Source organism: Sorex fumeus, unplaced genomic scaffold (assembly GCF_029834395.1).
Source record: "Sorex fumeus unplaced genomic scaffold, SorFum_2.1 ptg000166l, whole genome shotgun sequence".
Classification (NCBI taxonomy): domain Eukaryota; kingdom Metazoa; phylum Chordata; class Mammalia; order Eulipotyphla; family Soricidae; genus Sorex; species Sorex fumeus.
Window position 1 is genome coordinate 504,710 of NW_026606223.1, and position 68,221 is coordinate 572,930.

At 65.5% G+C, this 68,221-nt stretch overlaps 1 protein-coding gene across 1 annotated transcript; it reads left to right on the forward strand.

The window, feature by feature from the left end:
- Window positions 1–2,118: 2,118 nt before the first annotated feature.
- BMP7 (bone morphogenetic protein 7) lies at window positions 2,119–46,971 on the forward strand. The gene is made up of 7 exons (XM_056107451.1): window positions 2,119–2,533; window positions 21,570–21,762; window positions 32,658–32,806; window positions 38,229–38,426; window positions 42,835–42,911; window positions 43,847–43,957; window positions 46,822–46,971. The coding sequence occupies exons 1-7, from the start codon at window positions 2,119–2,121 to the stop codon at window positions 46,969–46,971; spliced, it is 1,293 nt and encodes a 430-aa protein (XP_055963426.1).
- Window positions 46,972–68,221: the final 21,250 nt, after the last annotated feature.

A 68,221-nucleotide genomic window follows, 5' to 3' on the forward strand; every position in this document is an offset into this window, starting at 1 on the left:
TCCTTCCTGGTGTCAGCGGGGAAACCACGGCTCTGCGCGCCCATCGTGGGAAGACAGGGGCGCGGTGGGGCTGCGAGTCCAGGGGGACCCTGCGCCCCGCTTTCCCCAGGAACAGCGCCTGCCTCCCGCGCAGGAGAAAAGGTGGGGGGGTCCCAGACGAAGGGGGTGCCGAGGGGTCTGTGAGCCTCAGACAGGCAACTCCCCTCCCACGGGGCCTTCTCCTGCGTGCGCTGCGACTGAGCCGGGCGGGCAGCTTGCTGGACGCTGGAAACGGGCTCCAGGCAGCAGCATCAGTGACCCCTGGAAGGGGGGGATGGGGCCTGGCAGCTCTGGGGACCTGAGTAGACGTGGCTGGTCCTGCTGCTGGGGGCCCTGCCGGAACTTTCTAGGGCAAACAGTCCGTGCCAGTCTTGCAGGGCTTGGGTCAGTGGCAGCTCCTGGGGAGACTCTCCCACCCCACTGTACCCCACTCACTTCCCGGGCGCAGGCTGCTGTGTGCTGGTCCTCCCAGGCCTTGCCCAGCCCCCTCAGGCCTGCTTCCAGCCCCCCAATCCTGGTAACGGTTCCACTTCCTCTCCCTGGCCTGAAGCTGCCTCCAGAGGGCATCTACCAGGTGGACACACGCAGAGGGGACGTGCCACGTGTCATTTGCCGGGGCCCCAAAGCCAAACTTGGACTCTTGGTTCACCAAGCTGCAAGGGTGCGGTGAGGCCGGAGGGTGCAGAGCCCAGTGTCTGCGGGCCGGGAAGCCCACTCGGACCTCCACGCGGGAGGGGTGGGGCTTGCCCAGAGGCCCCGCCCCCTCGGGCTGCAGCCTGTTCCCTGGGCCTGGACCGGCCAGGCTGACTCTGTTGGGCTTCTCTGTCCACCCCCACGGTGCCTCAGGTCGCCTTTCTGTCCAAGCCCCCTCCCCTCCCCACCCCTGGGGCCCAGTGGCCACCGTCATCTCTGCCCTGGAAAACTCTAGAAGACGGATCCCTCTTCCTGGCCTTGGGGGTGCTCTCCCAGCCCACCCCAGGCTGGGCCAGCGCTGTCCCAAGCCCCAGCTCAGACCCTGCCTTTCTCCCGGGGGAGACCCTCCATCGGGGCGGCCCAGAGGACCACGGGTTGGAGGCTAGTTTGCGGGGACAGGCCCAGAAGTGGGAGGAAAACGTAGACGTGGCCCCTCCACCCCGTCCTCACCCAGCGCCAGGGGCCGGGGTGGGGGCGCACGCAGCGGGGGTCCCCGGGGCCGTCTCCCCCGCCCACCCATGGCCACCTAGAACAAATGGGGCGGGAGGGGGGGGGGACGGCACGCCCCTCACTCACGGCAGCGGCTCCGCGGGGCTCAGGGGGTTCTGGGCTCCGGTGGGCCCCCTCCCCGAAGCCTGCGGGGACCCCAACGGGGCGGAGGTGCACCTGGGCCCAGGGGGAGCCCCGTTCCCCGGGGGGGGGGAGACACACCACGGCCGAGGGGAGGAGTGGGGGGACGCCCCCAGCTCTGCTGACCCGGGGGGAGGCTCCGGACCGAGAGAAGGGCCGGGGCCAAGCCGCGGGTCCCCCGCCCCGAAGCCCCCGGGGGTCCCCGCGCGGAGCCCCCCCGCCCGCCCGCCCGCCCCCGCGGGACTCGGTCAGTATCTGCGGTTCCCGGGAGCGATGAATGGACCCATTGGGCGGCGCGCGGGGCGGGCGGGCGGGGCCGGGGCAGGTGGGAGGCCGCGCGCGCGGGCGGGGCCCCCCGAGCCCGTCCCCGCCCCTGCGCCCGCCCCCGCCCCGGGGCTCCGGCGGCGGCGGCGTCTGGGCGCGACCCGGGCGCGCGGGGCTGGCACAGTCGGCGCGCGAGTGCCCGGCCGCTGGGCCCAGCGCGGGAGCCGCGGAGCAGCGCGCCCCTCGCCCCTCGCCCCCCGCGCCGCCGCCGCCGCCGCCGCGCCCCCGGCCCCCGGCCCCCCGCGCCCCGGCGCTCCTCCCACCCCGCCCGCCCCTCGCCGCGCGCCCCGCCGGGTCTGTCTCGCGCCCTCCGCGCCCGGCCAGCGCGGGCGAGCGGCCGCGTGGGCTCGGGTCCGGCGGCCGGGGGCATGCGCGCGCGCCGCGGGTGAGCCCGCGGGAGGGCGCGCCGGGGCGGCCGGGGGTCCCGGCGCGATGCACGTGCGCGCGGGGCGCCCCGGGGCCCTGGCGGCGGCGGGCTGGGCGCCCCTGCTGCTGCTGCTGCGCGCCGCGCTGGCCGACTTCGGCCTGGACAACGAGGTGCACTCGAGCTTCATCCACCGGCGCCTCCGCAGCCAGGAGCGGCGGGAGATGCAGCGCGAGATCCTGTCCATCCTGGGCCTGCCGCACCGCCCGCGCCCGCACCTCCAGGGCAAGCTCAACTCGGCGCCCATGTTCATGCTGGACCTGTACAACGCCATGGCGGGGGAGGAGGGCGGCGCGCCCGGCGGCCAGGGCTTCTCCTACCCCTACAAGGCGCTCCTCAGCACCCAGGGGCCGCCGCTGGCCAGCCTGCAGGACAGCCACTTCCTCACCGACGCCGACATGGTCATGAGCTTCGTCAACCTGGGTGAGCGCGCCAGGGCGCGGGGCGGGAGTCGGGCCGGCCGGGTCCCCGCGGGGGCCCCGGGCACCCCCGCGCGCGCGGCCCCAGCGCGGCCGGTCGCGTGAGCCGCCCTCCGCCCCGTGCGCGCCCCCCGGGCCGGCCTCCCCGGGACCCCCGGGCCGGTCCTACCTGCGCCCGCGCCCCCACCCCGCCCCCACCCCACCCCGGGCCCGCGGAGGGAGCGTCGCCGTCGCCAACTTTCTATTTTAAATAGTTAATGATAGGTCCCGCGCGGGCACCGGAGCCACTTCCAGCGTTTTATCGCGTGCGGCGCGCCGACCGCGGCGCTGGGGGTGGGGGCGCGCGCGGGGTGTGCGGGGGGCGGGGTCCCCTGGGTCAGGGGGCGTCCCCCCAGCGCGGGGCAGTGGGGGGACGGACCCGTCCCGGGACCCGAGCCGCGCCGCGCCACTGCGCCCCGGCGGGCGCGCGACGCTGGGACTTTTGCCCGGGCTCAGCCCCGGCCCCGCGCGCGCGCGCGCGCGTCGTGGGACCCGTGGTCAGATATTTGGTTCGCGAGATAACACGCCCCGCAGCGCCCTTTCCTGACTCCTTCCCTCCGACACGTGGAACTTGCGGAGAAAATCCCAAGGCAGGCAAATACGGGAAACGGTCCCCCCACCCCACCCGCACCGCACGGTGCTTTGTCAACATTGGAATAATGAGACCCAAAGCTCCCGCTGGGCACCCGCCGGGGCGTGGATGCGAGGCTGCGAGGCGGGGGTAGGGGGCCGGGGTGTGTGTGTGTGGGGGTAAGCCGGAATCCTTCCTGCCCCAGATAAGGGGCCCCGGCGCCTTTGTCTTCAGTAATAGCCCCAAATCGGAGGGAGGACAGAGTCAAGAAGTTTCACTGATCCTTAGGGAGCCGGTGCCGGCCTTAAACCTCCCCCCATGCCCGAGGGGAGCAGGTTCCTGTGTGTGGAGGCCGCTGGGCGCGTAGGTCCCCAGGGCTTCAAACTGGGGTTTCTCGGAGAAGGGGCCCCACTCGTGGCCACTCGCGCTGTGCTCACTGGCCGCTCGTGGTGGTAGCAGTGTCCGACCCTCGGGGAAGGAAGGAAGGAAGGAGCCAAACCAGTGCCCGGTGCTGGAGCCCTTTTGGGTCAGCTCATCAGAGCACCGTCTTCCTGCTGGGCGCCCAGGGCTGCCCCCAGTAGCAGGTCCCGGGGCCCCCCTTCGGGCCTGGCTGTGGGTTCGGAGAAGGTCTTTGTAAGCCCTGGGAGTTGGGGGGGCGTAAAGCACTGCTGTGAGGGACCCAGGGCACGCGACCTGGGGGGCCTTGGCCAGGGGACAGGCAGGGCCCAGCAGGCTGGGACTTGCTCGGCGGCCCTGCGGCGGGGTGGGTCGTGCGCACACCTCTCGCCGCCGTTGGGCCCCTTGCTTTCATCCCGAAAGGACAAAGACCAGCCTGTCTGGATCTCCTGATCAGCCGGGCCGGCCGTGGCGTTTGGGGGCCGCTGGCTTCCGAGCTCCTGCTTTCTGCCACATCACTCCCGGTTAGATGCCCGTGGACTTTTAACAGCGCCCGGGACCTTGTTTTCTTTCTCGAGCTCTTAAAATTTGAGGTAGAGCCGGGGCAGTTTGGAGGAGGAGACGCCTCCTGCCGGGGGCTCCGGCCAGGGTCCCCTCAGTGGTGGCCGTTCGGCTCTGCCACAGCCCAGGAACAAACAGCCACTCCCCATGTCCTCATTGCCAGCTCCCAGGTGCCTCCAGAGGAGGGGTGCGGGGTGGCGTGGGAGCGGGGTCTGCAGGGGAAGGGAAGCACCCCTGCACTTGGCCGGGCCTGTAATTTACAGCATGTGATATGGAGCATACCGCGGGGGAAGTCACTGGTCCATGACCAGCCGGTGCTTGCTCTCCTGTGGGGGTCATGGGGGGGCGGGGGGCTTCGGGAGACCCCGTTGGTGGAGCTCTCGCGGGCTGGGCTCGCCCCTCCTCCCGCCCCGGCCGACCAGCCGGCCGTCCTGCAGCGCGGGGGCCCTCTGCCCGGACTCTGAAGGCTTTTGCAGACCTGGTGCATTTATTTTATTCTCTCTTCTGTCTGCGGCCAAACTGGTTGTTCGTTCCTATAAGGCGTTCTTGGAATTCGAGCGTTCGGCCAGGCCCAAAGGGGGGGACTCAGAGAACCCAGGAAACTCACGACAAAAGCAGGTTCTGGGTCCGAGGAGGGCAGAGACCGGTCCCGGGGCGGTGGTGCCCGCAGCCCTGAGCCCGAGATTTGTAAACTGGTTTGGATTAACAGTCCCCCTCTGTGTAGACTTAATTTCGGAATTCGAAACAGACCACCTTCCCTCCACTTGTTCTCAGGCAACGCGATCCTTCTGCAGCCCGGGGTCTGGGGCCACAGCCCCCGCCCTCCTCTCCTGGGTGGAGAGACCCAGCAGCTCCTTCTGGAATCTTCTGGAGACGCTGGCGGGCCTCGAGGGCTGTGCGATCCGTGTTTATCTCGGGGCCCGGGTCATGCGGGCACCGGCGCGGTTTCATCTTCGAAGTTCAGCTCCGAGAAAGAAAGAAAGTTGGAAACCTATCATTACTGGACTCGGCTTCTCAAAGCGGCTTTTGTTAATGGAGCCGGGGGCGGGGAGGGCCGCGCGCTTTTGACTTTGTCCCATCTGGCTATCCTTTTTGTTGACAAGTGTTTGGCATTAAGATCTCTCCTTTTGCCCCTTCAGAACAGGCCCTCCCACGGTAGAGTATTAGAAAAAGATTCTGTTACAGTTTAAAAATTTCCTTCGGGGACTGCTGGGCCAGGCGTCTGCAGCTGTAACCTGGCTTGTGTTAAAAATTTGGAAGGGGCCGCCCCGCATTCCAGCACCGGGGCGCCCGCCCGCCCGCCCGCCCGCCCTCGCGGGGAACAGCAAAGGTTAATAGAGATGTCACACGCCCCACTCACCCCTCTCCCGTCCCCGGCCGGGCACCGCAGCTGCGGCTTGGCCCTCGCTGGCCGCCTTTTGGAAACCTCATTTTCCTGCGTCTGGACATCAAAGAGCCGTTTTCCCCTTTCCCAAGGATGGAGGTGACCCGGGTTTGAACTTCTGTGGATTTCCCTTCTGGGACCCCCCCACCCCCTCACCTGGATGCCAGCTCTGTATTCCATGTTTTGGGGGGGGGGCGAGGCTGGGAGGAGGGTGTTGGTACGCCCAGGTTCCCAGGAAGGAGGCAGGCCGGGACCCCGCAAAGGTGCTGGGAGTGGGGGCCAGAAGGGGACACATGGCTCAGAGACGCGGCTCATGCAGATGGAGCTGGGGCCCTTCCCGGGAGCCCACGCGGGGTGAACACAGCTGGCCGCCCGTCCCTGCCCACCCGCGTGTCTGCGGAGTGAGCGAGAGTCATGTGGCGTGGGGTGACGTCATCGCGGGGAGAGCCCCGTCCCAGCTGACTGATCGCCCCCGATGGCCTCTGTCCCCCTGCCCCAGGGGGTAAGGTCATCATAGCTGGCCTGTCACGAGACTCGTGTCCGCACACACCCCGGCCTGCCCGGCCCTTTCGCCTGTGGATGTTTTGTCCGGAGAAGCCTTTGCACCAGACGACCTTAGTTATGGGGGGGGGGAGGGGTGCCCTCCTCCGGGCCCGCGGGGGTGGGTGGGGTCACCGCTCCAGTGCCTCCGTGTGGCTGCCTCCCCTCGGCGACGTGGGGCGAGGAAACCCCAATATTTACAGGGAAACTGTTCATTTGTGGTGGAGTGATCACCCGTTTGCTTCATCCGGCTTGCTGGTTCCGACTGGCTGGCTCCCACATCCCCATCCAAGGAGGGAGGGTGGCCCCGGCCGGAGGGGGGAGCAGGAGAGGGGGGGCAAGGTGAGCCCTGGCCCCGGGACGGGGGCGGGGAGCAATGCTGGGGGTCCCGGTCTTCAGGGAAGCTGGCAGTGCCGCCCTGCACACCGAGCCCGCCCGCAGCACACAGCATCTTCCCTGGCCTTTGGTGCTGTTGGAAGTCGCCTTGTCCAGCCTCCTAGGTCCCTCTCGGGGCAGCTCAAGGTGCGTCCCGTCCTCTGAGCTTCAAGCCTTCCCTTCCCGGTCTCCGGCACTTACGGGCTTTGCCGCACACGGTCCCATGCCTGACCTCGGCTGTTCCATGAACTGTCCACTATTAGCCTTGTTTTTGGCTGCAGCTGAATTTGGGGTTTTGCAGCAAACGGCATTCGGCAAATACTAGATGACCAACACGGGACTGGCTTGGTCTGTCTTTCATCCGGAACAGATATCCTGGAGTCGACCTTCCCAGCCAGCCACCCCGCACCCCGCAGAAACAGCCCCCCACCCCCAGGCGTGGAACGGCACGGCCAAGGAGTCCTGGGGGTCCGCTGTGCACCCCCGCCCCGCCGTCACGGGCAGCGCGCGTGACCACGAGGCCGTGGGGGGAGCACGCCCGCGGGTCTTGGCTGAGCTCGGCCGCGGTTGGGGGCCAGAGGCAGCGTCGGGGGCGTGCAAAGCCCTTCTGATCCGCGTGGAGTGGATCGAATTAATGACAGCTCGGAGAGCACCAGTTTCAGGGTAATTGCTTTATTGTTTCGGAGCTGGGGTGCTTATAATCCGGTTCCTGTACAAACATGTCGAACGTGTGTTAATGCATTTCCAAACCAGAGCCTCTCAGCACAGCCCTGCTTTTCATTAATTGATGTCGGTAGCCTGGTACAGCGTTTCAAAGGGCTGGCCAAGTCCCGGTTGTGTTTCCAATTTCCTTCCTTTCCTGGGTTTGGAATGCCAATGTTAATTTGTCCCCACGCCCGCCCGAGCCGGGGCTGCCAAGCGCGGCTTGCAAAGGACGCCTCGCGGAGGGCTCCCAGCCCCGGCCGAGTTCCCCGACGCGCTGCAGCTCCTTCTGGGTGATGGACGGGAGTGGGGGGCTGGGGGGCTCCACCGACCTGTAACGGAAGTTCTCAGTGGCAGCAGAGGGTGTTGGCGGTGGGGGGCGGGGGGGAAAGCCGCGCCTTTGAGGTGCAGCTTAAGCCCATGTGTTTGCGCCGTGGAGGCTGCCTCGCCTCGCTGCTGTGTGACTTCCTGCGAGTTGCCGGCCGTCTCTGAGTGTGTCTGCGCCTTGCGTCCAGGCGGGGTACGGATCCCCTCCTGCTTAGAGAGCCGGGACGCCGAGATACTGAAGAAACGCTCGCTCTTGTGTTCCGCGGTGGGGCCAGGTCAGGGTGCACTTTGGAGGGGCTGGGCCGTGGGCAGCACCGTGCAGGCCTGAGGCCCTGGGCTCGGGTCCGAGCTCTGCTCGCACACACCCTACGAACAGAGAGAGAAGTAAGGCGCACTGCGTGTTACCTCGAATTTCAGTTTTCGGTCCTTCCTCTGAAGATGCCAGGATTAAGTTACTCCTTGTTTTCTTTCCTTTTGGTGCCGGGTATGGAACCCAGAGCCACCTACACGCTACCCCCCATCGGTGTTGTAGTAAGGAAACCAAGAAAGTGGCCCCAGACAGACGCGAATTGGCCCCCAAGATAGGCATTTTGGCCCCCAAGGCAGGCATTTTGGCATCGCTCTTCCCTTTTAGAGATGAGTTTTATTTTGTTTTGTTTTGTTTTTGCTTTTTGGGTCACACCCGGCGATGCACAGGGGTTACTCCTGGCTCTGCACTCAGGAATTACTTCTGGCGGTGCTCAGGGGCCCAAATGGGATGCTGGGAACCGAACCCAGATCGGCCGCGTGCAAGGCAAACGCCCTCCCCGCTGTGCTATTGCTCCAGCCCCGAGTTTTGTTCTTTTTTTCTTATTTTGTTTATTGGGTAAGGGGGCACCCCAGGTGGTGCTCAGGGCCGACTCCTGAGTTGAGGGACCATAAGGGGTTCCGAGGATGGAACCCAGCTCAGCCGCATCACGGCGGGCGCCCTCCCTGCCCTCTGGCCCCAGAGGTGAGATGCGGACACGCGAACCTCGAGCGGCTGAGACAGGTGTCACGCGGACGACTCAGGGCGCATCTGGGCTGCTCCAGGGCTGGGGGGACGCCCAGGTTCCCTGCTGTCTTAGTAACTCCCCCAGACCCCAAGTATCTCCCATCCCAGCGTGCCAGGGCCCAGCGTGGCATCCTCCCTGCCCTGGGAGAAGGACAAAAAGCAGCGTCTTTCCCTTTGGGGGAGGGTGACACTTGGTCTCTCATCCCCGGGTCCCCCCACCTGCCCACGCTCTTGATTGGAGCAGGTGCAGGGGGGCGGCCGTGCCTCCCGCCACGTGGGTTAGGTTACCACTGAGGCCCCCGCCTCCACGAGCTCCAGGTCCTTAGACCCCCCGCCCCGCTCCCGCTCCCCAGACTTGAGGACCCGGGAGAGGGGGACTCGGAGAGGGGGACTCGCTGGCCTCCGGCTGGTGGGCGAGGGGCCCCTGTCACTCAGGCCTCCGACATGCCTGGCAGCTCTGCCTCACCGCTGGGAAGGCCCCGACTTCAGAGGGTGTTGGGTTTCCCGGCCTCTTTGAGGTCACGTGCTCCCGGCTCCAGCCGACCCCCAGAGTGGCTTTCAAGTTCCAACCTTTTGTTGTCTGGCTTAATGAAATTTGGCTGTGAATGGGAACGGCCCGGTTTCCAGGATCGCGGCCTGGCTCGCCTGCAGCTCGGCGTGAGGCCTGTGCGGTCTTGCCGGGCCAGCTCTGCGGCTTTCGGCTTTCGTGTCCGCGCCAGACAAACCCGTCCCGAGCGCCGGCAACCGCCGCCCGCCACGGAACGCAGAGGCAGGGCCTGCGTGCACGCGCTCAGCCGCCCGCCCGGTGGGCATCGCGCCCGTGGGCGTCTCTGCCCGGCCCCGCCGCGTCCTCGAGACCGGGCGCCCACGCGGAGGCCGCTTTGTCCTCGTGTTTTCCACACGGCTCCGAACGTGCCCGGTCGAACTCCAGCAGAGACCCGCGCCTCTGGCATTTTCACTGGCTGAAGCTTGGGCTGGAGCGATAGCACAGCGGTAGGGCGTTTGCCTTGCGCACAGCCGGCCCGGCCGAGCCGGGTTCGATTCCTCTGCCCCTCTCGGAGAGCCCGGCAAGCTCCCGAGTCTCTCACCCACACGGCAAAGCCTGGCAAGCTCCCCGTGACGTATTCAATCTGCCAAACACAGTAACAAGTCTCACGATGGAGATGTTACTGGGCCCGCTGGAGCAAATCCACAAACAACGGGAGGACCGTGACCGTGACCGTGAAGCTTGGCCTGGAGTAGAAATAAAAGTAGGAGCACGGGAGGTAAACCGATTCGAGGGCTGATCGTGAGAGCGTGTTTGGGGGCCACACCGGGTGGGGCTCAGAGGACCGTCTGCGGTGCCAGGGATCGAACCAGGGTCCGCTGTGTGGGGCCAGGGTCTGACCCGCTGGACTATCTCCAGCCCCTGATGTCTCTGGTCTGAAGCCACGCGGTGCGTTTTGGCGAGGAAGATGGGTCCGAGACTGTTGGCAGGGGCTGCTTGGCTCCCTCGGCCCACGGAGCTGCCACCACCAGTGCCGCTCGTCTCCGTGCCCAGGGCAAGGATCCCTGGGACTGTGCCGGCTTCACGGATTCCGCCCGGGAAGCACCTGGCGCGTCTGCTCTGTCTCGCTGGTCAGAGCTGGTCACGTGGCCACACCTAACCGGGGGTGGGGTGAGGGAGGTGCTCTTCCCTCCAGGCCCCGGGAGGGGAACCCCAGAAGGAGTCTGGGCTGGAGCCAGCACGATCGGGTAGTGGGTAGGGCTCTTGCCTCGCACGCAGCCGGCCCGGGTTCCATCTGTCCCCGAGCACCGCCACGAGTAATTCCTGAGCACTGCCAGAAACCAAGGACAAGAATCTGTGAAGTGGACCACTGAGGGCCCACCTCTGCCTTGCTCCCCCCTCCCCCCTCCTCCCTCCTTCCTCCTCCCTCCTCCCTCCTCCCCCTCCCTCCTTCCCCCTCTCTCCCACCTCTCTCCCTCTCTTTTTCCCTCTCTTTCTTCCCTCTCTCTCCCTCTCCCTCCCTCCCTCCCTCCCTCCCTCCCTCCCCCCTCTCATCTCTCTCCCTCCTCCCTCCCCCTTCTCTCTCTCTCTCTCTCTCTCTCTCATCCTATTTCCCAAGATAACGAGATCGCAGTGGACAAGTGAATTGTTGGCCGCAAAACCGAAACAAGATCCTGTTCTCAGCCCCAGCCGCCAGTCCTGCAGAATCAGCGCCTCAGCCAGACCGAGGGGCCCACCACACTCCTCGGCCCACCGCCCCTCTCCCCCGGCTCCCTTCTACAAGCGAACAAGCAGAAGGGCCTCGGGTCACCCGCGAGGCTGCCGCCCCCACGTTGTTCTGGGGGAGCCCAGAGTCGCTGCCCTCCTGTCCTGAGCGTCCCTTTGTCGCCTGTGACCCCTTTCTCCATCTGGAGCAGCCCCGCAGCGCCCTGGCGCGTCCCTAGGGCCTGCGTCCCAGGTGTCAGATCAGCGATTCTAGAAGCTTCCGTGAGGCTAAGATCTTCACACGGCTCGGCAAGAAGAACCACTTCTTCAGCCCGCCTGTGAGGGACTCGCCTCTCCAGCTCTCGTGCCAGCGGGCCGCCGGGTCCCGCCCCGCGGAGGAGGCTGTGGGGACGCGTGTCCCGCCGGGCAGCCCTTCCTGCCCGCACGTCCTGCTCGCGTGACGCAGCTGCCGGCCTCCCGGGACCCTGCGGCTCAGCCCGGCCCGTCCGGGCACGACCTCGCGGGGTGGGTTCTGGGCAGCAGCTGGCGCGAGTCTTGGGAGGTCAGAGCGCCGCTGACATAAATCAGGGCCACCAAGGGAGGGTCGAGCCCTTCCGACGCTGGCGGTGAGGGCGCCCGGCCCTGCTTGTCCCAGCGTTCGAGTCCCTCAGCCGCGCCCGGGAGCTGGGGCTTCCCCTCCCGGACCCCTGGGGCGGGGCGTGTGGGGGTGATTCGAGTCCAGATTTCTCTGCAGTGTGCAGGCACTTAGCGGGGAGGTGGTAGGAACCCTCCAGGCTCCTCTGATCCTGATGGGCCAGAGTACAGAGGCCACCAGCAGCGCCGGTCACCAACAGTGGGTCAGCAGCAGTGGGAGGTGGGGTTTGCAGGGCCTGGAGAGACGGGTCTGACTCAGCCAGCAGGGGAGGGGGGTTGAGGCCAGCCGGGTTCAAGCACGGGTTCAAGTGCGGGTCCTTCTTCCTTGAGTCATCAACAGGGACGCAAAGCAGAGTCCCGAGAGTGTGGGGGGGTGTGTGTCTCTGTGTCTGTGCGTGAGTGTGTGTGTTTGTGTATGTGTCTGAGTGTGAGTGTATATATGTGTGCGTGTGTCCCTATGTGTGTGAGTGTGTGTGTATGTGTCCGAGTGTGTATGTGTGAGTGTGTGTCTGTGTGTGTGTGTGTGTGTCGGGGGCTTTGCTGTGTGAACACACTGGTGCGGGCTGACTTGCTGTGCCATGTGGGCTTGTAGGAGATGGACGTCACAGCAGCTGCGTCCAGGGGAGGCGGGTGAAGTAGCCCCCCGGTGTCCTGTGCCGTGTCTGTGGGCAGAGCGGGACACTGGGATGCTGGAGGGGCTGCGGTGCCCCCGGTGGGGTCCTGGGACAGAGCGTGGACGAGCGGGTGAATCTGTGAATCGTGGCGAGAACCCTGGAGTTCGGCGCCGTCCCCGCGACTTCCCCGTGAGTCTAGGCTTTCTTCACTGGCAGAAGCTTCTCTCCACCTCGGAGGAAGCGCTCTGGCCTGGAGGCGCCCTCACTGTGGGCTGGGTGCAGGGACCCGAGGGTCCCTCCCCCGCACTGAGCCTTCAGGCCTCCCACTGGGGCCCATCGTCACCAGGAGTGGCCCCGAGATCAGGCCCCGAGACTCGCCGTCCCCTGCAGCTGGGGAGACACGGGGCCGGGGGGGCTGGGGGTCGGCTGCCCGTTGTTGTCGAGAGGTGGGGGACTGAGGTTTTTCTGGTGCCTTCTTGACCCTGAACTTGGTGAAACGGCCCCATCCCACGTTCAACTCTGCCTCACGTTTGCTGAGAGAGAGAAACCCTTAAAAATGGCCAGGGGCCCCCGAACCTTCCAGGGCTAGTAAATGTTTACAGGGAGAGGCCCCGCAGGTCACTTCCTTCAGGAGGAAACAATAAATAAAGCTCCTTGCCGGATTCCTGCCCAGCGAGCCCCTGGTGGTTTTCGTGTAGAGGCGTGTGGGGGCAGGGAGGGACCCCGAAACCACTGGGGGTCATGGCCGTGCCCCCTTGAGGGCACTTGCAGGCGGATGGCGCGCCTCTGCAATTTTTAAAAACATTTTTTGGGCGGGGGGTCACGCCCGGCAATGCTCGGGGTTCCTCCTGGCTCTGCACTCAGGAATTACCCTTGGTGGTGCTCAGGGGACCCTGTGGGATGCTGGGACTCGAACCCGGGTCGGCCGCGTGCAAGGCAAACGTCCTACCTGCTGTACTATCGCTCCAGCCCCCGGCCTCTGCAATTTCAAGGGGCCATTTCTCCCAGGAGACCGTGGCACGGTGGGGGGCCGGGTCTGTGATGCCGGTGGGGGCTTGTGGAGGGGCTCCCCGGTCCCCCCTACACTGGGCGCACCCCCGTGATGCCATAGCTCGTCCCCCAGCCCCCAGCTCTGACGCGGAGCTCAGTCCTGTCCTGCAGCCCCGAGCCCTGGACGCTGAGGGGGATATGCCGCTCCTCTGGGGGCGCCTGATTGCGCCCTTGCAAGGCCACCAGATGCCACCGCATGCCAGGTTGCCGCAGACCCGCCAGGCGTCAGATGCTGCCGAGGAAAAGGGAGGAGGGTCGCCTCCTCCAGGAAGCAGCCCGGCCCCAGGCAGGACCTTCTCGCCGTGACCCCAGATGAGTAACGGGACCGTCTATCTCGTCCCTCTATTTTTGGAGGGGATGGGGGCTCTCACATGGAGCTCTGGGATCTGGGGGCCACTCCTCTCAATTCTTTTTTTGGGGGGTCACACCCGGCGATGCACAGGGGTTCCTCCTGGCTCTGCACTCAGGAATTACTCCTGGCGGTGCTCGGGGGACCCTATGGGTTGCTGGGAATCGAACCTGGGTCGGCCGTGTGCAAGGCAAACGCCCTACCCGCTGTGCTACCCTCCCCTCAATTCTTGGGGGCTGAACCTGTGATGTTCGGGGACGCCCTGGGTCCCGGGGATTGGGCCTGGGCTGGCCCCTTCTGGGCATATGGTATCTCCTGCCTTGGTCCCTCTTGCCACACTCCCAGCCCCCGGGAAAGAGGCGCCCCCTCCCGCTCCTCCTCGGCCAGTGTCCCGGGTGGAGGGCGGGGCGCGGGGACTCTCTCCTTGCCCAGCACCAGGCTGCAGGGCTGCTTGTGGGGCCCCCATGCACCCCAGGGCGTCCCGAGGGGACCATGGTAGGAGTCGGGTCAGTAGGGAGGTCCTATGCGATACTCGGGGCCAGCCAGGAGGGACGCAGGGCAGTTCTGGACTTCCTGTGGGGTGCCGGGTGCCGACCTCAAGGGGCCCGTTTGTTTCTCTCGAGGGGTGTGTCCAGGCGTGTCTGGTCTCCCCCAGCTGTGTTTACAAATCCTGGTGGCACTGGTCACCCCCACAAGCCTGCGACCCCCCCTTCCGGCTCCCGAGAGCACCAGCCCCGGCTTTGGAGGGCAGAACCCCCCAAAACAAGAATTCCATCTGCTCCACTGTCCCTCTGCGGCCACCCAGAGACACCTGGACATCCCCCTTCCTGGGCTTGGGGGGCTTGGCTCAGGGGGACGCACAGCTGAGTGGAGATGCCGCCCCCTCGCTGACCCCTGCACCACAACACCCCCACCCAACCCCGAGGCAGCGGTGAGCGGAGCCCCCCATGCCGGCCACTTTTAGACCAAGTCCGGATGACCTCGGGGACATGCCTCTGCCCCATGTGAGCTGTGGCCCTGGGCAGGCCCTGGCTAACCCCGGCCCCTCTGGGCACGTGTGATGGCTCCCAGCATGGCTGGGGCCCGCCTCCACCCTATGGAGATGGCCGTGGCCGTGGTGCCGGCAGGGCGGGCTGTCGTGGGCACTGGCCAGTGCCCCTGGGCCTGGCCACACTGTCCAGCTGCTGCTGTCTGGGAACAGGAAGCCCTCCCCCCCCCCCCCCCCCCGCCCGGGCCTGCGCTCAGCCACGATTGCCGGGACACCCCGCGGTGGCACTTCAGTGACATAGAGGCCCGTGTCTGGAATCTGAGGAATCTTGCAGTTTGGGCCACTGACCGGAGTCCGAGGACACGGCGGCCAGAACCAGCCCTCTGCCCGTGCATCTCATCACGTGGGTGAGACCCCGTGCAGACTGTTCCGTGTCTAGGGGCCGTCCCTAGCAGTCATGGTTCGGTGTTTGGGTGGCTGCGGCCGGGGCTGCCGTGGCGGACCCAGCGGTGCTCAGGGGGCCGTGCCGACTTGGGGGTCACACTCGTGGCCTCACGCGTCCCGGGCTCACCCTCCAGCTTTTTTCCCCTCTCCCTACCCGCTGTGGTCAGCTGGCATTTCTGGGGGGGCCTTAGGTGGGCCCCACTCACACTCTGCTTGGTTCAGCAGCTCCCCTGCACCCTGTGCCCGTGAGGGGGACGGGGATGACCTGTCGCCTGCGGGCTCCGGGGGCAGCAGCCAGTGTGAGCCTTTAGCCTTGCTCTGGTCTCGCTCTGCCTGCTCTGGGGCACCCAGCCTGATCCCCCGGACCTGGGGGTGGGGTCCCGGGTCGGCTCTGCTCACTTCCTTTGCCCCCCTGGGAGCCCGTCCCGCCGGGCGTCCCCCTCCCCAGGCCCCGTTTAACCAAGCGCCTCCCCGAGGCCTCGATTCCGAGACCACTGCATGAGGGCAGGGAGCAGGGGTGCCGTGTGACGGTCCATACATGAGGGTAGGGGTGCCGTGTGACGGTCCGTGGGTGAGCTCCTGGCCGGGGCTCAGTCTCCTCTCAGCCCTTCTGGTGCCCTGGGTCGAGGCTCACCGACCACCGCAGCTCCTGGGGGCCTGGCCTGGGCGATTCTCTCCGAGGCAGGTGATGTCCCCTGCCTGGCCATCCCGGTGTCTGCCCCTTTCAGGGCGACAGGGCCGGCGTCGGTGGGACAGGTTGGAACCAGCCTTCTGGGAAATGGTGCAGGGACGGTCCATGCCCGCATGGCAGCCTCCGCCGGTTCCCCTCCGGCCTGTCTGGGGTTTGACCGCCACTGCCCGGCTTGTCTTGACCGGCTCCGGTCCGCGCCACTTTTGTCTCTCTGATGCTGCTTCTGTGGTCAGAGCCACGTCTGGTGCTTGTCCTGTCCCAGAGTGGCAGCTTGAGGGGGACATTCCAAGCTTGGGATAAAAGCTCCGACCAGCCCAGGGTCCCTGAGACTTTTCACCCCTCCCCCCTCCCCTTCCCCACCATTCAGGCCTCTTACCTCTTGGATACAAAGTGGCGACTGCAGCCCCGGACATTGCATCCTTATCCCATTTCACGTTCAAGACAGGAGGAAAGGAGGAAGCCTAGAGTTTTCCTTGTTTTGCCCACGTCTCCCGATGTCCTGATTCCCCAAAGAGTGAGTTTTCCGCCCTTTCACCCTTGAGGGTTGACCGGCACCTGTAAAGTGCAGCCTGAGTCTTCTCAGCTCCCAGGGGCCGGACTGCCGTGAGGGGGTGGAAGGCGTGAGACTGGCCCCTGGTCAGCCTCGGGCCCAGGCATCTCTGGACACCCCCGGAACCGCAGCCGTCTCTCCCTCTGGGCGCAGACAGAGCCTGCAACCCCCGGGGCATTCCTGGATCTTTGCAGGACATGCGCTGCCCGTGGGCGGGAGCTCAGCCAGGCCCGCGGCCCGCACACTCCACCCCGCCTGACCGTAGGGGCAGCGCCCACCTCTCTGGACGGCCGGGGTGCTAGCCAATGACTGAGTTCTTGTTCGCTTCGAGCAAATTTCACCTGATCCGCGAAGCCCTTCTGGTGTCAGGGCAAGGGGCAGAAGTGCTGGGCGGTGACCTGGGGTCAGGAGTGACCGCGGGGAGGCAGCGGGGCGGGTGGGGCCGTCTGCCGGGTCCTGTTCTCCTCTGGACCGAGGAAGCGTGGACTCCTCAGAGCGTGTTCTCTACGTCAGTGCTCGGGGCCCCAAGTGCACGGCGGCCGGGAGGGTGGCTTGTGGGCCCGGTGGAGCCCGGCGCGTCCTCAGCTGGGAAGACCTGCCCCGTCGACAGTGCTTGGGCGCGTGTTCAGGGCTTGGCTGGCGGCGATGCCGGAGCAGGTGGGGAAGCGGACGATACTTTTTTTTTTTTTTTGCTTTTTGGGTCACATCTGGTGACGCTCAGGGGTTCCTCCTGGCTCTGCACTCAGGAATCACTCCTGGCGATGCTCGGGGGACCACATGGGATGCCAGGGATCGAACCCGGGTCGGCCGCATGCAAGGCAAACCATCCTTCCAATCGTGCTATTGCTGCAGCCCCGGAAGATGCTTTTTTGGGGGGGAGGGCTTTTTGTTTTATTTATTTATTTTTAATTTTTATTAGTGAGACACCATGAGGTCCAGTTGTAGACTTACAAATTTTTGTGCTTGGATTTCAGTTATACAGTGATTGAGTACCCATCCCTCCACCAGTGCCCATTTCCCACCACCACGGGTCCCAGTATCCCTCCCACCCTCCATCCCTCCATCCCACCCTGCCTCTGTGGCAGGGCATTCCCCTCTGTTCTCTCTCTCCTCTTGGGTGTTGTGGTTTGCAAAAGAGGAAGATGCTTTTAAGGGATGGTTCTGGGCAGCACGTCACAGGGGCCGCGGGTCGAAACAGCAGGATGTCGACTCAAGCTCTCTTTATGCCAGAAACAAAGCCGGAAGGTCCAGACCCCAGACCAAGGCGGTGTCTGGAGAAGGTTCTAGAAGCAGGAGCCTCCCTGTCCGCATCCCTCAGCTCTGTCCTGAGCACCGTGGCCTCTCGGGATTCCTCTGTTGCGTGGCCACGTGGTACTCGATGCCTCACTCCACTTCTTTTGGGCTTGGGAGTGACCCCAGGGCCTGTTCTCACCCCGGGGAGGTCACAGGGGTCGCCTGCCCCAGGTAGAGTGGGCGGGAGCAGTCCTGGAAAAGACTTTGTTCATTGATGAGCTGGAGTGGAGCGCGCAGAACTCTGTTCTCGTCCACTTCTCCCAGCGGGAATGTGGGTCTGTGGAGGTGCGGCGTGATGGGGGGCCCTGGCAGCCCTTTTGGGGTCGTGAGGTGCTAAGTGTTAAGTGGAAGAGCCAAAGGACAGAAGACGCTGGGGGTCTTGGTCCTGCGATGGAGCCGCTCACCCCAACCCTTGCTCTTGAGGAGAGACGCTGCTCTCACGTGGCCCCTGTTCAGCCCTGGTGGAGGGGGGCCACGTGGGAGACGGCGCGCCACCAGCCCGCGTGTGTGTCTGTCCGCGGGTTTTAGTGAGTCCTGGTGGCTGCCCCTTGACTCGGCTCCGTCCCAGGTGGGGGCTGTGAGGGTCTGAGACCGGAGCCAGGACATGAGATGGGACTTGGACGCCTGTTTCTCGGAACCCGGATTCCCACCTGGACGTGGCCCTGGGGCGGGGCAGCCCAGCTTGGCCGCCGGAGCCCGTGGAGGGTCATGGCTTGTGGCCGGAAGCCCCGTTTCTGCCGTCACTCGTCCTCTGAAACCGGGCAGCCTCGGGCTTGTGGAAGGTGCCGGGGTGGCGTGCCCAGGTTGCCTGTGACGGTTCTCGAAGGTGCTGGAGGCTGCTGTGAGGCTCCTGACTGCGTGCAGCCTTTCCGCCGGCCTGGGTTCGACACCCAACACTGCAGACAGTCTCTGGGCACCGCCAAGGCCAGGGGACCGGAACCTGGCACCATCCCCTGCACCCAAGAATATTGTGCGCATGGCGGCCCACATACAGAGCTATAAGATCACTGTATCACTGTCATCCTGTTGTTCAGCGATTTGCTCGAGCGGGCGCCAGTAGCGTCTCCATTCGTCCCAGCCCTGAGATTTTAGCGGCCTCTCTTTACTTGTCTTTCCCAACGCTGCCATATTGGAGGCTCTTTCAGGGTCAGGGGAATGAGGCCCGTTATCGTTACTGTTTTTGGCATGTCAAATACGCCACAGGGAGCTTGCCAGGCTCTGCCATGCAGAGCTGTAGGTACGCAGACAAAGTCACGTTGACCCAGTGCACTGTAAAGAAACGCATTTTAAAATCCATCCTAAAGACTTTTCGGGCTCCCCGTGAGTGCCGCCAAAACTTTCTGGGCCACAACCCAAGGGGGACAAAAGGAGGTTCTGAAGCTGGGCGAGGGCAGGGCCGTGAACCCCAGGAGCAGCAGCCGGGGGAGATGCTCGCTGAGCAGTGCTCCTGGTGCCCGTCCCGGGGTCCGTCCCGAGCCCTGTGTGGCTCCGGCCTGTTCACTCTGGCCTCTGCGTCTCCTCTCTGGCCCGTGCTGTGGCCGTGTGGCCGGGCCCTCATGCCCCGCCCACTGCCCTGGGAGCCCGCCGCCCCGAGCACTCGGCGCTGAGTTCCACCCAGGTACCCACGGCCGGCCGGCCGGCCACCTCAACCGTCTGCTCTCAGGAGCCGCTCCAGCCGCCGTCCGGGCGCTCAGGCTGCACCTGCGGGCCCGCTAATGAGTTTAGGCTGATGGAACCCAGGCCCCGGGAAGGGCCATAAATTCTCATTTGATTTGATTTGCTCTGAAAATACCTCGGACCAGCTGCGCCTGCCCAGTCGACCCGGGCGTCTCGGCCGCGCTGGGAGGGAGGCATGGACGGCCCAGTATCCTGGGGCAGGCAGGCAGCCCCCTGGGGTCTCGCTCCCCACGCCAGCCGCCCCCTGGGCCACCGTGCTCTGGCCTCGGGACCCTCGCAGCGCCCCGGGAGCGGGGACCCCAGCACCCACTGCAGAGGTGGAGGCCACGGTGGCAGCTGTGGGTCGCGGGTCTGAGTCGGTGCTGGCCCTGCGCACGGTCTCATACCTGGGGCCCGCCCCACAGCCTGTGTGGACCCCAGATCTCGTGGGTCAAGGCTTCCGGAGTGTCCAGCGAGAGGGACAGGAGTGGCCACGGATGTGGATGACCTTCACATCCACCCGTCTCTCGGGGCTTCTCGTTGTTGGAAATGCGGGTTGGGGGAGAGGGGGGAGGGCACGCGGCCCACCCGGGTTCAGTCCCTGGCACCCCTGATGCCCAGAGCCCCGCCAGGAGTGACCTTGAGCGCAGAGCCGGGGCAGGCCCCAAACCAAGACAATCAATGAGAAAGGACGGACCCGACCTCGCCCGCTAGACGCCAGGGGCTCCCGTGGCCTGGGCTGTCCTGCCCCAGGCCACCCCTCTGTGTTGGGGACTGGGCAGTGCAGAGCGGGGACCCCCAGCCTCCGTCTGGGCACACGTCTCTGTTCCCGTGTGTCAGCCGCGGAGAGCAGCCGCCCGCCAACAGGCTGGCCCAGAGGGAGACGCGGCGTCAAGCTCGAGAAACTTCTGGGCCAAGGGCAGCCCTTGTGCTCCTGGCGGGGCTTCTGGGGAAGGTCCCTCCCTGTGACTGCTCCCGGTGGTCCTGAGGCACGGGGCTGCCGTGTCCTTCTCCCCCACCGACCTCACTCATGCACGGTGTCCCCACTGGGTCCCCGCAGGGCTGAGTTACCCCCGTGGCCCCCAGCAGCGCCCTCGCGCCCCCCCACAGACATGAGTGGAGGCAGACGCGGGAGTTCAACACGCCCCCCCCCCGCCAGTGCCTGGACACGGCCCCCCACTGTGTGCCCGGCAGCCTCCCAGTTAGACTCCCCCTCCCCAGAGCAGGGCGACCCTGTGGCCCCAGACCGTAGGGCCCGGGTCGGAACCGTCTGGCCGTGGAGCTGGGCTGAGAACCACCAGGCCCTGAGCCCTCTGGGTGTGACTCAGGGGCCCCCAGAGGTATGGGGTGTCCAGGTGGGCACCATGCGCGTCTGTCCAGCGTCCGTGTGGGCACCATGTGCGTGCCTGTGGACACGCATGTGGGTGTGGGTGTCAGATGTGCTCACGTGTCATCTGTGCTCACACGTGTGTGTCATGGGTGCTCATGTGTGTCACGTGCTCATGTCACCCTCGTGTGTGACAGTGCTCATATGTCATGTGTGCCCATTTGCCAGACGTGCTTGAGTCGCCGTGCCTGTGTGTCATGAAGGTTCATGTGTGATGCATGCCCACATGTCGTGCACGCGCGTGTGCGCATGGGTCAGATGTGCGCCTGTCATTGTGCTCGTGCATCATGCATGCTCGTGTCATACGTGCCTGTGTGTCACGCGTGCTCTTGCGTGTGCCTGTGTCGTCATGCTCCTGTGCGCCCTGCACGGACTTGTCCAGTTCCTGCGGGCTGACGTGTGCGCGCACGTGTCCTTGTGTCTTGCACATCCGAGCGTGAGCTCACGCGCGCGTATACGTGTGTGCTCTCGTGTGCTTCGTCCGTGTGTGTCGAGGGGCCTCGTTGGGTGAACCGCTGATTTACCCCCCGGCCTGGCCTCGGTACGCCGACTCCACGGCGCTCACTGTTCCCTGGCGCCGACACTGTGAGGTTGATCTGACCCTTCAGTCTCTGCCCGGCCCCGGCCCCCCGCGCCCAGGCACTGAGGGCGACAACGGGGGCCGCTCTCCTCTCCTCTCCCCGCCCCTGCCTCTCTCCTCTCCCTGCCTTTATTCTCTGGCCGAACTCACCGACAGGAGCTGCTGCCGGGCACATGTCTGGCTGCCCCGGAGGTGCAGTTTTTGGGGTCCCTCCTCAAGAGTGTAGACTTGGTTGTTGGGGGAAGGTGAGAGGGCGCCCTGCTGGGGTCTGGGTCCCACTCTGTCTCTGTCGACGTCACTCCGTGGAAGATGGCATGTGTTTCATTATGCAGGTATAATGCCACCGCTGGGGTCACAGAACCAGAGGCCTCTCTCAGCACCCCTGCCCCCAGGGCTGTGACTTTGGACGGCCCCACCTGACCGTGGCGGTGCTCCCCCCGCCGGGGCTGGGCCAGGTAGGCAGACTCTGTCTGCCCAGGTGCTCACAGCCTTCTAGTAGGTTCCAGCTGCGGGTTTACCCCGACAGCCCCGGGAGGAGCGTCCCAGCCCACGGGGGCCCCTCGGGCTGAGCCTGGGGCCTGTGCGTCAGCCGGCACTGAGCGACTGGCGGAGGACGGGCTGGGCCGCACCAGGCTTCCGTCCCTAACGGCTCCTGTCCCCCCCAGTGGAGCACGACAAGGAGCTCTTCCACCCGCGCTACCACCACCGGGAATTCCGCTTCGACCTGTCCAAGATCCCGGAGGGGGAGGCTGTGACGGCGGCCGAGTTCCGCATCTACAAGGACTACATCCGAGAGCGCTTCGACAACGAGACCTTCCAGATCAGCGTCTACCAGGTGCTGCGAGAACACCTGGGCAGGTGCGTGCGGCAGTGGCTGGGCCGTCAGGGCGGGGGAGGTGGCCCGTGGGGGGGGGGGGCGCTGGGGGAGGGCTGGGGGGGGAGGGAAGGGGGCCATCAGGGTGCGTGGCCCCCGTGTATTTGGGGATCCGGGGCAGGCGTGTCGAGGAGGATGAGACAACAGGCGAGAGTGGGGCTGTCCCACTGAGGGCCCAAGAGTCCTCACCGCTGGCAGTGGGGGACCGTGGTTTCCTGGATGCTCCCAGCGACCCGCCCACACCGGCGTCTTGAGACCAGAGACGTGTTCTCTGGCTGTTGTGACGGTTGGGAGCAGAAACAGAGGTACTGGCACCACGTCCCCGCAGTCTGCCCGGCTGTCTCCAGGCTCTAGGCCGTGGGGTCACCGGTGCTCTCCGCTCCTGCCCTCGCCAGGGAGCTGCCAGTGGGCTGGGCCACCCCTGCACCTAGCCTCAGCCCACTCAGTGCAGGCAGCCACCACTCAGCCACGGGGGTGCGCGTGTGTGCGAATGTCCTGGGGTGCGCGTGTGCTGCTCCGTTGGCAGGAGAGCAGCCCAGCCTTGGCGGGGCCCACTGGGGTTTCCCGTCTCGTCGTGGGGTGGTGCTGCCCGCATGCAGGTATGCGTGTGTGTGCATATATATGTGCGTGTGCGTGTAGACGTGTGTGTATGTGCACGCGCGTGTGTGTGTGTCCCACACTGCTGGGTGAATGAGTGGCCTTCAGTGACAGTTCTCTGGGCACCCCCACCTTGGTCCCTCCCTGTCCTGACACCCAGTGATCAGGGGCTGTCCAGGGGCCGGGGGGCCCTTGGACACACTCTTTGCTCCTCACTGGAGCGTCTGTGAAATGCCCCCTGGCGTGTCTCGTGCTCGCATCGGTTTATGCCGATTGAGGTGCATGTCGGGACCTGATCCGGGAGCCCGCACTCTGGCACTGCCGTCCGGGCAGCCAGACCCCCGAATTGCCCGAGCTGGGGGCTGGGTACGCCCTGGCCGCTCATAGACCCTTGAAGCTAAGTGGGACCCTCTTTCGGGGGCGGTGGGGGGGGAAGAACTGGACCGCGGCCTGAGGCGGTTACAGGCTGCAGCGGGGACGCCCAGCGGAGGGCGGGGCGGGGCCGAGGGCCAGACAGTCACAGGGTCCTTCACTGGTGGGCTTTGGCCAGGAGCAACTCCAGCTCCTAGGGCAGAGCCAGGCTCAGGGCGTCACCCTCCAGAGAGGGAGCGAGTGCTCCTGCAGGCTCGCCGGGATCATCACTGACAGCCACCAGCGTCACCGCCCTCCGGCACCGCCATTGTCAGGAGCTCTGTGGACCCCACCCTCGTCACCCTAACCCCCTGTCCACTCTTACGGCCATCCGCACGTTGCCCTCATTACCTTCCCCACATCGCCTTTACCACCACCCCCACGTCACGGTCACCATGTCACCACCCCCATGTCACCAGCACCATTTTCTTTGTCACCCCGTCCACCGCCACCGTCGCCTGCGTTATTACCGTGGCCACCGTCCCCGCCGCCGCCGCCACCGCGGTCTTCATTCTGACCACTGCCACCACCCCCTCCCCTTCGTTCCTGCTGTCACCTGCTGCCCCTCCCCGCCTCCGTTCCCCCCCACCGACCCTCCCGCGGCCTCCGTCGTCACTGCCCGCACCCTCCCCGTCGGCACGTCCCCGCCAGCCCCGTCCCCGGCCGCCGTGGTGGCAGCCCCTTCCTGTCTCGCCACGGCGGGGCGTGTGGTGTTCCCCCGCGGTGGAGGCGAGGCGGGTTCGGGGCTGCTCTGTCCCCCGAGTGGCCCGGGCTGTCCTCTGGCCCTGCCGTCTGGCCAGCTGTGCGGCGCCGTGCCATCTGGCTCCGGGGGACCCCGGGGGGCCGGGGATTAGCCGCTCCCCAGCCTTCTTGATCCCTCCGAATCCAGATTCGATTCTGATAATGAGGCGAGCTGGAGGCCGTCCATGCCGGCCCCGCTGCAGCCAGGACAGCTGTGGGGAGCGGGGCCGCCCTTGGCAGCCGCGGCGGGGTTGGGGGGGGGATGTGGCCGGGGCTCTCGCCCTGCCGCCCTTTCCCGAGCCCCGAGTCGGGGAGCAGTGCGACCTGGCTCGCGCTGTCGCCCCCCGCATGGTGCCGTGGGGGGTTTATCCTCGCACCCCCGGCCGGGGTCCCAGCCTGCCCCCTCGGGGCTGCTGCCTCTGGGGGACCCAGGGAGCTGTCGCAGGCCAGAGGGCCGCTCCGAGGGGCGGTGGGGTGGGGTGGACAGTGTCCCTGGAGCCTGCCGGGACGGTGGCTTCAGACGGTCTCGGGCCAAGTGGAGGTCAGCTGCCACCCGGGCCCGAGGCAGGAGAAGGGGCTGGTGAGGGGCTGGGGACGCTGAGGGCGGCGGGAAGGGAGGTGGCACTCGTGTCCCCGGTGCTGGACCCCGAGGGAAGGTCCCGCCCCTCAGGACACATGCTCGGACCCGCGCTCCTCACCCCTGCCCCAGCCCAGCACCCGTCTTCCCACAGCTCCGAAGGGGCTGTGGCCTGTGGCCCCTTGGGCTGCCCTGGGGGCCGCTGCTGGGCCTTGGGGTGGGCGCGCCCCTATCCCATGCTCTGGAGAGCCCCAAGTGAGACCCTGCTCTCCTGGGGTGCCGTCACCCCAGAACCTTCCACCGCTCGGCCCCGGGGTGGGGGCAGGAGATTTTTTCGGCACAGGAAGTGACTCCCTCAACTGAGTCTCAAACAACGACCCAGTCTCACCCAGGGGACAGACCTCAGAGTGTGTCCAGGCCCAGTGGCCCTGAGAAAGGAAGGTTCGAGAGCGAAGACCCCTACTGGTCTCTGGCTCTGGAGTCTTCCAGAAGCTTCTGGAACTTTCTCGTGGCTCCTGAAGGCCTGCGTGCCTAGTTCCATGTCTCTTGGCTTTCACCTCTCGCTGTCCACCCTGGGCGTGAGCGCGGCTTCCAGCTGCCCCCTCAGGAGTGGCCGTTCCGCCCAGGCGGCCCTTGTGGGCGGTGGCAGTGGCCGGCTGCCCGGCCCCAGGGAGCCCAGGAAGGTGGGGCAGCCTGCGCTCCACACACCTCTCCCGGGCTGCCGGCGCCCAGGCCGGGCCCCACTTGTTTTGTTTGGGATCTTCTTGAATGTTTGCCGGGGCTCGCTCTGCACGAAGCCTGCATTCCGGGTGTGTCTCCGTCTGACCTTCCTGCTGCGTCCCAGGCCCCATGAGAGACTCTGGGTGTGTGTGTGTGTGTGTGTGTATGTGTGTGTGTTCATGTAAATGTGTGTGCGTGCACGTGTGTGCATTTGTGTGTGCATGTGTGTATATGTGTGTGTGTACGTGTGTGCATATGTGCGTGGGCGTGTGTGCAGGCAGGCGTGTGTGCGTGTGTGTGTACATGTGTACATGTGCGTGTGTGTGGGTGGGTGTGTGCAAGTGTGTATGCATGTGCATACATATGTGTGCGTGTATACGTGTGTGCACGTGTGTGCGTGTGCATGCGTGTGTGCATGTGTGTGTGCGCGCGTGTGTGGGGGGGGTCAGTGTGATGTCACTTGCTGGGTGACCCCGCCCCCACCCTGAGGTCCAAGGTCACACACACTGGAGATAGACTTCAGGAAGGGGTGCAGGCACAGCTCTGGGCGTGGGACCCTGGGGTCCCCGGGACTGAGACTTTGAAAAGCCCCCGGGGTGGACAGAGCTGGCCTGGCCCTCGGGGACTAGACTGTCCTGTGTCCCCTCCCAGGGGAGTGACTGTGGCTGACCAGCAGCCTGGTGGCGTGGCCACCCCGCGCATGTCGAGTGGACACGAGGCCCGTGAGGGGCCTGCTGACCCGCCGTGTCCGTTTCACGGGGCAGCTCCAGTGTCCCCTCCCGGGGGCTGCGTGCAGCCGCCTTCAGAGGAGAGAGGACGAGGCATGGGGACCCCTCACGTGCCACACATGCTGTCCACAGAGAAGGAACTATCTGGTGTCGCCGGGAGAACCAGCAGGGAAACTGAGGCCCGGGCCGGCAGGGCTGGAGGTGAGGCGTCTTTCCACGGACGCCTCCTCCTTCTTCCTGCACAGGACGCAGGGACCTGGGTGCCCGGGCGGGCGCAGGGGCCGGGTCCGAGACGCTGTTTCACCCTCCTCTCCTCGCCGGGTAGTGGCCTGGGCAGGGCCTCCGTGGGGGGCCTTGTGCGTGTCACCACCCAGTCGCGGGGTCAGGCCCGGGCCCCTTCGAGGCAGAACCGCTCCTGTTGGCTTCTGCCCTGAGGCAGGGGCTTCCCGAGTGCCCGACCATGGCAGAGTGAGCGCCGCGGCGGGCACAGCCCGGTCCCTCCGGCCTCTGGTCCCCTCGGCCTCCCAGTTTCCGAAGAGCGAGAGCTGCCCGTCACGGCCGTTCTTTGGTTCCGTGGCGACGTTTGTCATCGTGTCACTGCCCGAGCCTGTGGGCTCACACCCGAGGTCGGTGCCAGCGCCCGACTCGGGGTCTCCTGCCCGGACGGTCGGTCGGGGCCGTGGGCTGGAGCCCGGCCCGGCCTCGTCTGGCGCGTTCGTCCCTGGCACTTCATTCACCCGCGCCCCTGCCCGCCGATGGGGGCCTGTTTTTCCAAATGTCTTAACATCTGTGTTTCATATCAGGGCCTGTAATTGCTTTAGCCTTTTTGGCAGGCTACAAAGGGAATTAATATTTTTCAATTTGGTCGTGAGCAGTCATCTGTCGCTGGGGACGGCAGCGGGAGTCGGGGCCGGGGGCTGGGGGAGGGGCGGGTCGCGGGGGCCATGGCTCGGGCCGCGGGGGAGAGGGGTGGTTCTGGGGGGAGACCTGGGGTCCAGCCCTCAGTGTGCTGTTTGCCCAGAACCTTCCCGCCTGCCCCTCGAGGAGCGGAGGGGGGGGCACTGACAGCTGTCCCCTCGCCCCCGCACCCAGAGCGCCTTCACGGCCACTGCCCTCCACCGTGCAGTTCCTGACTTACCCGCAATCCCTGTCCGGCCACTCAGTGCCGTCCCCGCCCCTCCCCCACACGCTCTTGGCCATGGGCTGGGGACCCCCGCAGCGAAGTGGAGCCTCGGGCCAGGGTTGCGGGACAGGGTGGCGGTGGGGGGGGGGGTCGCTGCTGTTTCCCGACCACGTCCCTCAGGACTTTCTGGGGCGACTCCAGGTGCTGGGGCTGCTTTGTACTTGTTGGAGGGTTCTGAGCCTTCCCGAGTGTCCCTCCCCGGGACCCCGGCACGCAGGGTCACGCAGACACACGAGGCTCGGGGCTCTCGGAACGGGAGAACACGCAGCCCCGTGTCTGAACATCTCCCAGTGCCGACTGCCCAGCACAGGGTGGGGGCCCCCCCCCCCGAAGGCCCGGCCCCGCGGGCAGGACCCCCGCTGTGCGCGCTTCTTGGGCTCCCTTCCGCCTGCCCCAGGCCACCCCCGAGGCCAAGGGTCCGTGGGGGCTGGTGGGAGCCTGTTTCTCAGCGTGGCCACGTCTCCCTGCACCCGCTCCCTGAGGGTCCACCTGCGCAGGGGGCCGAGCCCGCTCACAGGGGGCTGCGGCTGACCCTTGCACTGTCCACACGGCGGGGCCGTGGTCTGGGCCTCCTCTGGCCTGATCACCAACCCCCTGGGCCCGCCACTAGCCTGCTGGGTCCCGCGGGGCCTGTCCCTGGAGCCCTCCCGCTCCTGGGGGCTTTAAAGTGGGCAGAGCAAAGCTGCCCCCCCCTGACCCCCGGCTGCCCACGGCTGCTCTCCTGGTCGCGGTTTTGGAAGCCCTGAGCAGACACCCCCCACCCACCCCCCACACCGCACCCCCCTCCCCCCTCCCCACCTTCTCCCCCGTCCCTCCCTCCTCTTTCCAGCCCGGCTGGTCCTGAGCCTTAACCAGCCCACGGGCAGTTCCTGAAAAAGAAGAAAGGTCTGCGCGGGCAGCCGCCCGTTTGTGGCCCGGTGGTGCCAGCACGGGGGGGGGGGGGGGGGGACAGACGTTGCACCCACCTCTTTCTGCTCCTGCTATTTTCACCCGGGGCTGCAGGAAATGGGGCGGCCGGGGAAGGTCTCAGAGCCCGAGACCCGTCCCTGGCGCCGGGCCCGCCCACACCCCGTGCCAGACGGGCTGCCCGGCAGCGTGGGCCCGGGAGAGCCTTCGCCTGCCGCCCCCAGCCCGGCCTCTCCGGGGGGGACCCCGGGCACCGCCCTGTCTTACCGCAGGCTGAGCTGAGAGTCCCGGCCGGGCCTCCCTGGCGGATTCGGAATGACAGGACCCCCACCCCCCGCCTGGCTTCCTGGGAGTTCTGGGCCCCAAACCAGGGAAAGGGGGACCCAGGCATTGCAGGGAACCCGAAGCCATCCCAGAAGGACTCGGCTGACCAGTCCCCGTGGGTCATTGCAGGGCTGCTGGGTTCTGTGTGCAGGGGGCAACAGGGGTTGGGGGCCTACGCAGGGTGGGGGTCTGCCCTTGGAGTGTCTGCCTGACACCCCCCCCCCCCAGAGCTGCCTCGGCCTCTGCTCGTCTCCTCTCGTGGCTCAGCTGCTTGGGTGGACGTGGCCACAGGGCCGGCAGTGCCCAGGCCATACAGGCTGGGGGCAGTGGCATGAGGTGCCTGTGACTGGCCGCAGTATATGAACTGGCGGCTGCTCGGGGGCAGGGGCCCCACACGCCGAGACGTGGAGGCGGATTCAAGTCTGGGGCCCCCAATCCTTTGCAGAAGCGTCTCTGCTCCTTGGGGGGTGTCAAGAGTGAGACGGGGTCTGGCCCGGCCTGGGGGGCCCCTGGAGGTGCAGGCAAGTTCTTGCCCCCGGGGCCCTTGGCACCCGCTGCTTTTTGCTGCGGGCCATGACTGCAGGGGTGAAGGGAGGACCAGTTCTCACCCAGCAGGGGACAGAGCAGAGACCCCAAACATTGGGGCGGGGGGGGGGGGGTGCAGGCCGCAGACAAGGCAGGTGAGGCCCCGGGAGGTGTCGTTGCCCCCCAGCTAGCAGCTGTTCACACCTTCCCTTTTTCTTCCCTCATTATTATGGGGCACATCAGGGGATTTGGAAACAGTTTTTTGGGCCACTCACCTGGCAGTGCTCGGGGATCACTCCTGGCTCTGTGCTTGGGTATCACTCCTGACTCTGTGCTCAGGGCTGACTCCTGGCTCTGTGCTCAGGTCTGAATCCTGACTCTCTGCTCAGGGCTGACTCCTGGCTCTGTGCTCGGGAATCACTCCTGGCTCTGTGCTCAGGGCTGACTCCTGACTCTGTGCTCCGGGCTCACTCCCGGCCCTGTGCCCAGGGCTGACTCCTCCTGGCTTGTGCTCGGGGATCACTCTGGTGAGCTGAGACCCTTATGTGGGGCCAGGGATGGGACCCAGCAGCCCTGTGCCGGGAAAACATCCCCCCTGCTGTCCTGTCTCTCGTCCCTCACGTTAGGGGATTTTCCCTTTTTCTTCCTTTTTTGGTGGGATGGACCGACGGACCGTACCTGGTGCTCAGGCTACTCCTGCTGCAGTGCTCTGTGGCTCCCTGAGTGGTGCACGCTTGCAGTGCTGGGGCTCCAATGTGGGGTTCCCACACTCAAAGGCCCTTGAGCCTGGGCTCCGGCCCCCGGGAACGTGGACGTTGCGTCCAGAGCGTGAAGGCCTGGTCCGTCTTGGCTGGTTCTGACCCGGGAGCACTGTCGCCCAGAGCTGAGCCCCCCCCCCCACTTCCTCGGGGGCTTCCCGGCTCGGTGTGTGTCGCTCAGACTCTGGTGCTCAGAGCTGCCTCCAGGCTCAGGGCCGGAGCGGGTGGGTGGCTTCCCCAGGGCTGGATCCTGCCATGGTGGGCTGAGACCCCGACGCTGGGACCCCTGCAGCCCAGTTGCCCCGGGTCACACCATCGCGTCGTCCCGGGTGGGTGTGCTCTGGGCAGTGGCCCCTCAAGCAGCCCAGAGGCCCCACCCTGAAGCTGAGGTGTATCCTTGCAGTCCTGACCCCCGGCAGGTGTGCCATGTTTGCAGGGGGCCCCGTGCCCTCCCTCCACCCCCGGCTGGGGCACCTTGCAGCAGGCCTTGTCAGAGCCTTTGTGTGCCCGAGACCAGCAGGCCAGGAAGGGGCCCGCATCTGCCTCGTGGGCACCTTGTGGGCAGGTGGACTCTGAGACTTCCTGCCCTTGGGCTCGCTGGCGGCAGACGGAGGCCCAGGCTGGACCGGCTGTCCCCACCCCCGCCTGGCCTGTCCCTCCTGACGTGCTGGGTGGGGGTGGGGGGCAGACCCAGACGGGGGTCCCCGGCGGAAGCTGTAGAGGCGGAGACCGATTTAGACGCACGGAGTCTGGCCGCCCGTTCTAAAGAAAGCACTTTCCAAAGCAGCCTCGGCCGCCTGGCACCGGGCCCAGGGGTCGCTGCGGACAGGGACGGGGGTGGGACAGAGACAGCCGGGGACGGGGCGGGGACGGGGCAGGATGCGACCCGCAGAGCGCCTGGCGGGAGGCAGGGCATCCCCTGTGCGTGGGCGGGCGGGCGGGCAGGCGGGGGGCCTGGTGAGGCCTGGGGGCCGGGTGTTGGCGGAGGCCCTTTGGCCTGCAGCCGCCCTGTGGTCCGGGTGCAGGGCTGCACCCCGGTGGCCCCTTTCCACTCCAAGACCGAAACTCAGCAGGCCTGAGTCTCGGTTTCCCCCATCAGAAAGTCCCGACTTCTCAGAGAACGCTATCACCCTGGACAGATGACCCGCCCCGTGGCAACGGCCTGTCGGAGTAGGGGGCACGGGCAGTGGTGGCCACCAAGCAGAGAGGGCCGAGGGAGTGGAGTCCCCGACAGGGACCAAGAACTGGAGACAGTGCTGGTCCCTAAGCTCAGGAGACTGGTCGGGGAGAAGAACTAGAAACATGTTGCCAGTTCTGGAAAAAATGCTATTATGTAACCAAACCCTGTATAAACTACTTAGAGTTCCGAGTCCGGGTCCTTGTCAAGACTCCATTGTGTTGGATGTGACTCGGACCCTAGCGCGAGCTGGCGATAAAGGGGCTTGCGTCTGGTCAATGTGCGAGTGAAACTACCCTCCCGGGACAGACCACCTGAGCCCCCGGTGCAGGTCAGCTGGGACCCCGCGCCCCCACCAGAGCCCCCATTGTCCACTGTTCGCTTCACACCTGTGCTGCCCTGACCCAGGGGCCTGCAGTGGTCAGTGCCTGCTGCCCCCTGCACCTCCCAAGTTCTGTGCCCCAACCCGGTGACCCCGGCCCCCCTGCCCTGTGACCCTGCCTATCCGGCCCTCCTTGGAGGTGCTCCCTAGGGCACCTCCAAGGTCCCCCGGGAGCACCCCGAGTCTGGCTCCCTTGGTGCGTCCTCCGGGCCTGCCCCCATCCTGTGAGGGTGAGCACGGGGCAGCCCCCCTCCTGCCCGGGTCAGCTCAGCCGGGAACTCCCTCCGCCAGGCCACCTGCTCCCGGGGCTCCTGACAGCCTGACTGGCCGCAGGGACCACACTGTCCCATCCCTCCCTCCCCCCACACTCCGTTTCACTGGCGGGGACTCTTGTCCTTTCATAATCCAGACTCTGCCCCCGCCCCGGGGACCCCAGTTCGTCCGCACGGTCTATTCTGCTGTCGGGACCCCTCCCACAGGGGCAGCTTGGAGGGCACCACCGGAGCAAGACGTCCCTGGCCCCAGCCCCCTGCTCCCTGGCCTCAGAGTCACCTCCCCTTCCCTGGGGGCGGCCGTGGGACGGACTCGGGTCCGGGGACGAGGCGCCGGCCCAGCCCTGGCGCGGGTGACTGGGAACCCTGTTTCCCACGGACTGCGCGCCGCGGGAGGCGGGAGGCTGGGCAGGGAGCTGCCAGGTGCTGGCTGCGGGGTCCCTCCCGCCCCTCCCGGCTGTGTCAGCCGGTCATGCGTGTCCCTGCAGGCCCCATCCCGGCTGTGGTTAAACATTAGCCCCCGCCCCCTCGGGCTGGGGTCACGGGCTTTGGGGGAGTTTGAGTTTTGGAACTGGGGACGGGGTGATCGGCTTCTGGTTCATCAGCAGCTTCTGGGGGACAGTCCCGTGGGGTCCCAGCTCCAAGGCTCTGGGCCCTGTGAGAGGGCTCGGTGCCCACCCGGGGGGCCGGGCCAGCCAGCAAGCAGGTGCGCAGGGCCGGCGGGGCACTCCAGGCCCGCACAACTCGTGTCACTGAGGAAGGGAGCTTCTGGGGGACAGTGGGGGATGCGGCCTTCCCTGGGGGTGTTGGTCTGAGAGGGGGATGGGCTTGATCCTGGAGGGTCCCAGCCCCGAGCGCCCAGTAGTGCCGCAGCCTCAGACCCCGCTGCCTGCCCCACCAACCTGTTTGGCTGAGGGTCCCGAGGGGGCCCAAGAGCAGGAGGGTGTCGGTGGCCCCCCAGGCCTGTCCTTTGTCGGACCCCCGTCCTGTCCTGGGGGCTGACCCCAAGGTCCTCCGACCCGCCTGACGTCCTGGGTCAGGTTCTCCCGAGAACGAGCCTGACGCTCTCGCTGGGCCCGGGGGTCTGTGTGTTGATCTGCAGGAGTGAGGACTGGCGGCTCGGAGCGTGTGTGTAGGCATGTGTGCGTGTTTGTGCACCTGTGTGCATGTGTGTGCGAGTGCATGTGTGTACATGTGTGCATATGTATATGTGCGCATATGTGTATGTGGAGGCTCCACAGCCAAGCCGCCCCATGGGGCACCGGGCAGTGTCCTCTGGTTCCGCCTCCCGCCCACGGGCCTTGGGCTCGTCGTGTGTGACCGACTGGGCCACCGTTTCTCCTTCTGTCCCTGGGGTGTGGGTGAGAGGAGCAGCCCCCGGCAGGGGTGAATCTCTCGTAAAGGAGGGACAGACCCTTCTGATACCTCGTCTGCTCCCCACGCAGCTGCTCTGGGGTCTTTGAGCCCAGTGAGCCCCTTCTGGGGATGGCACGGCCACTTCCTGTCCCCCCCCACCTCCCTTCTGCCCGGCCAGGCTTTCGGGCAGAAGCCAATGTCCCCCGCTCCCCTCTCTTGCAGGGACTCCGACCTGTTCCTGCTGGACAGCCGGACCCTCTGGGCCTCGGAGGAGGGCTGGCTGGTGTTCGACATCACGGCCACCAGCAACCACTGGGTGGTCAACCCCCGGCACAACCTGGGCCTGCAGCTGTCGGTGGAGACCCTGGACGGTAGGTGCCAGCCCGGGAGGCGCGCGGGGCCGACGGTGGGTCCCACTCGCACGGGCAGAGCCCCTGCTGGCCCCTCCTCGGGGTCACCTGCTGTCAGAGCCTTGTCGGGCCACGTGGTCCTCCGCCCTCCCCCCAGCTCCAGGGCTTTAACCGTGTCTTTGACAGATGGGATGGGGGGGCCGTGACGGCATCCTTGCACCCCAGCAGTAGCCACCCCAGCCCCTCCTTTGTCCACTCAGGCCCCCAGACTCGCCCCCGGGAGTGACGTCACGCCGCTGGGCTGTGCCCACTCACCCCCCGCCCTCCTGGTTTCTGGAGCAGCCAGAATCTCCCCAAATTTCTCGTTGTTCTTCTCGGGGGGCTCCCAAAGGCAGTGCTCCGGAGCCTAAGACCCCTTCTGGCGATTCTTGGCCCACGGGGGCGGCAGTTCAGTGCCAGGGTCTGAGGGTGCATCTGCAGTGGTGCTCAGGGGCCGGGCAGTGCTCCCGCGCCCGAGGGTGTGCTCCCCTGCGCCCTCAGGCACTGTCTCAGCCCCCCCCCTCGGCTCTTCCCGCCCTTCGCACGGCCTGTGCCTGCGTCCTGCTCCCAGGCCACCGGGGCTGCGGCTCTGTCTCTGCGTGGGGCCCCCGAGGGCCCCCTCCTGCCTGCTATGGGCCACGGTTCTGCCCCTTCGCTGCCACACTCGGTGCCCCTGCGCCCCCAGCATCCTCAGTGCTCCCGGAAACCCGCGGGACAGCCCTGCGTGTGTGTGGGGGCGCCGAGGACTCCCAGGGGGTATCTTGCTGGCAGGAGCCCCGCGCTGTCTCTGCAGGACTTCTCAGAGCCTTTGTCCTGCTGGCCGGCCTCCTTGTGTCTGTCTGGGGGCAGGTTAGTGTCACAGCCGCTGGGGATGGGGGTGTAACCGCCTCCTCATTGGGGATAGATCGGAGACAGGACAGGGACTCTGCCAGTCCCGCCCTCACTGGTCTTGAGTAACACCCAGTCTTGCCCCCCCCCAACCTCAGCCTGCCATCCCTGTCCTCCCCTCAAGTTCGGGTCTCCCTGCTCCTCGCATCCCCCCCCCACCCTCTGCCATTCCGTGAAGCAGTGCTGCCTAATGGTTGGAGCCAGGCTCGGCCCCAGCCCCCGCGGCCACCCGCATGCGTGACCGGGCTGAGTCACTTCACGTTCCTCATCTGGAAAATGGGCTTAATAATAGTTTCCAGCTCCCAGGGCGGTTCGAGGGCGGATGAGCTCATCCCAGTGACCAGTTGAACCGCCCCACCCCTGCAGCTGCGGTGCAGGAAGCCCTTTACGCCTCTGTCCCCGTGGGGGTGGGGGGGGGTGCGCTCGCCACCCGCCGTGCTGCAGGCGAGGACCGGCTGCCACCAGCTGTAACCGGGGATGAGCCCGGCACGGGCCCGGGACCGGGATGGTGCCGCCTCCTGGCCACCCCCCGGGCAGCCCGGCCCAACCCCGGGGCTGCCGTCCGAGCGTGGCAACGCAGTGTCCGGCCATTCCTGCGCCCATCCTGTCCTGGGGATGCCGCACGGGCCCTGGACGGTTGGCCAGGCAGCCGCGCTCCTGCCCGCGTTGCCATCGGTGGAGCTGTCCCCTGACCGGGCCACGCCCACGCATCTGTCCACCTGGAGGAGAGGACACAGGCTGGGGCGGGGGCACTTCCCGGACCCGGGCTCCCTGGGGGCTGCTGGAAGCAGGGCCTTTGTCCACTCCCGGCCTCCCACCGCGCGGGGCCCTCTAACGAGGCACAGATGTCTCGAACCCTCCCGCTCACGGGGCCTCCAGATGTCCCCCTGGACCACCCAGGACGCCGTAGGCTGGTGCTCCTCCCCCAGCTGGAGCCCACCTGCTGTCCCTCCCCCCAAGAAGCCCCGTGGGCCCCCTGCACAGACCCTCTGCCGCCCGTCCGACCCCCAGGGCTGGCATTCACTGGTGTCAGTGGTGTGGGGGTGGACGGGTCGTGCTCCTGTGTCCCCACTGCAGGCTGTCCTGGCTCGGGCTCCAGTAGGGACAGCTGGGGGTCCACGTGGCCACTGCATCTTGGGCACGTGAGCAGCTCCTCACCCTTCATCTGCTTCCGGGGCGAGTGACGCCCCCTGGCCTGGAGGTGGGCACGCGGCTGAGGATGGACGGAGCATCTGTGGCCGGTGCGGGGCCCGTGCCCAGGTCCTGCCAGGAGGGGACACCAGGGCCGGGGCAGTGCTGTCTCCTGGCCCCACCCTGGCCTTCCCTTGCGGATCTTCCCTGGCGTGTGGCCACGGGGCACTGGGCTTGGGGGTCACTGCGATCCCCTGGGCCGGGCTGCCCCACTGTGTCCTTGCCAGGGACGGAAGCGCCTGGTAGACAAGACCCAGGCAGCAGGGAGCCCTGCCGCCAGCGGGACCCCGGGTCACAGGAGTGGCCAGGGGACCCCAGTCTTGGGCTCCTTCTTCTGTCCAGAGCACTAGGATGGTCTTTACGGGCTGGCTGGCTGGCAGATGTGCGTCCCCTGGGCTGGATCAGGGACAGTCCCCGCATGCCAGGCCTGCCGCTGGCTCTGAGCTTGGCCATCTCCCCGGTCCCGCAGCCCCGGCCACCCGCACACGCCACCCCGGCTTGGCATCGGGCAGGGGAGGGCGCCGGACTCTGCCCGTCCAGCCCCACGCGGGAGAACCTCCCCACGGCCCAGCTCGGCCCAAGAGCTGCACCACGAACCGTGAAAATCTGTGAGCCTGGTGGGCGGGACGGGGCTTGGCCGTCAGCGGGTCACATGGGTGCGGGAAGGGCTGCTTGACCAGGGGCCTCGTTCTGTGGCCCCACGGACCCACCCACGGGTGAATCCAGTGCTGACCCGGCAAGACCTGGTTCTGTGCCCTCGGGTGTTCGCCCTGGGGACGCGCACTTGTGTCCCAGGGAGAGAGGGACATCAGCTGTCCGGGGGAGCCCCCCTCGGATCCAGCGGGCCATCACTGGCCTCCTCATCCCCTGACCTCTGGCCTCCCCGGCTGCCCCACACCCTCCGAACCCCCACACTGGACGGGGTGCCCCTCGTCCTCCCTGCATTCAGCTGTCGGCCCCTTCCCTGTCCCTCCATGTCCCCCCGTTCCTGCGCCCATCACCATCCGGTCCTGTCCCAGCTCCACCCAGATGGGGTTGAGGCCGCGGGGGGGCCGGGGCTGTGGGGCCCCCTGTGGTGGCCACCCAGAGCCCCTGGCTGCCCTGCCTAAGGCTGCTTCACTTCCTGTTTGTCCAGAGCCCAGGGTGGGTAGCGGGGTGGCCCGCGGCAGCGCTGTCCCTGGGCCTGGCCGCTGTCACTGGCCTCCTGTCACCTCGTCCTGTGTGAGTACTGTGAGCCCCTTCCCCCCCCAGACCTCCTGCTCAGCGCCAGCCCCCACTGTCCATGGCGTCCCCGTCCTGTTCCTGCCCCTCATGACCCGTCAGGGTGTGAGGGGGACCATAGTGGCTCTGTGGCTCTCCAGAGTCCTCGGCCAGCCCAGAAGCAAGGACCTGTCCATGCCTGCCCTTGCTCTGAGCCCCTCAGAAATGAGCAGCCCCCCTCGAGCAGAGTAAACTGTTCCACTTGGTCGAGTCTTGGGCTTCAGGATGGGTTTGATCCAGCAGCTCAGGACATCACAGAGCCCCCATCTGTGTCTCTGCCCTCTCGGGGTTTCCAGATGGTCAATGTTCCCAGGACCGCGTCCATCCCTCCTCCCTCAGCCCCGTCCGGGGGAGAGAGCGAGCCAGTCCTGGGCACCAGAGTGGCAGGCCCCTTTTCCGGAAGCTTCCAGGATGCCTCTCCTCTTGTTGGTTGAGTCGGGCCGTCGTGTGCCCGGCCCTGAGCCCGTTGCTCCCAGATGCTGACTCAGGACATGAAGGCGAGGGCGGGGGGGATTCTGGACAACGTGGCAGCTGGCGTGGGAAGCGGGTGCTGGGTGCCCGGGGGAGGGAGGGACACTGGAATACACACCGTCCGCTTCATTTCACGGAGGAGGCAATTGAAGCCCCAGTATTGCCGCTCGTGGCCCCCTTGGTGCGGCCCCTGTGTCTGGGCCGCGGCCCCCAGCGACATCCAGCCACAGTGTCTGCTGGGGCCAGCACAGCTGCCTGTGAGACTTTTTTTTTTTTTTGGCTTTTTGGGTCACACCCAGTGATGCACAGGGGTTACTCCTGGCTCTGCACTCAGGAATTAGCCCTGGAGGTGCTCAGGGGACCCTATGGGATGCAGGGAATCGAACCCAGGTCGGCCGCATGCAAGGCAAACGCCCTCCCTGCTGTGCTATTGCTCCAGCCCCCCCACCCACCCCCCCCGTGAGGCTTTTTGATTTTGCCCTGAGACCCTCCAAGGGGGGCAGCCTGGTTCCTCGGGGCTTGGCGTTTATGGACTCACCGAGTTAGAGACGGCTGACCTCGGGGAAACCCCGCTGAGGAATGCGGAAGCGGCCCGAGCACGCTCCTTGTTAAACACCCCTGGGAGCCCGCGGTGGGCACGTGGGGGCTAGGGAGGCCCCTGGGAGTCCCCGGGAAGTTGCTCCAGATATGGAAGTGCCCAGGGGCTCAGGAAGCTCCTCACAGCCCAACCCCTCCCGCCCTCCCATGTCCACTCCTGCTCCACATGGCCGGGCCGGGGGTCCTCCCTCAGGGGTCGCTGTCGCGAGGCGGACAGGTGTGGTGTCCATGGCTCGCTCTGTCTTTCTTCAGAATACTCGTCCCGCCAGATGCGACGAGCCTGTGGGCACGCTGTGCCCGGACCCCTGGGCAAGGCAGCCGAGGGGACGGGCCTCCTGTTCGTTCGTTCTGCCTCCCCTTTGTCCCGTGTGGCTCAGAGCAAGATTCTGAGGACAAGATCGCGTCTTGGGCGGCTCCTCGGCCAGCTCTGCTCTGGTCCCCACCAGGTGGCCGCCCTGCCTGCTGTCCGGGGCTGTCCCCTGCCCGCGCTGTGGGTCTGCTGGTGGCGCTCCAGCTCTGAGCCACCCTCGTGCTTGGTCCTTCCGCCTGCAGGCCCCCCCCCCCCCGCCCCACATCCCTAGTTCCTCTGGCAGAGACCTTGGCAGCGAGGTCGGTCCTGGGCTCTGGGCTGTGTGGGGGACACTGTCCCCAGGAGGCAGAGTGGCCGGATCACAGGTCTGTCTCCTCTGTGTCCCCACCTACCTCCAGCCCTCCTGGGCTGCCTCCTCCCTAAGTCACCCTGTGGTCCCCACAGGGAGCCAGTCACCTGACACGTGGGTGTCCAAGCCAGCTCCCCTGCTGGGTGCCCGCGGGTGTTTGCTGTGGTTCCCGCTGGTCCCCTGAATGCCCCGGCCTCAAGAGAGTGTGGCCCAGACATGTGGCTGGTGCGTGAGTGAGTGGGTGACGGGCCCACCACCCTCCTGTCCATCGCAGCCGTGACCCGCTGCCCGCCTGCCCCTGTGACCCGCTGTCGCTGAGTCTCACTATTCCCGTGCAGGGCAGAGCGTCAACCCCAAGCTGGCGGGCCTCATTGGGCGGCACGGGCCCCAGAACAAGCAGCCCTTCATGGTGGCCTTCTTCAAGGCCACCGAGGTCCACCTCCGCAGCGCCCGCTCCACAGGGGCCAAGCAGCGCAGCCAGAACCGCTCCAAGCCGCCCAAGAACCAGGAGGCCCTGCGGGTGGCCAATGTCGCCGGTAAGGGGCCCGCGGGCATCGGCAGCAGGCCGGGGCGGGGGGCTCCCAGACCCACTTCTGGAGCCCGACCCCGAGGGCCCGCGTACGGCGTGCCAGGCTCACAGAAACTCAGGCACAGACCAGGTTTCTGGGGCCTGGGGTGGGGGGTGACCCCGAGTGACTCTACCCACCTGCTGCATTTCTCGGGTGAGGGGTGGGTGGAGCGCAGGTCTGGGAGGACCAGCTGGCCCCCGAGCTGCCCCCAGGCAAACCTCTGCGGGGTTCTGAGTGCGGGTGTTGGTGGGGAGTGAGTGGAGGTCACTGTGGCTGCCCTGAGCGGGGCAGCGAGGGGACACTTGGACGAGGGAGCCGTAGAGGCCTTCCCTGTGGCGGGCAGGAAGTGACCCTGTCCCTGCCGGACGCCTGATGGTCCCCTGCGTGGTCACCAACCCCCGGCAAGACTCCACCTTACACGGAGACTCGTGGGCATGTACGTGGGTGGACAGGTGTGTGGACACATAGGGCCCGCAGATGTGTGCGTGCGTATGTGTGTCTGTGAGCCTCTGGCCTCATGCGCGTCGTGTGCATGTGATTGTGCGTTTGTGTGGGTGTGCCCAGTGTGTGTCTCATTGTGTGTGCACATATGGACATGTATGTTTTCCCGTTTCCACATGTGCGTACACACTGTGTGTGAGTGTGCGTGTGTGCGAATATTTGCACGTGTGTGCTATTTTAGGATCTGACCGTTTCTTCTCCTTTCAGACGAAGTATCCTCTGGGCCAGAATCATGTGACGTTTGACTGACCCTGCTTCGGGCAGAAGTTGTGCCTTTATTAGCTGTGGGAACTAATAATAGTTAGTTGTTAATACTTGGGCTGGGCTGGAGCGACAGCACAGCGGGAGGGCGTTTGCCTTGCACGCAGCCAACATGGCTGACCCGGGTTCGATTCCTCCGCCCCTCTCGGAGAGCCCAGCAAGCTACTGAGAGTATCTCGCCCGCACGGCAGAGCCTGGCAAGCTCCCCGTGATGAATTCGATATGCCAAACACAGTAACAACAAGTCTCACGATGGAGACGTTACTGGGCCTGCTCGACCAAATCGATGAACAGCGGGAGGACAAGTGAGAGAGAGAGAGAGAGTGTGTGTGTGTGTGTGTGTGTGTGTGTGTGTGCGCGCGCGTGCCCGCGTGCCCGGGGCTGGGAGCTTGCTTCCCGGCCAGCCTCTCACCCGCAGCCTGTGTGTAGGGCGGCCTGGTGCCACCGTGGTGCTTGGGGCCCTCAGCTGCTCCCCAGAGGCTGTGGTTCAGGGGTGATAAACGACGCCCCTCCACTTCCTTCTCCCACTCAACAGATGCCTGGGCAGAGGGGCTGCGTCCCATACTGGTTGTGACCGGTTTTGACCAGTCATGACCAGTGGCTGCTGCTCCTGGCCCAGGGTACACAGAGGTGGCCGGCAGAAGCATCCTGTCGTGCATGTGGACCGGGGGTTGCCATGTGGACCCTCTTCCCATCCTCGCTGGTCCTGAGAGGGTCACGTGACACCTGAGCTCCAGCGACGCTCTCCGGGGCCCCCCATGCGGGGTGTGGGGTCGGGCGGCGGAGGGCCCAGTGCTCACACACACACACACACACACACACACACACAGTGCTCCCGAGCAGCCTCTGTGCCCGCCTGGTGGGCCTTGGGGGCGGCAATCGGCAGGGTCCTTGCTGGGGCCCGGCTGAGGCTGGGACCCCCCGCGTGCTCCTGAGTGGGACCGCAGAGCCCCCGGCCCCATCAGCCGCGTTTCCTTGAGCGGCAGCAGAGCCAGCTCGAAAGGGGAAGCCCCTCCGGCCCAGTCCAGCCCCGGGTTTTGTCCGGTCCCGGCTGCTCCGCCCACCCCACCCCTCCTCCCCTCTACCTCCTTGTGGCTGCAGGTCCCTGCCTGTGAGGGGCTGCTGGGCGTCCAGGTCTCCCTCGAAGCGTCACACCCCCTGCCCTGACCCCCGCCCCCTTCCTGCTGCCCTCCCCTCCCCTCCCCCGGCCCACCTTGGGGTCCTGTTTACCCCTGTCTCACGCCTGGAAGGTTCTGGAGCCTGGGGTCCTCGCCCCTTCTCCTCGTCTCCCCCTGCCTGCCCCCCCCCGTGCTGTCCCTGGAGCCACTCAAACTGGGGGTGCAGGAGGGGCCCCCAGCTGCTCCCTGCGTGTCTCCTCACACAGGGGGCTCCTCCTGGGGGCAGTTCTCGGACCTCCCAGTGCCACCTGAGTGCCTGCCCCAGAGCCTCCTGCTCGTCCGTCCGTGTGTCCGTCTGTCCCCAGGCGCGGCAGGAAGAGCTGGGAAGCTCCCGCCACACGGGCCGCCCTCCCCTCCCGCCCTGCTCGCCTGCCCGCCCCTCCCCACCTCCCCCCCTCCCGCCACTGCTCTCCACGGGGGTCCCCGCGTGGCTGCCCACCAGAGGTGCAGGACAGCGGGCATCTGTCCAGGGGCGCCTGAGCTGGCAGGACTCAGCCCCCCACACCCACCCAGGGCGAGTGGCTCTGAGGAACACGGCCCGTGGGCAGGATTCTGGGGGGAACAGCAGGAAGCTGAGGGGTCGGAGGTGGGGGGGCAGCCCTGCCCCGCCCCATCTAGTCTAACCCCCTGGGGAGGTGGGGTGCGTGATCCGGGCTCTGAGCACACCTGAGTGCCCAGGCTGCCCTGGGCGGGTGTAGACTCTTCCTCCCGCTCTGCACACCAGGGGGCCCACGAGGCGGGGGAGGCAGGGTCTGGCAGGGGCCTGGCCTGGAGTGGGAGCAGCACTTCCGGCTGGTTCCAGACACGGAGGTCCCACTTGGGTGGGCAGCGGTGAGGGGCGGCAGGGCTGCGTCCCCGTCCCCGTGCGCCCCGGCCTAGTGACGGCTGAGCTGCCTGCAGCCATCAGCACGTTCCTGTCCCCGGCAGCAGTGGGAAGAGACAGGCGTCTCTTCCCAGGGCCCCCGAGGAGTGAGGACGCCTTCTAGAAGCTTCCACCTGTGTCCTGTTGGCCGCATTGGGTCCCAGGAGCCTAACTGGACCCACCCGCGCGGGCTGAGCTGCACGTCCTGCTGTGGGCTCTACGCCAACCAGGTGGGGGGCGGGACCTCCTGCAAGGATCCAAAGCCCACCTGGATGTCCCCAAAGGAGGCCAAGTTGGCAATGGCCCCTTGACTGCCCCGACCTTCCCTCTCCCTCCTGCCCACACCCAGTGCCTCCACCCACTGCTCTCTGGGGCACCGAGGCCCAAGGGGCCCTGACGAGGGACAGAAGCCAAGGCACGGACCTGTCCTTTATTTGTATGTTTAGTTCACATCTGGGACCCCAGCCTCTAGGAATCAACTGCAGCCTCAAGCGACATTTCTGAAGAGGCAGGCAGGACGCAACTGTGCACGGGGAAGCAGACAGGAAGGTCAAGGGGAGGAGCAGGGCAGGAAGCGGAGGCAGCCTGTGCAAGGGCCCTGGGGCAGGCGGGGCGCCTGTTTATGCAGCAGAAAGAAAACTGGTAATACTGGGGCTCAGAGGCTGGTGGTTCAGGCGCAGGCTAGAGAGGCCCAGGGCAGGGGTGAGACTTGGGAAAGGTTTGGTGGCGTGAGAGAAGTGAAGGAACCAACGCTCCAGCTGCGAGGTGGAGGGCGGGTTGTGCAGGGACGGCGGAGGAGAAAGAGGGAGCAGATGAGAACGAGGGCGACATTTCTCCACGTTTACAAGTGCTCGGGTCCCGACCCAAACGGCTGCAAACCTTGTGTGCTTACGCAGAGCCTAATTTGGCTCTTCAAAGGAATCTTGGCCGCGTGTTTCTCTGGAGGGCAGCGGGGTTGGCCTTTCTGCCCCTTTGCTTCCCAACGGCTCTGTGTGTTTTGTGTGTGTCTGTGTGTGTTTGTCTGTGTCTGTGTCTGTGTGTGTGTGTATTGGGGCAGGGAGCTCCTTTGCTTTCCAGTGGCTCTGTGGGTGTGTCTGGGTGTGTGTGTGCGTGTGTGTGTATGTGAGCTCCCGTGTGTGTGTGTGTGTGTGTGTGTGTGTGTGTGTGTGTGTGTGTGTAGGGAGCTCCCTTGCTTCCCAGTGACTCTGTGTGTGTGTGTGAGTGTGTGTGTATGGGGACAGGGAGCTCCATTGTTTCCCAGTAGCTTTGTGTGTGTGTGTGTGCGCGCGCGCCGCGTGCGTGCGTGCGTGCGTGCGTGCGTGCGTGTGTGTGTGTGTGTGTGTGTAGGGGTGGGGATCGCAGAGGGAGGAGGCAGAGGGTGTCCCCTGCCCTCTCTGTGCCCCTCTGGCCGCAGAGGCCCAGTGAGGGGGGCATTATGGGGGAGAGGAGGGAGACTGCTGGCCCTTGAGGGCGCCTGCTGCCCCAAGGGGCCGAGTGCCTCCCGCTGAGATCCCTGTGCTGTCTCCTCCCCCCACCCCCGCCCCTTCTGTGCCTCCACCTCTCCGCCGGGCAGAAAACAGCAGCAGTGACCAGCGGCAGGCCTGCAAGAAGCACGAGCTCTACGTCAGCTTCCGCGACCTGGGCTGGCAGGTAAGGGGGGACGGGGCTGGCCCTGGACCCCCGGGTCCCCGGGGAGGACAGCAGCGTTGAGCCCTGCCTCATCAGGAGGCCTGCCCGGGGACAGGGTTGGGGTAAGGGTCAGTGGAATGTGTGATGAAACCCTGGGGTAGAATGTGGACCCCAAACACTTCAGCACTGAACCCCCCTTCCCGCCCTTCGGAGACGGACATCCCCACCTAGTCCTGCTGCACAAGGGAGTCTTCCCTCCTGGAAAGCTGGTCCCACCCCCTGCCTGTCCTTGATTGGTGCAGCGTAGGTCAGGTGCTGATTCCTGAGCCAATCAGGGTGCTAGGGTGGGGACGTGTGACAGGAACATGGCTGCCCCCTCTGGAGCCATATTAGATAGCGTGGCACACTGGTGGGGTGGAATCCTGCAGGGCCGTGAGATTCCTCTAACCCGCTCTAGGTGCTTCCACCGCACCTGGACCTCCTCTAGGCGTGGGGCCACGGCACTGAGACCCTGAGCGATGCCCGGTCAGGTCATCGCTCAGAGTGTCACTGAGCACATGGGGACAGCATGTCTCCTTCTTGGGCGTCGGCCGTTCAGGGTCCATGGAGCAAAGCCCCCAACCCCAGGGGCAGCTGCGGGAGCACCTTTAATGCCACCCGCGTGTGCCAGCCCATGGTCCAGGCCACACACAGTCACCTGCTCTCACCTGGGCCCTTCCAGGCCGTTGGGTTTGGGTGGCCACCGAGTTGGCCGAGCTGCTGCCCCCGCCCTTTGCCATGTGGCCATGAGCAGGTCCATGCTGGACGCCCCCCAGGCTCGCTCACTTTGCTTCCTGCTGGTCACCTGGGGCTCAGCCTCTGGGCTGCCGGGGAGAGTCTGGGGCAGGAGGCGGGTCCCGGGCACACACTTGGTGGCCAAGTGGCCCTGACCCTCACGGCTGCCCGTCTCCCTCCAGGACTGGATCATCGCGCCCGAAGGCTACGCGGCCTACTACTGCGAGGGGGAGTGCGCCTTCCCGCTCAACTCCTACATGAACGCCACCAACCACGCCATCGTGCAGACGCTGGTGAGTGCTTGTAGAGGCCGCCGCTCCCCTCCGCCACCCCGCGTGGCTCCCGGGCTCGGGTGCAGACCTTCCTCCGCTAAAACGCCTTTCAGACATTTCGCGACGGCGCTGGCACGGAGCCAAGGCTTCTCCCGCCTCGCTAGTATTCTGTGATCTTCCTCTCGGGAGAAATGAAAACTTGCTTTTATTTGCTTTGGGTTGGGGAGTCATACCTGGCGGTGCTCAGGAATCGCCTCACAGGCTCTGAGCACTGTATGAGGTGCCGAAAATTCCACCCGGCCCGGTCAGCCGCGGGCAGAGCAAGTGCCCACCCCTCCCCCCCCCTCCAACCCCGAAACCAGGCCTGTTTCAGGGGCCAGTGCAAGAGCGGGTGATGGTCACGTCCCTCCCCTGGCCTCCCCCGGGAACCCCCAATGCTGGCCCCCATGGGTGGCCCCCCTTCTCGGCTTCCCAGGGTCCCCGGCTCCCCCAGGTGGATGTCGGCCCCGCCTGGGAACGGGGGACATCGCGGGGGGCCGGACCAGATGTGGTGTCCACTCTCCGCCTCGCTGTCCAGGGAAGGAAGCGGATGAGTAAACAGACCAGCGTGGGGAGCGTCAGAGAGGGGCTGTGTCGGGACGCAGCAAACAGGACGCGGGGCCAGGAAGCAGGGCTGGGTGCCAGGGGCTTTCTCCACTCTGCAGTGTGGTTGTGAGACGCAGACTGACCACAGTGCCCAGCGTCGGGGGTGGGGGGGGGACCGTGGGCCATGTCTGATCTGCCACCAGCCGTGATCAGGGCTCGGCCTTCATTCCTTTTTTATTTTTATTTTTTTTTTGCTTTTGCTTTTTGGGTCACACCCAGCAATGCACAGGGGTTCCTCCTGGCTCTGCCCTCAGAAATTACTCCTGGTGGTGCTCGGGGGACCCTATGGGTTGCTGGGAATCGAACTCGGGTCCGCCGCATGCAAGGCAAATGCCCTCCCCGCTGTGCTATCGCTCCGACCCCGGGCCTTCATTCTTTAACTTAGGGTCCGGGGCTCAGCACCGTGTTAACCAGCTCCCACCCACTGTGACCCTTGGGGGGTCTTCTCCGACAGAAGGTCACCCAGCAGCTGGCTGTGAGCTCACCCAATCCCCCGCCTGAGCCTGCGGCATTGCCCTTTCGTGCCAGCGCTGGGTGCCCTCCGCCAGCACGCTCACTCCTCTGGGCCTGCCCTTGTGCCTCAGAGGGAGAGTCCAGCCTCCCTCTCGGCTCACCCCGTGTCCACCTGCACACTCAGGCCTCGACCAAGCCCTGGCCTGTCCCTCGGGCCCTGCTCAGAGGAGCCCAAGGTGTGAGGGGTCTCCGGGCTCTCGGGCCCCCCTGCCCCCACCAGCCGCAGCCCTCACGGCCCCTGGACTCAAGGCTGGTGGATCCGGGCTCACCCCCCCCCCCCCAACGCTGCACCGGGCCGGAGGCCCCTGGACCGGAATGGTTCCTGCAGCCATGGGAAATGAGGGTCCAGGTCCACACGTGCCAAGGGAGCGGGCCCTGGCCTTCCAGAACCTTCTGGTGAGACGCAGGACGTGTTGGCCTTCAAACTGTGCCAGCAGAGAAGAGCCGGGGGCGGGTTTGTTGGGAACGGTCCGAAGCTGGCCACTGTCCAGAAGCCAAGGAAGCATCAGCTCTCTCTGAGAGTCGGGTGGCCACTGCCCTCACCCCCAGCCCCCCACCTGCTCTCTTCACCCTGCAGGTTTCACGGGATAATTATTCGAGTCGCCCCCATTGCCCGGCCTGGGCTGTTGAGGGCAGCTGCCCGTGTCCTCTCCCCGTGGTTGGCTGATTAGCCCTTGTGGGCCCTGTCGTCACCCCAGGCCAGTGTCAGCCACTGGGATCCCCGGAGCCTCGGGCCGGCTTCGCTCCCTCCCTCCTGCCTGGGCTTGTCCAGCCGGGCGCTTGCCCGGACATTCCCTCCGCCTCTATTATTGCTCAGGAAGGACAAAAGGCAGAGGGTGGACGAGCTGCCCAGTACGGCCTGCCTCTCCCTGCTGGGTCCCCGAGAGATGTCCTGGAAATACCAAACACAGGCAGGGGGGTGATTTCATACCAAGAAAAACGGAAAGCCAAGCATCTCCCTCCTAATTCCTCTTTTTATTTTTGTGTGTGGTTGGGGCTCAAACCCGGAGCCTCAAACCTGGGCTCTTCACAGGCTGTCCCTCGGCCAGGCCTAGCTGTCCCCAGGCCGTTTTTGGTAGTGATGCCGATGTTGACCTGATAATACTTCCTGAGATACTGGTTACAGTAACTGCATTATTTAAGTGAACATCACCTGCTTCTTTTCCATCTTGAAAAAGGGGCCACTAGAGCTTTCTAAGTGGCATTGATGACATTTTTTTTTTCTTAGACAGGGCAGGGGCACCACGGTCAGCACCCTTTCGGAAGGGAGAGGATATGGTCTGAGTTCAGACTCAGACACTGTTGCAGTGACCAGACTGTTACAGTGACCATATGCAAATGATTGGGTGGGGCCAGGTGCTAATAAAGCTTTTATTCCAGAGAGCAGACTTGGGGGAGGACCTGGAGACTCCTGGGTCTCCCCCAGAATGTCCACAGTGTCGGTGGTTTGGGAGGTTTCGCAACAAGGGGGCCTGGGCAGTATTTGTGGCTTCTTTGGGGTAAGATCACAGTGCCCAGGGTGACCCCCCGCCCCCAGGGTGTGTGGACGCCTTCTGGCAAGTGTCTGAAGTGGCCGCAGTCCCTGGCCATAAGCCGCCGCCCTCTGCTCCAGCTCCTTCGCAGAGGGGCTGTGTGGGCTGAGACGTGGTTGGTGGTGGGGGCCTGGGGGCCCCTGGACGCAGGGCGGGAGCGTCGCCACCACCCTCACGCCCGCTGCCCCGTTCCAGGTGCATTTCATCAACCCCGAGACGGTGCCCAAGCCCTGCTGTGCGCCGACGCAGCTCAACGCCATCTCGGTCCTGTACTTCGACGACAGCTCCAACGTCATCCTGAAGAAGTACCGCAACATGGTGGTGCGGGCGTGCGGCTGCCACTAGCCCCCCAGGCCGGGCCCCCCAGCCCTGCGCTCCCCGTTTGCCGGGCGCCGGCTCCAGACTGTCCCGCCCCTGCCCAGCCCGAAGGTCAGGGGCGTTAGGAACGGGGCGGCCAAGGGCTTTCCGTCGTGGCCCCCTCGGAGGAGACCCCTCGGACCGCCACGGGCAGGACCTAACGGGAGCAAATCCGCAGAGGGCCGGGCTCGCTCACAGCCCAGCCGCGAGGTCCCGCCAGGCTCCGGTGCGTCCCGGGCGGGTGCTGGGCCTCCCCCCACCCCAGCCAGGCCGCCACCCCCAGGAGGAAGCGGGCACGGACAGGGGTGGGCACTGCCTGCGGAGGACCCCGGCGTGGGAATTCCTGTAATAAATGTCACAATAAAACGGATGAATGAACACGGTTAGGATGTTACGCATCTCTTCCCCTAAACAGTTTATCCCCCCTTGCTTGGTTTACTCTGACTTCGTAAACAGAAGCTGTGGCCAGCGGAGAGGGACCTTCATCCCTCCCCTCCCCTCCCCTCCCCTCCCCTCCCCTCCCCTCCCCTCCCCTCCCACTCCTGTTTCTTTCTGAGGCTTTCGGAGCCCCACTGTTTACAGAGCTGCCCCTTCCGGCTTTGGCCTGGAGGGGAGAGGGGTGGAGAGGGGAGGGGAGGGGTGGGGGGAGGAGAGGGGAGGGGTGGGGGGAGGATGGGAGGAGGGTGGGGGGAGAAAGGGAGGGGTGGGGAGAGGAGGATAAAGGGGTGGAAGGAAGAGGGAAGGGGCGTGGAGGGAGGAGGGGAGGGGTGAAGAGAGGAGGGGAGCGGTGGAGGGAGGGAGGGGGAGCGGGAGGGGGTCTGCTGGTGGAGAAGGAAGAGCTTGTTCCTGCCTGCCTCCTGGGCAGGTGAGCAGCCATAGACCCTGCAGCACCCAGTACCTAAGGAGCCCGGTGGGTGGCCCTGAGCGCCAGCCCCCAGCTCTGGCCACGATGGCCCAGCACCCGGAGACCGGCAGCCCCCTGGGGCTTTGAGAAGAGCCTCACACCGGATGAGGTCCCCGCCCGACTCCCCGGGGCTGCCTGTGTGGGCGGAACCCGCTGGGTTCGGCAGAAGCCCCAGTTCCTCGAAGTCCAGGAAAGACACTGGGGAGGGGGGGCGTGGTGGCACAGGCACCTAGAAGCGTCTGAGGTGACAGAGTCACCAAAAGCCCAACTGGGGGGCTGCGGGGAGCTGGGCATGAGCCTCTCCATGGCCGCGGTCCCCGGGGGCTCCCCCCACCTCCAGCTGCCACCCAAGGTCTATGCCACCCTGGCTGGTGCAGTGTGTCCGGCCTCGGCAAGGTGAGGCCGTTTTCTTTTTCTTCTTCGCTAGCTTGGGCTGCAGTCTCCACCCGTCCCGGCCAGGGTGCTGTTCCCTGTGGTGCTCTGTCTCCCAGCAGATCTGTGCCGGGGTCCATGCCCAGTCCCTCCTGTCCCTGCCCCGGCCGGCCCCCAGGAGCCCCCGTCCGTTCCACCTGCTTGGGGAGCGGCCTCACAGGCTGAGCGCCCTCTGCACCCCTGCCCCCGGGACCTGCTTCTTAGCACCTAACACTGCGGACGGGCTGGTGGCCATGCTCGGGCGACCTCTCGGACACTCTGGACAAATTAGCCGCAGTGAAAGGGTCCGGCCTGGCCGCTCGCAAGGACACGGGACTGGGCTTCCCGGCCTGCGTCCGCCTGTGTGTTGTTGCCCCTGGACCTCGGGGCGCCCTGCGTGCCTTGGCCCCCGCACCCCCGCTGTTTGTCATCCCGGCCCTGGGGAGGCCGCGCAGCTGTGGGGGACGGACGGCGACAACGGGCGTCTGGGAGTTCCCGCCCCGCGGACCCTTGACTGAATCAGAGCGCGGCTGTGTCAGCAGCTGCTCGGGACAGGCAGGGGGTAAATTAGCTGTGTTTACTGCGAACATAGTTGAAAGATTCAGTCATCCCAATAAAAGAGGCCCCAGAAAGAAGCACAAGCCTGGCGGCGGGGGGGGGGTCCACCCTCCGCTTTCAAGCCGCGCTGGACCAGGGCCAGCACTGACCAATGCAGAGAATTTGGGATGCAGAGAGCGGCTGTGGGTCCCCACTTTGAGCCCTGGGTGGGCCACGGCGACTGGCACCCCGTCTCTGCACATACACACACACACCCACTCAAATACACATACACAAACACAGAAACATACACACTCGCACTCACACACACACACACACATGTTGCAGCTACAGCTGCTCAGGCCGCTCCCCGCTGTGCAGCCAGGGACCAACCCCTGGGGCATTTCTGCTCTGAAATCCCCCCAAGTTCCCCCCTGGATGGTCAGCGTGCCCGGCCCCCCGGCACCGAGCCCCGCCCCTAGCCCAAGCAGCCGCAGCCGGGCCTGGCAAGCCTCCGGCCCGGTCCCTGCAGGCCCCGGTTTTTGTTCCTGCTCCCAGACAGGAGAGCAGATGGCCCGTCAGGCCCTCCCTCCCTGTAACGGGCTTTGGAAGGTCCACGGTTGGGGTGAAAAAGAGCCCCAAGAGCGGCCTCGGGAGCCATCGGCAGACCCGGCCCTGCGAGCCCTTCCCGCAGCGAAGCCCCGGCCGGAGCCAGGAGCTCTGACTGCACGCGGCCACTCACGCGGTCTCTGGGCTCACTCGCGGTCACGCGTGCATTCACTTCCCGTGTGTGTGCTCACACGGGCTCCAACTCATGTGTCCATGCTCTGACTCCTGTGTTCATTCTGACCCCCGTGTTCATGCTCTGACTTCCGTGTTCATGCTCTGACTTCCGTGTTCATGCTCTCCCTCCAGGTACTAACCAGGCCCAACCCTGCTTAGCTTCCGAGATCAGACGAGATCGGGCACGTTCAGGGTGATATGGCCGTAGACTCCGTGTTCATGCTCTGACTCGTGTGTTCACTCATGCGCCGGCTCATGAGTTGACTTGTATGTTCTCTCGTGCGCTCACTCGTCTGTCCACTCCCACCTCCGTTTGTGTCCCGTGTCGCAGACACGGAGGGTCAGGGAGGCGTCCATCCGCACGGACAGTGCCCGGAGCCTGGACTCAAGCCCACCCCCCGCCCAGGCTGCAGGGGCACGGGTCAGACCTCTGCTGTGTGGGCGTATAGAGGAGCATGAGCGGGTGGGATTGTGCGGCTTCTGCCACGCTGCAGAGACACTGAAGTATCGTGTGGACCCCACCTAGCTGCCCACCCCTGCACGGCCACAGCTAGCGCTGGGGGGTCTGAGACCAGAGTCGTTACTCAGGTCGCGTGTACGGGGTCAGAATTCAGCAGTCTGTGCCAGAGAGTGTGGGCGCTAAGGGGCATGTGGCAGACTCAAGTTCAGTCCCAGCCGGGAGTGATCCCTGAGCACAGAGCCGGGAGTGATCCCTGAGCACAGAGCCGGGAGTCAGGCCTGAGCACAGAGCCGGGAGTCAGCCCTGAGCACAGAGCCGGGAGTCAGCCCTGAGCACAGAGCCGGGAGTCAGCCCTGAGCGCAGAGCCGGGAGTCAGCCCTGAGCACAGAGCCGGGAGTCAGCCCTGAGCACAGAGCCGGGAGTCAGCCCTGAGCGCAGAGCCGGGAGTCAGCCCTGAGCACAGAGCCGGGAGTCAGCCCTGAGCGCAGAGCCAGCAGTCAGCCCTCAGCATAGTTTGGGGGTTTTGTTTGTTTGGGGGCCACACCCGGTGATGCTCAGGGTTACTCCTGGCTCTGTGCTCAGGAATTACTCCTGGCGGTGCTCAGGGGACCGTTTAGGATGCTGGCGCTGAAACCCGGGTCTGCCATGGGAAGGCAGACACCCTCCCCGCTATATTCTCTCCCCAGCCTCCACAGTGATGAGAGTGGCCCAAACAGAGCAGAACCAAACAGAAGAAAGCTTCAGTCAGCGTCACAGCTTGTGGCCCAGCCTGTCACCACAGGATGGTTCTTGGATGCCGAGGGCCTGGCGCCCACCTTCGTTTCCTCCTGCTGCGTCACGGTTACCCCCAGCTCGGGGGCTTGGCCCTTCGGCCCTCCTGCTGCCTGAGTCAGCAGCGCGGCCCAGTGTAGGGAGTTTCCTGCTCAACCGTTCTTGAGGCTCGTCTGGGTGACAGGCCCTCAACCAGGGCTCAGGGTCCCCCTCCGAGCCCGCAACTGGGTTCCATTCCTCCTGTGGTTCTCACGACATGGCAGCGCACGTGTCCAGGCCTCACCGGGTGGGTCAGACCCAGCCGTGGTGCCAAGTTCATCGACACACGGCCAAAGTCCATCTACCAAAGCCCTTTCCCCTCGGAGTGGCGGCTGGGGCTCCCACTCTAGAAACCTCAGGGTTCTCTGGGGATTCTTCCCGGCCAGAACTGAAACCATGAGCTAGAGCGAGAACACAGCGGGGAGGGCGTTCGCCTTGCACGCAGCCGACCCGGGTTCGATTCCCAGCATCCCATCTGGTCCCCCGAGCACCGCCAAGAGTGATTCCTGAGTGCAGAGCCAGGAGGAACCCCTAAGCACCACCGGGTGTGACCCAGAAAGAAAAGAAAAAAAAAGAACTGAAGCCAAAGGCCACAAGGCCAGAGCCCGTCAGGCCACGGGGACACAGCTGGAGGCCCTGTCCCCACCCGCCCTGCTGACGGGTCCTTCTAGCCCCCACTTCCTTCTCTGTGCTCTGAACCTCACTCCCGGCGGGACTCAGGACCCTGCTTGGTGCCGGGCTGGCACCTGGGTTGGCCTGTGCCGGATCAGCACATTCCCACGTGCTCTCCCACGCCCTCCCCCCCAACATTTCCAGAACCACATGCACGCCCCCCCTGGTGGGACAGGAAGCCCTGGAGCCGCCTCTGGACCAGGGACCCTGCGGGACACGGGGTGCTCCCCTCACCCCCCACCCCTGTTCCCTCTGTCCCACCCGACCCCCAGCCCAGAGACCCCCATCCTCCTGCCACTCTCCAGGGCGCAGGGAGGCGGGTGACACCTGGCCTGGGGGCCGCTGGGGCTGCTCAGTGGACACTGCCCTGGGCACCAGCTGGCAGGATGGGCTGTTCCACATGCGCCTCCCCGGGGTCCAGTCGCCCGTCCCCAGGACAACCCCCAGAGATGCTCCCCTGGGCTGCGTGCTCGGCGCCTCTGGCCTGGACGCCTGCGGGACTTGGGCCCAGACACTCTTGGGCTCAGATTTGAAGAAATAAAAATAGAAAAGGAAAAACACGGGACTGTCCAAGGCTTTGGGGCGGCCCAGCTGTTTGGACCAGGGGAGAACACCTGGGCCCGGGCACAGCGGCCTTCCCTGCCCCCACCCGGGGTCTGGGACACTCTTGGGCTGCAGCTCCTGGACTGGCCGGGACAGGACGCAGTTCAACATCTGGCCTGGGGCCGCCTCGCCCCCCCCCCCCCCCAGCATCCAGGGCTGCGGCCGGTGATCTGGGAATGGAGGACCGGGCGTCTGAGGGCAGTGGGGACAGAAGCCAGGACGGTCTGGGTGAGGGGGTGCAGGGACCCCCGGAAGCAGAAGGCGCTCAGGGCAGGGCTGAGGCAGAAAGTCTAGAGCGAGGACGGCCGGGTGCTGAGCTCCCAAACGAGGCGCAGCCACAGGACACGAGGCGGCCAAGCCCCATTACGCTCTCGCCCGCTCCCAAGGACTGTCGCACCAGCCACTGCCCAGTCCCCCAAGGTCACAGTCCACCACGGGGGCAGACCAGGACCCAGCCAGTGAGGCAGCAGCGGGGGTGGGTGGCGCCCCCCTTCTGGGGTCCAGCCGCTGGCCTGGCCATCAGGGTGCAGCGAGGCAGGAAGGGGCGGGCCTGTGTGTCCATTCGGGGGGACAGGACAGTCCTGGGCCCCCCGGCTGAGCGTCTGCTGATGGATGTGGCACCCGGGAACCACACCCCAGAGCTGCCGGGCCTCAATTTCCCCTTCTGCAAAGTGGGCTCCGGGATCCATCAGAGCTGGCAGCCGTGAGTAGGGCGTGGACACCAGGCGATGTCCCACTGGGCAGCCGGAGCGCAGGGTCAAGAGGAGAGACACCCGGAGAACACGGCCCCCCACTTCTGTGAGCTCCGTCAGTGACCTGCACAGTGGCCAGCAACACCCCCGCCGCCCCTGGGCGCTGGTGTGAGGATCGTTGTCCCCTAGGTCAGCGCTGCAGGGTGGCGCCAGGTAGCCCAGACAGGCCCAGATGGGCAGTGGGGGCAGGGGGCGGGCGGCGGCCTCAGCCCCACCCTCCCACTGCTCCCCTCCTTCAGGAAACCCCCCGCCCCCCGAAATCCACATCGTGTCGGGGTCCTGTGGCGAGGTGGCAAGGGTGGAACGTGAATATTTGGCCTTTGTACCCGGTTCCTGGCACGGCACTTCCACCCCCCAGAATTTCCTGAGTGACACGCATGGCGGGGGCGGGGGGGGCGTCTTTATTCCTGAGACGCCTCCGGCCGCACCCAGATGTCAGAGGAGACTGGGCTGGCCGAGGAGGGCCTGGGGGAGGCGGTTTCTCCCCAAGGCCCAAGGCTCACGCAGTCCTGCCAAGGGGGGGGGGGGGCTGACCTGCCTCCCTTGAGGCCTGGCTCTGCCCACCGCCCAGGGTTGCTCCGGCTGGACCCTCGGTCCTAAGGACTCCAGGGCAGGCCAGCGCCTGCCGGAGAGCGGGGGCTGGTCCCGGAAACCCTCAGATCTGGGGGACACGGGGGAACCCCCTCCCCGCTGCCCGCTTACGTGCCAGAAGTCTGGGCAGCCTCCGAGGTTGGGGACTGGTGTGGAGTGAGCCAAGCCGGGGAGCCTTTATCCGGGACTCTGCTGAGAGGACAGACTCGTGGCCGGGGTGTCGGGGGCGTGGGACCCCCCCACATCTGACTGTTGTGCGTGGGAAGAATCGGTAGACTGTACCATGCGTTAAACCCCGTCCCGTCCTGGGGGTTGGATATGGACATCTTTGAGGGGTGGCTATGGGGTCCCCCACCCCCCTTCTCTGCTCACACACTCTGTCCCAGCTACTCCCTTTGATGCCCGGCATCCCTAGGTGCCCCTGCCTCAGGGCCTTTGCACAAGCTCTGCCTGGTGCCAGGAAAGCTTTCCCCGCAGGCAGCTGCAGGCTGGCCCAGTTCCTCAGGTCTCCCTGACGCCCCCCAACTGCTCCTGGCCGCTAACGTCGCCTCCTGCCCTCTGCCCAGTCTCGTCTCTCGAAGGCCCCTGGTCCCTGGAAAGTCTCACTTACGCCTGTCTGTCTGGGTCACCCTGGGGTCCGCGCGTCCTGCTCAGGGCTGGGCGCAGTTGCTCTGGCCGGACTCCGGGTGACAAATGTCCTGTTTGAAGCAGCCCCGCCGTTAAGAACTCAGGGCCCGACCAAGTCCTGGGAGGCCTTAGGGGAGGGTCGCCCCGAGTCTCAGACATGCCTCACCTCCAGGGCACCTGTGGGTCCAGGCCCTCACGGACCAGCCAACAGGGCAGCACGTGGGCGTCGTCGTGAGCCGTTTTCTGGAGGGTGCTCAGGAGCCATCTCCTGGGGAAAGGGGCCATGCTCTGACCTCTCACCCCTGCAGCTTTGGCCTTCACCCCTGCGGCTCTGACCTCTCACCCCTGCAGCTCTGACTTCTCACCCCTGCAGCTCTGACCTCTCACCCCTGCAGCTCTGACCTCTCGCCCCTGAAGCTCTGACCTCACCCCTGCAATACTGACCTTCACCCCTGCAGCTCTGACCTCACCCCTGAAGCTCTGGCCTCTCACCCCTGCAGCTCTGACCTCACCCCTGCAGCTCTGACCTCGCCTCTGCAACTCTGACCTTATCACCCCTGCAACACTGACCTCTCACCCCTGAAGCTCTGACCTCTCACCCCTGTAGCTCTGACCTCACCCCTGCAGCTCTGACCTCGCCTCTGCAACTCTGACCTTATCACCCCTGCAACACTGACCTCTCACCCCTGCAGCTCTGACCTCTCACCCCTGAAGCTCTGGCCTCTCACCCCTGCAGCTCTGACCTCACCCCTGAAGCTCTGGCCTCTCACCCCTGCAGCTCTGCCCCACTTCAGTCTGGGGAAGGCGGGAGCAGGGCAGGGGGCCGTGACCTTAGCTGGTCAAACTTATGCCATGATCCATGCCACAGGCGAGCCACCACACCCAGGGTAAGTTTACACGTCTGTGGGGGTGAGGCGGGTGGAGGTGAGGGGGGGGCTGGCCACCACTCGCTCAGCCTCTCCCCCCGCCCCCATGGGCGCCCGACCTTACTATTTTATGAGGTTCCGGAAACACGGATTAGAAATGTTTGCCACGGCGACAGAGAACAGAGGAACCACTTGGGTGGGTGGGGGGGGTGAGGGTGAGTTTGGGGGCCCAACCTGGTGGTGCCCGGGGCTTCCTTCCGGCTCTGCACTCAAGGGTCACTCCAGGGGGGCTCAGCAGCCATGTGCGGTGCTGGGGATCCAGCCCCGTGGGCAGGGGCAAGGCCAACACCCTCCCCGCTGAGCCATCGCTCCGGCCCCAAGAAACGCCATTATCTCGGACCCTTTCTAGTGGCGGCTGTGGCTGTTCCTGTAATTCTCCGGCCCGAGAAGCGGGTGCTGATTGCAGGGGTCTGTCTCCCCCACTCTCTGCGCCTGGGCCCGAGGCGCCAGGTCCTGGCTGGGGTGGGGGGTGGGAATTCTTCCTCGGATGCTTTGGGGGGGTGAGTTTCCAGCCCGAGGCCGAGCTCCGGGGTCTTTATTCGCTGGTGTGGCGTGTGCTGAGGGGAGGTGACAGACGTCCTGGCCGTCTGGCCGCCCTGCCGAGAGGCCCCTAAAATAACCCCATTAGTGGGTCCCCAGCGGCGCCTTATCTCGGCAGTGGCTGAGCGCGCCTGGCAGACCCTCCCCAGCCAGGACGGGACCCACGGCAAAGCCAGCTCCAGTGGCCGGTGACATTCCTGGGCTATAAATAGCCCAGTGGGCACGGCACGTGTGCAGACCGAGTGGCCAGGGCACCACTACGGGGGGACACACCCCAGAGCTGCATGCGGAGACCAGCCACTGCTCTGCCCCGCACACCGGGCCAGGCCCTGACTCGTCCCCTGCGCTTCCTTGGCTATGCCCACCTTGACCCCATCCTACCCACCATGATCACACCCTACCCGCTGTGACCCCTCGCCCTCACTCTTACGGTGCTCACCCTCCAGGCCACGCCCTCAGCATCGCCTTCTCATCCTCTGCCGACACGGATTATTCTAGAACAGCTCACAGCGAGTGGCCCTCTGTCCTTCCTGCACTTCCGGGTCCCCCAGACACATTTCAAGGCCCTAAGGAAACCTTGAGTGGGCAGCCCAGCACCCCCGTAGGAGATGGCCCTGGAGGCTGGAGGGGGGTCAGTGCTTTCCCCAGCTGGGGATCTGCTGGGAGGGGGGGTGTCATTGCTTCCAGCAGCCGGGGGCTTCCAGCTCGCGTCTGCCTGATTCCCCTCCCCAAGCTAGGATGCAGCCGGGGGGGGGGGGTCAGGTCCTGCTCCCCGAGTCCCCAGTGTTTAGAAGTGAGTGTTTAAACCTGAGCACCGGCAGTGGCTACACGGGACAAGCCCTGTGGCCGGTGCTCAGAGGAACGGGGCGGGCTCCTGCAGACTGGCCTTCCTATGGGACCTGATGGACAGGGGTCCTCTGAGACCCCTTAATCAGAAATCAGATCACGTCTCAGCGGTTTCTCCTCGGTCCCTGGGCGTCAGGGTACAGTGTCCCCAGGTGGAGTGCCTTGCACAGTCTGGGCACCCGACAGGGCAGGGTTCAACTTAGGGCTCGGCCAGCTTAGGCTGGGGTTGGGGAGGTTAAGGCCGGGGCCAGGTCAGCCCCAGGGTAAATGTTGTGGTTTGGGTTAGATTTATGGCTAGGGTTTAGGCTTGGTTAGGGTTGGGCTTGGGTTTGAGTTAGGGTTCAAGTGAGGATAGGTTTAGGGTTAGGGTGAAGGATAGTTAGGGTTTGGTAGGGTGAGGTTTCGTGCGGTTAGTGAGTTACCCGGTTATAGTTTGGTATGGTTAGGTTTGAGTTTGGGTTAGGGCTAAGATTAGGGTTAGATTAGGCTTGGGATTGGATTAGAGTCAGGTTTGGGTGAAGGTTGGGCTTGAGATTAGGTTCTGGTTATGTTTACATTTAGGCTTAGAGTTTGGTAGCATTAAGTTCGTGTTGTTGTTACGGTTAGTGGTACATTTGGGTTGATGTTAGGTTAAGGTCAGGGTGGGGTGAGGATTAGGGTTAGGGTTAGGAGTAGGGTTAGGGTCAGGGGTAGGGTGAGGGTTAGGGTTGGCTGAGGCTGGGGTTAGGTTAGGGTTGGGTCAGGGTTAGGGTTAGGGTAGGGTGAGGATTAGGGTTAGGGTTAGGGTCAGGGTCAGGGTCAGGGTTAGGGTTAGGGTCAGGGTCAGGGTTAGGCTTAGGGGTAGGGGTTAGAGTTAGGGTCAGGGCTAGGGTTAGGGTTAGGGAAAGGGTTAGATTTGGGGTTGAGGTTAGGGCTAGAGTAGGGTCAGGGTCATGGTCAGGGTTAGGGTTAGGGCAGGGTTAGGGTTAGGGTTGGGGTTAGGGTGAATCTTCATCGTCGAATGTGTCACACCAATCTGTGTACCTGGCGTGAAGATAGGCAGGAAGAACATTGCCCTGTGTGCCCGTCCCTCCTGGCCTCGCACCCGGCCTCACCATCGCCCTGAAGGTCCCCACTGTGGAGGGCGGGAAAGCCCAGGCAGAGTCTGCAGGGTCTGCGCCTCCCGCGTGCCTGTCGCCCCCTCCTGCTCGGGGACCGCTTCCACTCCGGGATCACTCCTGGCTCGGGGATCTCCCCCCCAGGGCTCACTCCTGGCCGTGCTCGGGGATTCTCGGTGGTGCCGAGGGTCGAGTGTAGCTGCCGCGTGTGAGGCCAGCACTGCCCCTGACTCTCTCGCACCTCCTCGGCCTGAGTGGCCAGGCCTGACCCTCTCGCTCCTTTCACTGTTTCCCCTCCTGACCCCCTGCCTGAGCCCCAGGACGGAGCCGCCCCCCCCCCGCCTTCCTCTCAGACCCCCCCAGTGCCCTGCCCACCTGGACGTCCCTCACGGAAGTGTTGGCTTCCTGCCCGCGTCCTGGGTCACACCGTGGGTTCCACCCACCTTGGCCTCCCCTGCCCCTGCCTCCTGGGGTCAGCTGGTAGGGGGGAGACACTTCCTGTACGGAAATGGGGGGGTGGGGCACCCCCTCTCGCCAACTGTCCTCTGGAACATGCCGGTGCTTTCGGGGCTTGGGACTCAAACCCGGTCTCAACTGAGCAGCGGGCAGTGGCCTCGCCATGCCTCCTGTTTGGGGGGGACGCCATGGACCCCAGCGGTCAGCTTCCTCCTGGCGCAGAGGGCTGGGTGCCCATCCCTGCCTGCCCTGCTGCCCCGTGGGGACCCTCTGGCCCCTCTGGCCCTCCTCCTCGCCCCCCATTGTGCCTCGCCGTGGTCCACAAGCCCAGGCACCACCAGAGCAGAGAAACGCGCCGTGTTTCAACCCAGGGCCCAGGCACCAAGCACCCAGTGGCCTCTTTCTCTAGAACTTTCCTCAAAATGGAAAGTCCTGTGTCCAGAGAAACCCTCAGTTCTCGGAGAAGAGTCTGCCAGCTGCCATTTCCAAGGCTGCTGTGTCCTTGGTCATCTGGACAGAGACAGAGAGACAGAGACACAGAGACAGACACAGAGACAGGGAGACAGAGACAGAGAGGCAGAGACAGAGAGGCAGAGACAGGGAGACAAACGCAGGGAGACAGAGAGACAGAGACAGGGAGTCAGAGACAGAGAGAGAGGCAGAGGCAGAGACAGGGAGACAGAGATAGAGAGACAGAGACACAGAGACAGAGACAGGCATACAGCACTGAGGCACTGCGGGCCAAAGCCTGACTGATACCGTCTCTGGACGCCAAGAGACCGGCGCTGCCGACTGTCATTACTGAAATTGCCGGGCAGGTCTCTACCCTGCACAGCGCCCTGTAATTAGGGCACTCAGAGGGGCAGTGGGCAGCCGGGGGGCCTCCCGCAGGCACTGTGCTCCCCCTAACGCCCCGGCTAACCCTGGGCTGGGCACGCGTGACCTTCGGCCTGGCCCCTGACTCTCTCACCCCCGGGTCTGCGTCTCACAGAGGACGTGGGCACTTAGAGCTCAAAGGGCCATCGCCGTAGGGTGGACACGGTGGTCACGGCCACTCAGGAGAGTCGAAACCACAGGAGCAGGAGGTTTTACTCGGGGTCCAGGCGCTTCCCTTGCAGGTGGCCACCCCCTGCCCTGCCCCTCAACCCTCCAGGCGTGATTCCTGAGCACAGAGCCGGAGTAACCCCCTGGAGTAAGCACGGAGGGTGGGGGGCAGAGACCCCCGGGCCGGGCCGGCCCCACCCTCGGGCCTCCTGTGTCTGCGTCTGCGTCCTTATCTGCAGGAGGGTGTAATTACACGCTGCCAGGAGACTCGGAGAACAAATAAACATCCTCTGCTCAGCTAATGGGTACGCAGGCGGGCGTGAGGAGCACGGGGTCACGGTCCAGGAGTGGACGGCACGGGAGGGCCCCAGGCCTGCTCCCCGCCCAGACCCACGGGCCTGCCCAGCCCGCCTCCCCTGACTTGGCGGGTCCCCGGAGACCTTCTGGAAGCGTCTGGAGCTGCCTCCAGCACAGAGCCATGCCCCGGGCTGGGGCCGATGGGAGACCCTCGTCCAGACCTCCGCGTCCAGACCCCGTGTCCAGAAGCTCATCTCTTGGTCGCCCCTGGCCCCACCTGTCCGTCTCGGGACGTGTCCAGCTCTGTCCCCGTGTTCCTTCATTTGTCTAATGGACATGCGGCAGCCTGGTGCCCACTTCGTGGGGAACTCAGGGGCTACTGCCCCCGGGTGGACACTGAAGGGCAAAGCGACCAGCCTCCAGCGTGGTCCCCTTAGCCGCTGAGATGGGGGAAGATGCGAGGGGCAGCGAGAGGGACTGGCCTGAGGGTGACTGACCCCGTTGTCCGAGGGGAGGCTTGCCGGAGCTGCAGGGCTGAGCTCACACAAACCTGAGACTCCCCAAACTCAGCGACCCCTGACCTCCTTCCGGGGGCCTCCAGCCTCACCGTTTGCCCCCCCAAAATGCAGATTTCACCAAAATACCACAGAGGAGCCGGGGCTGTTTGCAGGATGAGGAAAGGGGGCAAGAGGTGAGTGAGCAAAACAGGAAGTGCTCCCTGCTGAGCGTGTTTTTGGGGTCCCTAGGTCGAAGAGGAAGCAAATGTAGTTTCACTGGTGCCTCTATTATAAATCGCTGGAAAGCTATGTTCAGCCTTCGATCAACATTCTTCTGCCTCTTCTCCCTGCTGGGAATGCAGGTGTGATGGCTGGAGCGGCAGCTGCCACTTTGCAGCCGGGTGACAAACTGTGAATGACAGTGGAGAGGAGCAGAGGGCTGGAGAGTAGGAAGGAGGAGTGGAAGTGGGCCCTGGGCGCCCGCCACTGCATTGGAATCTGGCTGCGGGGGACGTCCTCCGTCTGGACACCACTGCCCGAGTCCCCTGTCCTTGCAGCCTGAATCAGGGCGAGAAGCCTCTGCTTCCTGGCCAGCTCGGGGGAGTTTGGAGGACCCCCTCCCCGCGGCCTCCCGAGCTGGGTCCGCTTTGGACAGGATGGAGCGAGCAGCGGGAAGGAGGCCTCCTCCCGGCTGGCCAGTGGAATCGGGGCCGCTCCCTGGAGGACTTGGCACCCGGACTGTTTTCCTCCAGCTCAAGAGAAAACACAGACTCAACCCGGCGGAAAGTGGCGTGGGCTGACCCGGGCAGGCAGGCCCACCTGCGCGTGTGTGGGCGTGAGCGCGTGTAACCTGGCCCCGGGCCCCGGCCTGTCCCGGCCTGGCACCTGGAGCTGGCAAAGCACCTTGGCAAAAAGCTCCGTCAGCTCCCGGCCCGAGGAGCGGCTGGGAGCGGCACAGCCTCGGGCAGACCCTGAGCATCCGGAACATTCTCAGCGTCAGCGGCTGGTGCCCACTCCGCATGCGCGGGGCCCTGCCCGGAGCCTCCTCTTCCTCCCCCTGGACGTCCCTCGATGTGGGGCCTTGCAGCGTGTTTGCAAACCGCACCATGGCCTTTAGTGGCCAAGCCCAGCCCCCCGCCAGAGGCACCTGTTCATTTACCCGTTTGTCCACGGACGGCGTCTGGGTGGGTCCCACCCTCTGAGGCTGCTCTACACCGCCAGGAGCTGCCATGTGAAGATTCACGTGTGGCCATGTGAAGATTCATGTGTGTCCCGCCACTGGGGCTGGAGCGATAGCACAGCGGGGAGGGCGTTCGCCTTGCACGCGGCCGACCACGGTTCGATTCCCAGCATCCCATAGGGTCCCCTGAGCACCGCCAGGGGTAATTCCTGAGCACAGAGCCAGGAGTGACCCCTGTGCATCGCTGGCTGTGACCCGAAAAAGAAGCAGAAAAAAAAAACCGGAAACCTAGGTTGCCACCCTCAGTGGCCGAGGTACCATGGTAGGTGTGACCTCCACATGTCCCCGACACCCGCTGCCACCGCATCTCACTGGGCTGGTTGCTCTGACATGCCTGTGTCGGCCTCTCTGTGGCCAGTTTCCTCCTCTCTGCCGGACGCTCAGGGCTCGTGGGGCTTAACCAGGCCTCTGCCCCACCTTTAGGTGACCCGGGGAGGCCCAGGTGGTCTGGCCAGTCCAGAGCACAGTTTGCAGGCGGCCTGGGCATCCCTAACGGACACGCAGGATTGTGTGAGAATGTCAGTAAACTCAGCCCTGCCCGTGCGGGTGCCTCACGTCCACCAGGCCTGCTGACCGCAGCCACTGGCCAGCGTCACACTGGACTCTCCCTGTCTGCATTTCGGGGAAAAGCGAACTCAGGCGGGCGTGCAGTGTCTGGGGTCTCGTGTCCTGAGAACTCGGGTCGATGCAATGTGCTGCCAGCCCAGCTGTGGGGTCCTCAGGGCCCTTCCGTGAGGAGTGAGGGGCTGTGGGGGTTGGGGCCGCGGGAGGCCACATCTGCGTTGCAGGACTCGGTCGGGGAGGAGCGGGGAGGGTGAGGGCCCGAATGTCTGTCCCCATCTGTCCACGGCCCTGGGGCAGCTCGCAGGGACACTGATTCCGGGAGTCCTCCGGGCCTCCCGGCTCCATCCTCCCGCCCCCAACCCCCCCCCCCCCCGCCGAGCCCGCGGCAGCCTCCTTGGGGAGCACAGGTCTCAGGACAGCGGGCCTGGACGTGCCCACCCCTGGCCCCGGCTCAGGCCCGCAGCTGGCTTGTGGCCCTCTGTGCACTCCAAGGCCCCTCCCGCCCCGCCCCGCCCCCCACCCGGGCTTTGATGTGGTTCTGGCTTCGAGTCCTGCATCTGCCCCACACATGGCGGGCGGGTACCGGCCTGTGCCCCTCCGCCGGGTCGGCCGCAGCTGTGCTGAGCACGGCCAGCTGGGGCTCGGCCGCCGAGGGGACGTGGAGACAGGCTCCGGGGAGGGGGCAGGGCCCCGACAGCGTCTGGGGGTCACGTCGGGGGGCAGCAAAGTCTGCGGTTGCTTGGCCTCCGTGGACGGGCCCCCAGGCCCCCGGGCCAGTGGGAAGAGCAGGAAGCACCTCGGGGCAGTGGGGGGCCCGGCTAGAATCTCGGGGCCACGGGCATGGCCGCCACGGAACCCCTGCCAGGAAGCCAGGCTCATCTGGCCCTGGGGTGGCGTCGGCCAGAGCCTCGGGCACCTCAAGAGACCCCTCTGAACCCCAACTCCTGCGTCTGGGTCTGGCCAGCAAGAATGTTCTCCGGGAGTGGGTCTGGCCACTTGGATGTCAACGAACTAACGGCCGAGATCAGGGCAGGAGAGCACCCCGAGACCAGAGCAAGGGAGCACCCCAAGACCAGAGCAGGGGAGCACCCTGAAATCAGGGCAGGGAAGCGCCCCGAGGTCAGGGCAGGGGGACAGGGGAGCACCCCATATCAGAGCAGGGAGCACCCCATATCAGAGCGGGGAGCACCTTGAGACCAGAGCAGGGGAGCACCCTGAAATCAGGGCAGGGAAGCGCCCCGAGGTCAGGGAAGGGGGGCAGGGAGCATCCCATATCAGAGCAGGGAGCATCCCGAGACCAGAGCAGGGGAGCACCCTGAAATCAGAGCAGGGGAGCACCCCATATCAGAGCAGGGAGCACCCCATATCAGAGCGGGGAGCACCTTGAGACCAGAGCAGGGGAGCACCCTGAAATCAGAGCAGGGGAGCACCCCATATCAGAGCAGGGAAGCACCCCAAGGTCAGGACAGGGGGGCAGGGGAGCACCCCATATCAGAGCAGGGAGCACCCCGAGACCAGAGCAGGGAGCACCCTGAGACCAGAGCAGGGGAGCACCCTAAAATCAGAGGAGGGGAGTACTCCGAGATCAGGGCAGGGGAGCACCCGAGCAGGGCCTGTCTCAGGCACTGGCCAGGCTCCTCCATGTCGCGCTGCTCCTTGTATTTCTCCTGGCTAAGGGACCTTTCTGAGCCCGGCTGGACTGAGGCGGCTGACCTGGAGCTGATGGACGCCAGGCCCAGCGGGTAACCCAGGCAGCAGCCAGGCGAGGGCTCGTCACATGGGCCTGGACACTCCCCCCAGGCCTGCTGTCCAGGGCAGCGTGGCCGGAACTGTGATAGGGCTTGGGAGGGTGTCTGGGATAAGCCCCCACCCCCGCCTGCCCGGAACCTCAGCTTCCCAGTCTCAGGGACACAGCGTGGCGCCTGATAAGAGGGTCCGTCTGGGCGGAATACACAGACCCGAAGCCTCCCGGTTTACGGCCGGGAGTGCCGGGAAGGAATGTGGCCACTGTCGCTCCCAGGCTATGTCCCCTCCCGCTGGCCACATCTGCTGAGCCTCAGTTTCCAAATCTAAACACGGGTTTTCTGGAGGGTCAGACAGAGGCGAGAGGGTGGCACCTGGACCCACGGGGGCTGAGGCTGTGGCTGAAGGCTGGGCCTCAGTTTCCCCAGTTGGCTCGGCTCGGGCCCTCAGAGTCCATAATCCTCCCGCCCAGGTCACGGGAGTCAAATCTGCACCTCGTGACGGTGGCACCGCGCTGGCCGAGCTGAGGGACATCCAAGGTCCACTCCCCGTGCAGTCGCACCCCATTCACCCCACGGACGCCCCTCATCTGCTTCCGAATGGACGCCCCCACTCTCACCAGGAAGTCAGATCTAACCAACAGGACAGGAACTCAGAACAGGGGTGGGGGGTGACCCACAGGCACCCGTGACCCTCAAATCCACCGCACTGGAGCCCCACCCCCAGAGGGCTGAAAGTCGGTGTTCAACCACAAACTGACCCCCGCACAAGCACCCCGCAGCCCCCGCCCAGAGGGACACACCTGCCCCAGAACAGGCCTCAGACCTGCATGGGCAGGGGGAGGAGCCCAGCCCAGCCCGCAGTGTGTGCGGCAATGCCTAGAAAGTTCTGGAAGGGCAAACTGCCGGGGACACAGAGCAGGTCAGTGGGCTCGGCGAATGCAGTGACCGTTTGACGGACATGCAGTGTCCGCTGGGGTGGGGCTGATGAGAAGTTTCTGGAATCAGGGCGGGGCTGGGGCACGAGCCTGGGACTGCCCACGGCCCCCCGAGACGAGGGCTGGAGACTGTGTTTGCCCGCATGTGGCCGACCTGGCTTTGATCCAGGAGCATTTCTGGGGCCCTGGAGACCCCCGACCCCAGGGCTGAGCACTCGCAACACTGCACTCCTGGGGCCCTGCACTCAGTGAGTCGGTGGGGCAAGGCCTGGGGGTCCCCCCCAAAACACCAACCAACAGAAATGGAACCCCTGGAGGACGTGCACAGGGCGGGGGTGGACGAGCCTCACTGGGCGCTGCATGGACGGTCCGCCAGGCCAGCACCTGGCCCCCAGGAGACACGCGGCTGCCACCGCCCAGCCCTGCAGGACCCCTGCAGCCGGATCATGAGAGCTTGAGGCCTCAGGGACAGGAAGGGGACAGGGAGCAGCCAGGGGCAGCAAAGGGGCAACACGGAGCAGGAAGGACAGTAGGGGACGCTCTCCAGGCTGGCCTTCTGTGTGACAGAGTGGGGACGGCAAGTCCCCGTGGTCACTCCCGTGAGTGTGGGACAGCGTGTCTCTGTGGTCACTCCCTCCGTGAGTGAGGGATAGCGTGTCCTGTGGTCACTCCCATGAGTGTGGGGATGGCATGTCTGTGGTCACTCCTGTGAGTGTGGGACAGCGAGTCCCCGTAGTCATTCCCGTGAGTGTGGGACAGTGTGTCCCGTGGACACTCCCGTGAGTGTGGGCACGGCCAGCGGCGGCAATGGAGGTCTTTGCCGGGCTTACCCTCAGTGATGCTTGGCCCTCAGGACGTGCTCCTGGACCAGCTCCGGGGACACAGGGACACTGGTCTCGGTTTTGTTTCGTTTCCTCCCCGTCAGACTTGGGGGCAGGGACTGTGCCCGGGCACCCGGTGACCTGTGGTGCTCACTGCTTGCGTCTGCAAGAACTGGGGGTCACCAGGGCAGCAGCTGGTGGTATCGGGGGGCTAGTTCAGAGCTTTATCCCGGTGGGCGGGAGCTCCGGCCCATGGGTGGTCTCCACTCCAGACCCGGCATTCTCATGTCTCACACTGGAGTTTGAGATATCAGCTCGGGTGACATCTCTCGACCTTGGTGCCACAAGGTGGGGACTGTGTCCCACTGGCCGCTCGGGGCCGCCTGGGCAGCCTGCCTGGCTCTCCCTGCCAACTCCAACCCTTGATCAGTGACATCCCCAGGTGACAGCCAGTGTCCCCGGGAAGAACCGCCCCACACAGGCCACCACAGAGGACACCGGTGGCTGCTTTGACATCCGAGGGTCCAAGGTTCTGAGACTGGTTCTCGTCGCCATCACCTGAGACCAGATCTCCCCAGCCCCGCCCCCCTCACGCCAGCCCACACCACCTGAGGTGTTTGGTCCCAGGGGATGAGAGAGCCGGGTGGATGGGCGCCCTCGGGTGTGGGGGGGACACTCAGCCGCTGTCCCCCACCCCGACTCCCAGCCCCTTGCCACCTGCACCACAAAATAGCCAGTTCCTGCTCAACAGTTTAAGTGAATTAGGTCCACTTCCGCCCTTGTCCCCTTGCCGGCTTAAGAGTCTCTTGTGTCTTTGCTGAAACATTCCAAGTCAAGCAATTCCAGGCGCCGGCCACGTTCTTCCGAGCCGGGGAGTGGACAGAAGGAAGGCTGGCCGTGCCCTCGCTAAGCCGTCTCCTGGCCGCCCTGGATGCCCCAGGACGTCAGCCCCGGAGGCACATCTGACTCCTTCGGGTGAAACGCCTTTGCAGGGTAAAGTGACCGTCACAAACCCACGCGGTGACTTAGATGGTCTGCGGCCAGTCAGGAGGGCCGGCCAGGGACCCACTGGATGCAGGTGAAACTGGAGCTTCCCACCCTGCTGGGGGTCCTCTCCGCCCCCCAAGCAAGGGACCAGCCCGCAAACACCTGCCCCGTCCAAGACCGCCAATGCCCCCAGGCTCTCCTGTGACCGGCTCCGGGACAGCATGTGTCCACGCCCGGCCAGTCAGGCTGAGGGGGGCATTTCCGGGTGAGCGTCCCCTCCCACCCCCCACCGCGTGCTCCTCACCTGAAACCCCGAGTCTGGGCCAGGCCCATGAACCCCAGCGGCCACGAGGGTCCCCCTGACCCAGCACTGCCCTGCCCGGTGGGAGCCGCAGAGGCAGGTGGCTTGGCCAGCCCCTCAGGCTCCGGGTCCCCTGTGCTCGCTCCTCCTGACCCCCATGGGGACCCCCGACTTCTCTTCCAACCAGAGTCAGAGATCCTTTATTTGGGGGGTTTGGGTCACACCTGGCGATGCTCAGGGGGTCGTGAGACCCTGTGGAGTGCCAGGGATCGAACCCTGGGCAGCCACAGGGTAAGCACCCTGCCCCCTGCCCACTGGACTGTCACTCCAGGCCTAGAGTCAAAGAGATTTTTTTAAATTATTATTATTATTACTCCTGGGGATGCTCAGGGACCTTATGGGATGCTGGGAATCGAACCCGGGTCGGCCGCATGCAAGGCAAACGCCCTCCCCGCTGTGCTATCGCTCCAGCCCCATAGATTGTCTTAAACAAAAATCGAATTTCATCTCTCCCCCAAATGCATGTTCCTTCTTGCTACGGTTCTCCTTGCTGGGGGTTGGGGACAACAGCTGAGCCCCAGGTGGGCCGCACACGTGCACGGCGTGTGCCTCTGCCCCTCTGATCCGCGGAGGGGGCCTGGGCACTGGGACCCTGTTTCCTCCTGGGGCCTCCCCCCCCACTGCCCCATTTCTCCCCCGGCTTCTATCCCCCTTCTCGCTTCCTCCCTTGGTTCCCGGGCAGGCACCAGCCCAAACCTATTCCTGCCCCAGGACCTTAGCATGGGTTTCGGCTGCTGCTGCTAGAATGTTCTGTTTTAGAGTCTGTGTGGCACACGCCTCTCCTTCCTCACTTCATTTGGGCCTCGGCTGCAATGTCACCTCCTCCGAGATGCCTTCCCTGACCACTGGGTGGGGGCTCTTGGCTCTCTTGCCTCCACCATCAGGCCTATAGACCTCTTCTTCACTCATCTGTGTGTTTCCTGCTCTTTTTTTTTCCTTTTTGGGTCACACCCAGCGATGCACAGGGGTTCCTCCTGGCTCTGCACTCAGGAATTACTCCTGGTGGTGAGCAGGAGACCATAGGGGATGCTGGGAATCGAACCCGGGTCGTCCGTGTGCAAGTCGCTTCAGCCCCCTGTGTGTGTCCTTCTCTGAGCAGAGGGAGGAGCCCTCTGGGGAGAGAGCTGGGTCCTCTGGGCCGGCCAGCGACCTCCAAGTGCCTGCAGGATGAATGAATGATACCTGTTTTTCGGGTGAAGGCATCGACCCCAGGGCCCAGAGGAAGTTGGGTCGGGCTCCAACCCGAGGCCCTTCCTGCAGGGGGCCACGAGGGCGCCGCGCCTGCAGGTTCCTGCTCCCCACCTCAGCCCTGCACCCCAGATCTGGCTCTCATTACCGCTCCCCGCCACCCACCGCAGACTCACAAACGTGGAACAGCTGTGCCGCAGGAAACCGCCTCCGACTCACCCCGATGCCGTGGGGATGTCTTCAGTTAGCGTGAATCGGCTTTTAACATTCATGTTTTTTTCTCTTTGTGCAAAATCCCGATCATTAGTTCTGACTGGCGAGATCCGACCGTTAACAGCGTGTTGATCCTCGCTTGCTTTCAAGTGATAGATTGGATCATTTCGGAGAGTTACGGGGCCTGATCCTTGCTTTGACAAACCCGTCCGGGGCCCTGCCAGGGGCTGGGAAGGAAGCAATTAGCAGCTCGGGGAGGGGTCGGGCCCAAGCGTCATTCCTCCACGCTCTACTGAGCACTGGCTTTTTCTCAGGCATTCTGGGTTTCCCC

Excerpts from the sequence above, each read along its gene's own strand:
- BMP7 (XM_056107451.1), top strand. The coding sequence starts at position 2,119 with ATGCACGTGCGCGCGGGGCGCCCCGGGGCCCTGGCGGCGGCGGGCTGG. Across the intron at positions 21,763-32,657 it reads CTGCGAGAACACCTGGGCAG|GGACTCCGACCTGTTCCTGC; the intron begins GTGCGTGCGGCA and ends CCTCTCTTGCAG. Across the intron at positions 38,427-42,834 it reads GCGGGTGGCCAATGTCGCCG|AAAACAGCAGCAGTGACCAG; the intron begins GTAAGGGGCCCG and ends TCCGCCGGGCAG.